The sequence below is a fragment of the Arachis hypogaea genome, chromosome 14 (assembly GCF_003086295.3).
Source record: "Arachis hypogaea cultivar Tifrunner chromosome 14, arahy.Tifrunner.gnm2.J5K5, whole genome shotgun sequence".
Classification (NCBI taxonomy): domain Eukaryota; kingdom Viridiplantae; phylum Streptophyta; class Magnoliopsida; order Fabales; family Fabaceae; genus Arachis; species Arachis hypogaea.
In genome coordinates, this window is record NC_092049.1 from 13,473,705 (window position 1) to 13,534,652 (window position 60,948).

Here is a 60,948-nt window from a genome sequence, read left to right on the forward strand (position 1 = left end):
AATATAGACTTCTTACTTTGAGATTCAAAAGTGACTTAGGCGGGTGTGTTTGTTTAACTCAATTTTGTCATAAAATCACTTTCTTTAGCCAAAAGAAGTTTGTTTTCACATGTTTGGATGGTTTTCTTTCTTCAAAAAATATTGAGTTAGGTAAAGAAAAAATAAGTTTTCGGCTTTTTCAATCATGTAGAATATTTGAGCTGTAAGTTTTCAGGTTCTCCTTAATCATTTATGCTCTTTGTTTTAACTTTTCCCGCAAACACTCTTAAGCTTATTTGCCTTGTGAATTCATTGTATGTGCAGGGTATGCTTGTGGACAGCAGTTTTCTTGTTCCTGTTGGCTATCTTGGGAGCCTGCTCCATCATCAACAGGTTTACGCGCATAGCCGGGGAACTGTTCGGCCTTCTTATCGCAATGCTCTTCATGCAAGAGGCTATTAGGGTAAGAGGCATAACTTTTCTGCTTTCTCAGTATCTCAAATAAAATTTTTGAGGTTTAATGATTATGTGGTTGTTTAGTATAGTAATGGAAAATAACATGCTATGTGATACATATGTATTTGGATGGCAATTGATTCAAGATGCTGTCTAATTTGGCTTAATAGGGACTCATAAATGAGTTTAATGTACCTGAAAGAGCAAATCCAGCATCAGCTGAGTTTCAACCCTCATGGAGATTTGGAAATGGCATGTTTGCTCTGGTTCTGTCCTTTGGCCTACTGCTTACAGCATTGAGAAGCCGAAAAGCAAGGTCTTGGCGGTATGGTTCAGGTATCGATTTTCATTTCTGTATAGTCAATTTGTGGATTGTTGACAGAAAGTTGCAAGAAATATTAAGCACTTCCATTAGGATATTCTTTAATCATGTTTCAATAGTTCTTATAAGATTTATTTTCCCTCTAATTGCAGGATGGTTAAGGAGCTTTATAGCAGATTATGGTGTCCCATTGATGGTTCTGTTATGGACTGCTGTTTCTTATATACCAGCTGGTAGTGTTCCAAAAGGAATACCTAGGCGTCTCTCAAGTCCGAATCCATGGTCCCCGGGTGCATATGAGAACTGGACTGTCATAAAGGCATGATTACTTGAAAATCCGAGATTTTGTTGCTACATTATGTGATTCAATTAGCCACTAATGCATTTATCAAGTTATGCGAGATGCTTGTGCATCAGACTGCCCTTTTTAGAGTTTTACATTGACATCTAATTACGTGTTGTCCGTTTTAGATAGCGTTTGGTGTCGAAATTAACTGCTTTTGTCTAATTAGATGTTAGCTTAAAAGAGTTTCTACACTAACTCAGTTCATAGAAATTTACCTAACATGTCTACTAAATTTGCTCACAAAAAATCACCTACAGGATATGCTGGATGTGCCAATTATGTATATCATTGGAGCATTTATTCCTGCAACAATGATTGCTGTGCTTTATTATTTTGATCATAGTGTGGCATCTCAGCTTGCTCAGCAGAAAGAATTCAATCTAAGAAAGCCACCTTCTTTCCATTATGATTTACTTCTTTTGGGATTCATGGTACATTATCCTCCTTGCTCTTTTCATCTCTTACATGTATTTAAATTCCTTCAGTTCTTTGCTATTTATGCCTAAAGCTCTTCGCTTTCGCCTTGCAGTCAGATTCATTTAGATTCCATTTGAAGTTCTTTAATGTATGATAGGTTATATTATGTGGTCTAATTGGAATTCCCCCATCAAATGGTGTGATTCCACAATCTCCAATGCATACCAAAAGCTTAGCTACACTAAAGCACCAGGTAGATATGCAGCTTACCAGTTTTCTTGCTTTGTAGAGCTTCAGCTTCACCATGATTAGGAGTAAAATGATAAAGCAAAATCAGAAGCAGAATATATAATGTTTTCTTGATATCGTTTCGTCATGTTTGTTACTTTGTCGTGATAATCATTTTGGTGATTGTCAGATACTTAGAAACCAGCTTGTCACCACGGCTCGAAGTTGTATAACAAAGAAGTCAAGCATGGGACAACTATATGAAAGCATAAAAGAAGCTTACCAGCAGATGCAAACCCCTCTAGTTCACCAGGAGTCTTCTCGAGTATGCAGAATCGTTGTCTTTTGTTAGTTACCCTTACTGTCTCACCAATGGCATGAATAATCTTCATTTTATTGTTTTGGCAGGGGTTAAAAGAGTTGAAAGAGTCGACGATTCAATTGACATCAAGCATGGAGAGTATGAATGCTGCAATTGATGAGTCAGTATTTGATGTCGAAAAGGAAATCGAAGACATCTTGCCTATCGAGGTCAAAGAACAAAGAGTGAGCAACTTACTCCAATCTTTGATGGTAGGAGGATGTATAGCAGCAATGCCATTCCTGAAAACGATTCCAACTTCTGTACTCTGTGGTTATTTTGCATTCATGGCCATCGAGAACTTACCCGGGAACCAGTTCTGGGAACGCATTTTGCTAATTTTCACTGCTCCGAGCAAGAGATACAAGTATTGTCCTAAACACCATTTCAACTCCCCAGAAAATTCATTGAGTTTCATTCTCTAACTTGCTTTTTTGCTCTTTTCTTTTCGTTTTTTTTTTAAATAGAGTTTTGGAGGAGAGCCACACAACTTACATTGAAACAGTACCTTTCACAAGAATTGCAGCATTCACGATCTTCCAGACTGTGTACTTGATTGTTTGTTTTGGTATCACATGGATTCCAATTGCTGGGGTTCTGTTCCCTCTTATGATCATGCTTCTTGTTCCTGTAAGACAATACATTCTGCCCAAGTTTTTCAAAACTGCGCACCTCCAAGATTTAGATGCTGCAGAATATGAAGAAGTACCCGCCACACCGTTCAACCAAGCCACGGTAAGATTTATCTTGTATCATCATACTGCATTGAACTTAAATGACTCTTGCATCGAAATGGCAAAAATTGCATACCAATATGTGCGAAATGGCTTTCTTGTTGCTTTTGGCCAATCTGTGACATAACCTCATGTATTCAATGCTTGCTCGGATTCTGCAGGAGGGAGACTTGGGCAAGACAGCTTCCTTCCCAAATGATGGAGAGATTCTAGATGGTCTAATTACTCGAAGCCGGGGTGAGATAAGGTGCGTTTGCAGCCCAAAGACAAGGAGCTCCACCCCACCAACACGAGAGTTGGCAAATTTTCAGAGAAGTTCGAGCTTGCCAGATAGAGTATACAGCCCTCGGATAAGAGAATTAAGAGGAAATCAGTAAATCACAGCCCTCATGGTGTTGATGGAAAAGGACCATTCAGTCCTGCTGAAGCAAGGGAATCCGATCTGAGTAACGTTGGTTGAATGCTATAGGTCTAGCTACATAACACATTCAATTGCAAGGATTGCTTGGAAAGGTTGCAAGATCCTTGTTCCCTGTAAACATCTCATTCTTGGCAAAGCCAATTGTTGTTTCAGATTATTTAGTTGGGATATTGTAAAAATCATTTTCTTCTCTTGTCCCTTTAATTTTATGGTTTTTTTTCAATTGTAAGGCAAGAATAATTAGTGTCTTTTTTTTTTGTTAGTCCTTCAGTCTTGTTTTTCTAAAGATGGTGACTCAGGCATGGGCTGACAACCTTCGTTATTTCACAAACCAATTCCACTCAAGTCCCAATAGGCCAATACCTCGGATGCAAGGCCTTGGTCTAGTGGTCAATCATGTATGCCTTGTAGTAAGTGCACCTGGGTTCAAGACTTGTCTAGGCTAAATAGTGGATGGAACCCTTAAGTATTGTGTGTGTAATTGTGGTGTGAGTGAGTTTGTAATGCTTAGGATTAGAAATTATCTAATTCATTTGACCCCAAAAAAAATATTCCAATGGCCAATACCCCATGCTTGGTTTCACATGAAAAAAAAAAGTACAAATGCAACAAAAACATTCTAAAATCTAAACCATAAAAGACCAGTATCAACTAACCACCTAAACTATCAGAAATCCAGGAGTAACAATGTCATATATTGGAACATAATGCCACGATATCTTGAAGGAGACTTCAGCTTGGAATCTTTTAATGTATCATAGACAAGGTCATTTGACAGAACGTAAAATGTAATTTTAAGAAACTTTAGAACTCTTGACATGAAAAGCACTAGTAAAAGAAAAAGGCACCATGTTATTTTCTACAATTTTATTTTTTTCATGAGTATAACAATCTCTCCAGCCCTTTGGAAGATTCGGCCAATGCACGATCTGACAAACCTTGCATTGATGAAGGGGTTGAATAATTAAGAACAGAGCCAACTAAACTGCTTTAGGACTCTTGCTAAATTTACGACCAGATAATTGCTCTGACTCATATAGTATGTGGTTGATAAGTCCCCTTGCTGCACTGCAAAACCAAGGGAAATAATATATCATTTTGCACCCAGAATCACTGGTTGTATGCATATCAGCAATAACTCCCACATTCATGTTCATGTTGATATCAGCCGTGTATTATCTGCTGGAATTAAAGAAGAAAAAAGCGAGGAATCTAGAATACTTGCTCAACAGTCAACATTGATACACTATATTAAGGCACATCCTTACTTATCCTTTAACTGCTGAATCTTTTCAGGATCTGTCTCGTGCATGTTTTGCTTAAACTGTTGTCTCACCATATCAACAAGAAGCTGTGTGTTATGTTGCTGCAATTGCATGCAAATACACAATGTAATCAGTTTCATACATCTTATCTTTCTAACATGCATATTAGATATCTAGCACAAATCTGGAGGGAGTACACTACTAGCTGCGAAAGGATGTTAACAAGTATAAACAAGAATACCATGATCATAGGTAATGTGAATGAAAAAAAGAATAACGGATGAAACATAAATGTGTGATGCTCATTAAGCTTTCATCAGAATTAAAATTGTGCATCTTTAAAAGTACAATCGCACTTCAAACTCAAAGAAGCCAAATTTCTTCAGACATACTCCTATTATCCTATTTACTTAACGCATTAAGTATTAACAAGACGGATCAGTTATATGAATGCATTAAGTATAATACTCAACCAACTAATATGCAATCCACCGTTGATGTTTATAATTTTCTTTTCCTCAACTACTCTCATCATGGGCTAAATACTATGTGATGTGAGTTCCCTTAATGAAAAAGGTAAAGCTGAATCTTCTTTGAATAATATCTAGTACTATACTACTTTCTTCTTCTTTGAATAACCACGAAGATTATACACTGAATCAACAGGCAGTCATCCTACATGTTGAATCTTTACATACAATAGTAGTGAGCATCAAATAAAATGTCTTTTGAAAACATAGATCGCAAACTTGAGACACTGATGTTAATCTTCCTCTGCAATAAAATTCACCATGGCTACACAAGAAACCCATCATTTCTAAAAACGAGAAGATCACGTACCCGATGGCCAATATACTTAGCTCTTCGTAGGCATTCACGGTAAAGCTGAACAAACAAACAAAAAAGATATTTTTATCAGCAAAGAAAAAGGTCCCAAATTTCAAACACAAGCACATAGATTCCACTAAAAAGGAAGCATCAGAAAGTTTAGTCTGTGACCCTAATGGCATTGTTGGCCAGCTCAGGAGGCAGTGCTGTTTGAAGAGACGGCATTTTCGGCGAAAACTACCCAACCCTGCGAAACGAAACCAAACAAGTTAAGTCCTTCAATGTCACAGAGACAATTCATCGAACAGTTTCAAGGCAGAGAGCAAGCTTGATCTAACGAAGAAATTGAACGAGACCAATGTGAGAACAAGGGATTGGGATCATTGGTACTTGCCTGATTCTCAATCTGATATGGATGGATGAAAAATTCGAAATCAAAATCAACTTGTGGTGGACGCAGGAGGAGGAGGAGGTTTGCGAGGTAGTTACGGGCAGTTGATGGGCAGTCTGGGGCGGAGCGGATGGAGGTGGAGATGAGATTGGCAACGGTGCTGTCGTCAAAGGAATAACCGAATAAAGATTTGGAATGCTAAGGTGAAGAAAAAAGGATATTGTCTACGAAGCAGGGACGCTTTTTTGGGGGCAAAACACATAAATAAACTAAAACTAGTCTAATATTATGTGATTTACCCAAAAAAATGTTTTATTGATCTTCAAATCATATTCCTATATAAATTCAATTAGTTAAATTCGATTTAAGTGATATAGTAATAAATCGAATTAGTAAGATTCGAATTACATGAAAATTCCTATTTTTTTGCATAAATCAAATTGAAGGAAGCAGTAAATCAAGTGTGATCTATTTGAATTACATGTCTTTAATAAATCGAATAAGACGGTTCGATTTATAAATAAAAATGGCCAGGATAAATCAAAACAAACAAGGTCGAATTAGTGTTTTGAGCTATATGTACAAATCAATTTACCAAGATATATAAATGGACGTAAGTTAATTCAATTTATTATTGATTCAAACATAGATAAATAATACATTTAATAATACCCATAATGAATATAATAAAGAGTACATTCAATAATAAATTAAAAAAATAATAATTATAAATATTTTCTATAAATTTTTTAAAAATCCCATTATAAATTATAAATAATTATAAAATTTAAAATTTAGAATTTAGTTTTTAATATTTAAAATTAATAAAATATTTATCAAAAATATTATATTTTATTGATCAATTAACATTATTAAATTTATTTGACCATGATAATATTCAAATGATTGATTAGTTTTTATCTAAAAATATTTTTATTCCATTTAATATTTAATTTTGGTAAAACATTAATTAATTTTATCTAAATTTAGTTATTATGAATTCTAACTTCTAATAAGATTGTTATTAATAAAAATTTTAAATTTTTTATTTTAATAAATGCTCAACAAATCATTAAAAATATAACTTCATAACCAATACAAATTTCACTTTATAACCAATTTATGGTCCAAACTTTATAAAGTTGAATTTTTAATGATTTATTCAGCATTTGTTAAAATAAAAAAAATTAAAATTTTTATTAATAACAATCTTAACATGTATTCTTAGAAGTTAGAATTCATAATAACTAAATTTAAAATTAATTAATATTTTATCAAATTTAAATATTAAATAGAATAAAAATATTTTTATATAGAAACTAATCAATGATCTGGATATTATCGATTTATCATGGTTAATAGATTCAATAAGGCACTAATAAAATATAATATTTTTAGCAAATATTTTATTTATTTTAAATATTAAAAACTAAATTTTAAATCTTAAATTTTATAATTATTTATAATTTATATTGAAATTTTTAATTATTTATAGGAAATATTTATAATTATTATTTTTTTAGTTTATTATTGAATGTATTTTTTATTGTATTCATTATGCGTATTATTAAATGTATTCTTTATATATGTTTGGACCATAATAAATTGAATTAACTTACATCAATTTATATATCTTGATAAATCGATTTGTGCATATAGCTCAACGCATTGATAAAACAAGATTTCCATATAATTTGAATCTTACCAATTTGATTTGCTACTATATTGCATAAATTGAATTTAACCAATTCTATTTACATCGAAATATGGTTTGGGGATCAACGTAACATTTTTTTATTTAGGTGAATCACGTAATATTGGACTAGTTTTGATTTATTTATGTGTTTTGTCCCACTTTTTTGAGTTGGTGTGTTTATGTACTCTTATTTGACATGTGTATCTATTGTGTCCAACTATATTTTAATAAAAATAAAAAAATTTTCGTCAAACATAGTTGAACATACTTAAATATTAGGGTTAAGTACGATTTTGGTCCTTAAGGTAGGGGCTGAAAATTTATTTCGTTTCCGACCTTTTTTCGCTACAAAATGGTCCCAAAGATTTAACTTAGTTTTAAAATTGTCCTTTTTACCAAAATTTTAATTTTTATTACCAAATTATCCCTAATTAAAAAATATTAAAAACAAAAAAAATGGGTTAAAGGTTGGGGAACAGGGGAAGGGTTAATCACGCTGGGGAGGTGGGTTTTTAATGGAAGAAGAGGGAGAAGGGAAGGTGGGGAAGGGAAGGGGAAGGGAATCCGCCGCCGCTGCTCCTCGTTGTCGCCGCTGCTCTTTGTCGTTCAGTCGCTGGAACTCGCCGCTGCTCCTCGACGTCGACGCCAGTAGATCCGGGAGGGTGGACGTCGTGCACCGCTCGCCACTCGCCGTTTCTGCTTCTTCTCCTCACTCAGTTGCCGGTCGTCACTGCTCCTTGCCGGTCGCCACTGCTTCCAATTGGGTTTGCTGTCTTCTTGGTCCACTTGACAACCATTCCTATCATTGGAACTGGGATTAACCCAGCTAGGAGTCTTGGTGCTGCCATCATCTTCAACAGAGACCATGCCTGGAATGATCAGGTATATCTTCTCGTTTCTGGCCTTTTTTTCTCACTCATTTCTTTCTGAATTTCATATCTCCTTTCCTTCATTACAGTGAATTTTCTGGATTGGGCCTTTCATTGGAGCTGCTCTTGCTGCTGTGTAGCACCAGATAATCATCTGATTTCGATTCTGTTTATGCTTCTGATTACATTGATTTTACTTCTGATTACATTGGGCCTTTCTTTTTGTTTTTACTTCTGTTTATGCTTCTATTTCACTCTGATTCTAATTTTGTTTATGCTTCTGATTACATTGATTTTGCTTCTGATTTTATTATTGTTACTGCTGGTGGTGTTGTTGTTCTTCTGCTTTTGGTTGTTGTGGCTTCATTGTTGCTACTGCTTTTGCTCTGTTTCTGGTTGAATTTGGGGAAGTAAAGGAAGGGGAAGGGGATTCTGGTTGATTTTGAGGAAGAAGGGGAAGGGTATTTTAGTCCGAACGACGATTTCAAAACTAAGTTAAACCTTTGGACCATTTTGTAGCGAAAAAAGGCTGCGAACAAAATAAAATTTCAGCCCCTACCTTATGGACCAAAATCGTACTTAACCCTAAATATTATTATTTATCAACATGTCAAACTTAATTCTTAACATATATTTTTAAAATAAATTTAAAAATAATATATATTATTATTTATTAAAATAAAAATATTTTAAATAATTAAAATAATACATTAAAAATAAAAAAAAATTAATTTATATTATAATATTAATAAAATATCAAAATAGCATTACGGCATATATATATATATGTGTGTGTGTGTGTGTGTGTGTGTGTATTCTATGTCTTATAAAATTTTAAAATTCATGTATTGGCGTTTGTATCATGTTATATCCTGTGTGACCGTATGAGTATCTGTGTATAGTAGAATATTATAATTCTTTTATTATTAAATAACATTTTTTTATATGTGTTTTCTTGATTTTATTTAAAGATGGTAAAAAATTATACTTTACAACATTAATTTAGGGTAAAAAAATGAAAGAATTCATTTTGTAAAAAATATATAAGAAAAAAGTCACAAATGATAATAATAATTGACAAAATAATTTAAAAATATAAAATATATATTATAAATATGTGAAAAAATAATACATATAACTATAACAAATAATTAAATTGATTAAATTTACTAAACTAATTTTTAACTTCTCTCAATGTCAAAAAATTATATTTAATTTATATAGATGTATTAATATTTTGGTTATAACTTTAGTTAAAAAAATTGATTCTTTAAATTTGCTTAGCAACTACATAAATTGAGTTTGTCTATAAAATTTTTTTTTTTGGGTTCTGTTTCTAACAAATTCTTCATATATGAATTCAGAAATTTATACCAATATATGAAACCAGAGTTGATTAGTGCTAATTAGAAAAAAAATTATATATTCATATATGAATAGACAAATCTACACATGCAAATAGAAAAAGTAACATTGAAAAAGAATACAATGAAAAATGAAAAATAAGAATATATTGAAGCTCAAAAATTTAAATATGAATAATTTTTTGGTATTGCCCTTTAACGATTTTTTTATATGAAAAAAATATTAGTGTTTTTGTTAGAAATGGAAATATTTAGTGTAATTACAAGTGAGTAGATTGAGATAAGCCTCAAAGTGGTCCCTGAAGTTACCGTCGAGTCTCATAGTAATCCCTGAAGTTAAAAATTACTTATATTCATCCCTGAAGTTGCACTCCGGAACTCAGACTCGTCCTTCCGGCCAATTTCGTCCAGCTGGCGCAACCGAAAAGCTGACTTGGACCCGTTGGTGACACGCTGTCAGCATAACAGCTAGCTGACGTGGCGACGTAAACTGTTTTGACTCAATTTGGTCCCTAAATTGAGGTTAAAAACCCTAACCCCCAATTGACTCTCTTCTCCTCTTTTCTCCATCGCACACTCTCTTCTCCTCTCTTTTCCATCGCACCAGAGGTGACTCTCCTCTACAGTGTCTTCTCCATCTTCGAAAACCACACGTTATGGCTAGCGCGAGCAATGCAGTTGGGAGCTCCAACAACCCACGATCATTTGGAAGCATCATGAGGAGAATGAATAGAAACAGAGATACGCGTCTGCCAGAATGGTGTGGGTGCGGGTCGAGACTAGTGTTGCGATGGTCAGCAACGGATTCTAATCCAGGGAGACCATTCGTGGATTGCCCAAACTACAATGTAAGTGTTTGATGCTGTTGTTTGCTGTAATTCTGGATGTAAACTTGGTTGATTCACTTTTCTGGGTGCAGACTGCAGGTAAGAGGTGGTGTGGGTTATTTCTGTGGGTGGATAAAATTCTGGAAGAAGATGCGGTAACATGTGATGGTAGAACAAGCTCTTTAAATGACAACAAAGAATGAAGGATGAAGATTACATTCTGAAGTTAGAGTTCTCAAAATGGGGAGGGGAGGGGAGGGGGGATTTTGCTGTTTACATGTATGCTGCTGCTATTGATTACAGTTGTTGTGCTTGTCTTAAGGTTAGATAGGCAACAGAGTCAATTGTATTTAGCAAAAAAATATGTGACATGGGATATGCATATGTTGTTCTGTTCATGTACTTGTATCTGTCCTTTTGGTTGAAAGAAATGCAGATTAAACTGTTTTACATGACTGTGTAAGAATAATTTGGAATTTGAATAAACAAAAGGTTATATGTAAATAATTGTTCCTGCACTACTAATGGATTCATCTAATGGAATTAATCTTAATTTCATATCAGAGACCAAGAAAAAAAATCTGCCATAGCTCAATTCAAGGGAGTCATAATCCATATTCATATATTCATAATGCAGAAAACATATTTAAAATAGGCATTACAGAGTCAGAGCAATATTCAACAAGTATATCAAAGTTCTCAACATATTGAGAACACAAGTTTTGAACACTAAAATCCCCAACACTGGGTTCAAAATTTAGAAAGCACGCTGCTTCATCAAAATAGATAAATAAAATAATCTTCTCCTAAACGTAATAATCCTAGTATTCATTCTTTGTTTCTGGGTGGTCTGAATCCAAGGTTGGGAACAAACTTCATGAAGTTAGCAAGCCTTATAACGGTCCCCTGTGATGCACCTTGCATAGGATGAGACGGATGATTTGTTGCGGGTTAACTGGTTGCTGGTTGGGTGGTTGCGGCTTGATTGTTGCTTCCTAGAGTTGCCTTTTCTTGTTTGGAGGACTTCCTTTTGGGAGGGAGTTTTGGTGGCCTCATAGGACAAGGCAAAATCTATTAGTGAAGACATGTAAAATAGTTAGTAAAAGTGTATAAGAACATGCACATAATAAAATGAATGTCATCTAATTTTTTGAACCTATTGAGAGTCATCGGTTTGTGACAAGGGTGGTTGACTGAGTTCAAGCTGAATTTCGGTGGGGGGTTGTGGGATAAGGGTGGCTTCACCACCATTAGCAGTAAGGGGTTGGACAGCAGCAGCCTCTGCAGCAACAGCAGCATCCTCATTAGCAGCTCTAGAGTTACATAAGTGACATCAGAATGGTCCCTTCAGTTTTATAAGTGACATCAAAATGGTCCCTATTCTTTACATACAAATCAGTTCATTATATACACAGCAGTTCATCAAGTATTAGTCCATCTACTAAGTAAAGCAGTAGTTCATTATATACACAGCAGTTCATTATATAAGCAGTGATCCAACTACCCTGTAATGAATATTTTCTCACTTACTCTATTATCACAGCAGCCAATACTAATTATACAACAACAAATAAATTTCTAAAACGTACCTTCTGCTTATCTGATATGAAACAGAGCTTGTTTTGCTTATAATCTCCCAAGTCTTCATGAAGTAATTCCAAGAACCACCTCCAGTTTTCAGTATTTTCAACAAGGACAATTGCATATGCAATCACATACATATGATTCTCTGCATATCTAATATGTAACAGAGCTTGTATTTTTTATAATCACATTCTTTGTTGTCATTTAAAGAGCTTGTTCTACCATCACATGTTATTGCGTCTTTTTCCAGAATTTTATCCACCCACAGAAACAACTCACACCACCTCTTCCCTGGAGTCTACACCCTGGAAAGTGAATCAACCAATTTTATATCCAGAATTACAGCAAACAATAGCATCAAACACTTACATTTTTAGTTTGGGCAACCCACGAACGGTCTCCCTAGATTAGAATCCGTCGCTAACCATCACAACACTGGTCTCAACCCGCACTCACACCATTCTGGCAGACGTGCATCTCTGTTTCTATTCATTCTCCTCATGATGCTTCCAAATGATCGTGGGTTGTTGGAGCTCCCAGCTGCGTTGCTCGCGCTAGCCATAACGTGTGGTTTTCAAAGATGGAGAAGACACTGTAGGAGAAGCAATAGAGGAGAGTCACCTCTGGTGCGATGGAGAAGAGAGGAGAAGAGAGTCAATTGGGGGTTAGGATTTTTAACCTCAATTTAGGGACCAAATTGAGTCAAAACAGTTTACGTCGCCACGTCAGCTAGCCGTTGTGCTGACAGCGTGTCACCAACGAGTCCAGGTCAGCTTTCCGGTTGCGCCAGCTGGACGAAATTGGCCGGAAGGACGAGTCTGAGTTCCGGAGTGCAACTTCAGGAATGAATATGAGTAATTTTTAACTTCAGGGATCACTATGAGGCTCGAGGGTAACTTCAGGGACCACTTTAAGGCTTATCTCGAGTAGATTTTGTAGGTGAGAAGTCAACACGTAGAGGAAGAAAATATTGAACACGTGATAATATTCTAACTAACACGCAGGAGACGTGTTGAAACGCGTAGTGAGCGTATTGAATATTTTTATAATAATATAATATACTTCAAATATTAATATTCAACTAAAACACCATCTCCACTTCTATATTAAAAATAATTTCTGTCCTTCAACATGAGTACGTGGGGTGTTGTTCAATTAAAAGCTTCTTGTTATTGATGAGAAACATTTTTTAAAATTTTTTAAATTCATCTCGCACTGAGCAAGATTCCTTTATTTATTTAAAAAAAATTAGGTACGAAAAATATTTAAAGAAATTTTTAATCTGTAAAAATAATATGACGTGACATTTTTGTTAATTTTGAGACTGCGAGAAATGTAAATAATAATTTAACATTATTTCAAACCAATTTAACTATTTTGTGAGAAAAAGCAGGTAAAATAATAATAAAAAAATTAGTTTTCTCTTGATCTCTTCCTATATAAAGGAGTTAGTGTTCTAGAACAACATTCATTTTTGTTTTCGTTGAGCAAATTAAAACGGTGATCTTGTATAAGATTTTAATATGTAAGAGTTCTCTTCAGAAGTTTTTCTTTTAGAAGCTATGGAAATTAATGTGTATTTATTAGTATATTTTAAAGGTGAGATTATATTATATACAAATAAAAGTGTGAAATTTATTTGTGCAAGTCCGACATATTTATTATTTCTTGTACGATGTCATTTGTAAAGTTACAAAGTCACTATGCCAACACATATACAATGATTTATCAAAAAGAGTTAGCAATATTTTATACAAGCAACTAGTGTTAGTTTTTAGTGATGTAATATAGTTTTAAGTAATGAACGTGACCGATGAAGCTACCATGCTATAAATGTTGATGATTTATCGATAGAATCAGGCTTATACGTCGATGATCGAGTTGTATGTTGAATTCGTTGAGTTGGCTATCAGTCACGAGGTGGACGAATCCTTCCTAAATGAAGGGGGCAACATAGACTAAGAAGAAAATAACAGTGATAGCAAAGAAGAGTTCTTATCCAACAATGACATGTTGAGAGAAAACAAGACTACCGACACGGAAGTTCAGACTACAACAAACACAGTAACAAGCCAACATCCCTTTGGTGTGCCATCTTTCATGCGTGTTTTGGATCTTGAAGCTATGAACGCACCAAAATTTCCTGAGTTGGCAAACTCAGGTATGTCAGCCTATCATTTTTTTTTTGTGATGACAATTTTACTTTCAATTGTCAAATTTCGGTTATACATTTTAATTTTAGACGTTGAAAAATATATTTGTTTTTAAGTTACCAATTAAAGTGTGTTTCAACAATAGTTCACTATTTAAAAAAGATAAATTTTGCTCAACTTGAGAGTACTTTTTAATAAGATCGTTTTGTGCGAAAGTTAAAGAAAAAAATAACTTAGATATTGTGACTGCTTCGATGAAATATCGTACAAATCATTGAAAATTGAAAACCCTTTAAATACAATTAGATATACTTTTTTAGAACTTAGAAATTGTTATTTTGCATACACAGGTGTTTCTTTTGTTCAAGATAGTGAGCTTATTATTGGAATGCAGTTCAATTTTAGAGAGGCTGTAGTCTTGGCAATTAGAAATTACACTATTTCCAAGGGTGTTGATTATAGGGTGTTTGAGTTTGAGCCTTTGACGTTTTATGCGAAATGTTTGCAGTATGGTAAAGGTTGTGATTGGCTGCTTTAGGTTATTTTGATTCAGAGAAAATATTGTTGGGAAATTAAATGATACAATAGAAGTCTTACTTGCACTATGAGCACAATTTCTCAAGAGCATTCGAAACTAGATTCTGGCATAATTGCGGATGCTATAAGGCCTCTTGTTGAAGCCGATCCATCTCTAAATATCCGAGTTGTGATTGCAGATGTTCAGTCGAAATTCAACTATACGATAAGCTATCGAAAAGCGTGGTTGGAAAAGCAAAAGTCGATTGCAAAATCTTTGGTGGTTGAGAAGCTTCTTATGAGTGTTTGTCGGCATGGTGTATGGCAATGTGTGCTCAGAACCCAAGATCAGTAGTTCAGGTTGATACTATACCAGTATATCGTGGATCTGAGGTGGAGGAAGGTGTTAAGATTATGCGCCAAGTTTTTTGGAGCTTTCATCCATGTGTTAGAGCGTTCCAACACTGCAAACCACTCGTGCAGGTTGATGGCACACATCTATCTGTATGGACGATATAAAGGAGTTCTTTTGGTTGCTGTATCTCAATATAAAAACCAGAATATTGTGCCACTTGCTTTTGCCATCGTTGAAGGAAAGACCGCTGCCGCATGGCACTTTTTCCTAAATAATCTACGAAGGAATGTCGTCAGAAGGGAAGGTTTCGGTATTATTTCTGATAGGCATGAGTCTATTAGTGCAGCAATGGCTAGATGTAATGGTGCGTGGATTTCTCCTAGGGCATTTCATCTATTCTGTATCTGACATATTTCGTCAAACTTCCTACAAAGATTCAAGACACCTTACTTGCAAAAACTCATCATAAACATGGGTAAAACATGTTCTTTATATTGAGTTGATCTCTGTTGAATTTAAATTTTTATGTACTATTTGAATTACTGATGAGTGGTGTTATCTTGAAATGAATTTTTTAAAGGGTATTCTAAGATAAAACAATAATACATCGAGCAGTACCAACAGTTGCAGAATCAAGAAGAGGCATATACTCAATAGTGTGACACTATTGATCGTCGACAGTGGGTTATGGCTTTTGATGAAGGGCATCACTAGGGTCAGATGACAACCAATTTGGTTGAGTGCATAAACTCTCTCTTGAAAGGTGCTCACAACCTCCTGGTCACAGCATTGGTCAGGGTAACCTTTTACCGCTTGAATGAACTATTTACCCGGAAGAGCGCCAAGGCTCAAGAGCGTATCAATGCTGGACATGCCCTCTCAAATTTTGCGACTGTAAAGTTGCAGGAAAATTTACAAGCATTAGAGAACATACAAGTGCATTATTTTGATAGATGCGACGAAGTTTTTGAGGTTCGTGAGATGCCTAGTGGGGTTGAATACACCGTTGACTTTAGGCACAGAGCCTGCGGATGTGGCAATTTCCAGGTGACACGACTTCCACGTCATCACATTTTGACATGTTGTGCCAACAAGCGTCTAAATTGGCGTGTTTATGTTCATGATATCTACAAGATGGAGGAAATTTGAAGAGTTTATTGGACTGAGTTTGTACCAGTTGGAGATTCAAGCACATGGCCAACTGACACCGGTCCACGGTTGATCTCTAATCCTGCACTTAGGCAAGGTGGTAAGCGTTGACCCAAATAACCCGATACTTAAACGAAATGGATTCCCACCAGATGCGTGATTCGCGAGGATGCAACTTTGTTGGGGCAACAAACATAGCCGTAGTCGATGTCCTCATCGTGCTGGGTCGAGCTCAGGTCGGGGAGGACCTATTGCATAGTTAGTTGTGTTGGGGTCTATAAGAATCAATATCTTCCTAGAGTTTACATGATTAATTCAGATGTTGTCTTTGTGTTTGATGTGTTATTGTAGTTGTCATTAGAGTGTTATTGTTGTAATATGTTGACATTAAGTTTTTGGTTCTTCCTTTTTTCTAGGTTTTACAGCACATGTTTCATTGCTATGTTTATTGTTGTAATAAAGTTTCATTTGAGGTTACAAACCAAACAGTTAATTTTGAAAAATTAAATAACGTAATATATATGATAGTTGGTACAAAAGAGTTCATAGTACATAAAAAATTTACATCACATCACACACAATAGGAGCTGCCTAAGAGTACACTACACTACAAAATTACACGAGGTTCAATTTTTCTTCCTTTTTTCTAACCAACTTGGTCCGCCGGCTACAAACTTCTTTCCATTCTTAAGCATTTTTCATGAAAAGCAATGAGCTGAGTTTATCTGGCGGTGCCACATGAGTCCGAAGAAAATATGACCTTTCATGTCCACTATCGCATTGGCGGTTGCCACCTGCACTACCACGTGGGGAGTCATCATCATTGTCATCCCCATCACCGCTGTCACCCATGCTTGCATCCTCACATCCCTTATCATCCTCTTCGTCAGAATCGCTACATTTGTCTTTTTTGCGCATTTGCCAGGCTTGTTCGTTTAGGCGTGTATCAAGCCTATCATGCATGTAGCCGAAGCCACCATCAAGGCAACTACCTTTGGAATACGTAGACGCTGCGAGCAGACTGGCCAATATTGCCAAGAACATGACTAGCACAAGCATCTAGTGACATACGACCAGGAACCGGTAGACTACAAACAGAACATGCATGTGATTTCTCGTTATTATGTGGTTCCTGTTGCTGAGCATTTCTTGGTGAGGCCGAATTCTAAAATGAAAATCGAAACTGATCTCATCCTAACTCCATCAACCGAGATATTGAAGAATTTTCAACATTCCCTTCTTGTTGTTTCCATTGTTGTTGTTGCGAATGAGGTGGTACCGGTGGATAGTATAATGGAGGAGGTCTGTGTAGATAGTGCGGTGGTGGATACTGCAGATGATAGTCCCCTGGTGGAGGTGGATACTACGGTGAGTATTGTGGTGGGTAGTATGGTGGATACTATGGTGGTAGTGGGGGCGGATAGTATGGCTGTAATGGTGGTCGTTGTCGGGGCAGGCGTGGTTGTTGATGTGGCGGGTGTGGTTATTGTGCATCAAACGGATTGACCTAAACTTTGCCGAATACAGTCAAATGATCACCAAAATCTCTTCTATACCAAGTGATGTATTCAATTGTAGGTGAATAAGGATCTACCTGAAAGCAAGGTTCTAAAAACCAGTTCAAATTGGTCGAACCGTGAACCCTGCCAAACACGGTTTGGGTAGAAGTCAAAACCACTATATTTAAAAACCAGCGTTGGATTGTCGAACCGGCCAGAAACCTGTTGGTTAAATCGAACTGTGGCCCGGTCGATTTTTGAAATGTGTAAAAAACGGTGCATTTTTGGAATGGTGAAAGTGAACCCTAACACCTTTCTCCAATCCACTCTCCACTCTCCACTCTCTAGTATCCACTCTCTACTAACGGGTAGAAGCATAACGCGAAGCAGTACTCATCTAGAGGGCTAGACCTCGAGCTTTCAACGCAACTTCCGTCCAGCCACCACTGCCGTCAAAACTTTTGTGGAGCTAACGTCTGCCAGCTCTATTCGTGCAACCACTTTCTATTGCAAAGTCAGCTCGATTTGATCTTCGATAATCAGAACCACTTCCAGTGCCACTTTCCATCACGCAATATCTTCCCGCTGGCGCTAGCTCTATGCCACCCTTCCACCCTGTCAGGCACTTTCTTGCCTCTTGCCAGCCACTGTCCTCGCCAGCTCTGCATTTTTCTAGGCTTCTAGCTTCTAACCCAAGGTATAAATTTTGTTCTTTGTAATAATAATTGTTGAAGCATTGATTAATTGTTGGTTCTAAACCTTGTTATTGAAGGCTTGGAGCATGATTAATTGTTGAAGCATTGATTAGTTGTTTGGTTCTAAACCTTGCTATTGAAGCATTGATTAATTTTTATATAATTGATTAATAATTGAATAATTGAATAATTGTTGAATAATTTTGGATGTTGTTTGTTGAGATTATTGGGTTGGAGAGGGTTGTTGTGATATTGTAATTAGATTGTATTGTTATTGGATTGCTGGTAATTTTTAGGTTTGGATGAGAGTATCAACCAAGAACTACATAGGAATAATAATGCTGAGAATAATTCGGCTTTAAATGAACCTTCTCTTCCTCCTGGATCTAACGATAGTCAATCACAAACTTCTAATGTTCCGGAGAAAACTCATCTTGCTTGGAGATATGTTGCTTTACAAAATATAAATGAAAAACCGCATTACCAATGCTTATTTTGTCTGAGTACTTTTGGGGGAGGGAGAATTAATAGAATGAAAAAATATTTGGCGAATATAGGTGGAGATATTAAGAAGTGTTCTAAGGTCCCTTATGACGTAGAAAAACAAATAGAAGGTTTATTGAAAGAGATTCAGAAAAGTAAAACTAGTAAAAGGAAAGTAAGTTTTAATGAAGAGAGTAGTGATGAGATTGAGGATGCAATTGATGAAGCAATAGCGCAAGAAGAACAACAAACTCCGAGTCAGTTACCAACTATGCAGGTGATTAGAGGCGATCCAGAAAAGAAAGCAAAAACCATTATTCCTCCTTTGTTTGCACCAAGATCAACTCTGGGAGGTCAATCAAGTCTGAAAAGTGTGTTTCAAAACAAAGAGGCGCTTCATGAAGTTGATAAACGAGTGGCTAGATGGCTTTTGGATTGTAGGATTCCTTTCAATGCGGTTACGTCACCATTTTTTCAAGATATGTTGGATGGTGTTGCTGGCATTGGGGCAATGAAAGATATACACTTATATAGAGATCGAAAGGAAAGCTTTGATAGGCCTGAAGCTTTTCGAGCTACAAAAAACCGTCAACCTAGTAAGAATATATGTTTGATAGTAACTTATTTTATGTTTTCATTTCCTTAATTTGATAACTAATAGTTAGGTTATAGGATTGTAACTTGTAGATGAATGGTGGAGGTTATTTGGTGGTTCTGCTCCATGTTTACAAAACATTACAATTCGCATTCTTAGCCAAGCATATGCTTCTTCGAGGTTTGAAAGGAATTAGAGTCTTTTTGATCAAATTCATACAAAAAGAAGGAATATATTGGAGCATGATAGGCTAAATGATATTATGTATGTTACATATAATTTGCGTCTTAAATCCAGGTAATATATATTTCATACTTTCATTTCATATCATTAGATTTTGTGTAGTTGATATGTTATACTAGACTTATCATATATTGTATTTAATTTGTTAGGACGGAAAGACAAAAAAGAAAGCAAAAGGTGCAATATGATCCAATCGATTATGAAAACATTGATTTGGTTGACTTTTGGGTAACGGAAGAGGTTGTTGAAAAAGAGTCTGATCTTCTTAGTAATATTGAAGACTTGTTTCGTGAGTATTATAGTTTATTTTCTGATCATTTATTACAATAATTTTAATCTTGAATTTATTGATAATGTATTATATATTTTGTTAGGTGATATTGATGTTAATTTAGATCAAAGTGGTGGTGGTGGTGGTAGTAATAGTATATTTTATGCTGCACCATTTGATTTTTCTGGTCCAAGTAGTAGAAATGAAGATGATGATATTAGCGAAGCAAATCTGCAGCAAGTTATGACAGATTTTGATGATTGATAACAAACTTGGATGTTGGCATTTTATATTTGGTTGGTTGTTTTTGTTATTTGACTTTTGAGTTTGTATTTGAATGAGATCATAACATTCTGCTTTATGTAATACTTTTAATTTGGATGATATTTTTAAGTTTATATTAGACTATAATTATGTTTTAGTGTGTTTATTTATATTTTATTTATTATTTGATTATAAAACAGTTTTCTCGATTGAACTATGGTCAACCAATTGAACTAATGAACCTGTGAACTAGTAGTTAGAATAGTTCGATGACCAGTTCAATTTTCAGAACCTTGCTTGAAAGTCATCAATGGTATAGTGTCGTCGGTGCACCTCCCACGTTGCGATCCAGTCACTATGATATAGTATCCAGTTGGTGTTTTGTTCACCACGCAACGTAACATTGTGTGCCTCCTCCAAATTCTTTGGTTGGCCAGGTTCAGGTTGTGGATAACTAAATTGCTGACAAACTCTATCAGTTGGGTGTCATTCTATAATCTCAAAGTTGATCAATGGACCCATAACAGTCTATATCTCATGATGACCATATACATCTTGCGGCACCTCAAGCTAGATGTGTACATACGGTCGCCACAAAAATTGCATTAAAATGTTCCATCAGTCAAATAGAATTTAACAACAGTAAAAATACTATTTTTTATTATATCTCACGATTTTTAGTTATTATCTCTTTAGGCTGCATATCGTCCATCAGCTGCCTAACTTGTGCTACTTTCATTTCTTTAGGATCTGGTGTTCTTTTCCGTTATTCTACCTAAAAATATTAACATTTCTAATTACAAACATGACAACAATGACTTAATATAGTAGTATACAATTCATCAGGTAATAATACTATTTTTCAAGTAAAAAAACAATTTTACCTTCGTACCAACAGAAATACTCCACGTGCAGAAACGGGTGTAGAAATCGGAGCTACCAAGGCATTCGCTCTCATGCCAAGACATATAACCGCACTAGTAGACCAACCATTTCCTTCGTATCATAACGCGAGGCTCGACACAAGGACTTATACAAATATGCCAAACACGTCAATCCCCAATGGTAAGAATTGATTTCCGCAAAATTTCTCAACATGGGCAAGTACTTACAACTCACCATCGATGTCGACTTGTCAAGAAACAAAGTGGTCCTAATAAAGCAGAATATGTGACAACGGACATAACATTGCACAGACTCTGGAGTGTCAATGCCTCCGCATTACAGATTTTTGTGATCCATGACAGTTTGATCGCACTAGATACATGATTGTTTTCACCCGACAGTATCCCAAAGTTGGCCACGCATTCATCGACCACGTGGGCAAAACAACTATCTGTTCTTCTACTTATAGCACGACTATCAGTCGAGAGACCGTAGATGTGTGTCACATCCTCCAGAGTGATTGTATATTCACCCACCGGAAGATGGAACGTATGTGTCTCCGGCCACCATCTATCTATTAATGCTGTCATTAGGAATGATTTACTATTTACTCTTCCTGTTTGAGAAACGTGATAGAAATCGATTTTTTATAATGCTTCCATCACCAACTGACTAAACCATTTTGGGAGAACCAATTTTCTCGGTCATAAAACTATCTTCACCTAAATATGAATAAAGAAAAAAAAGATACACTAACATTATTTAACGAAAATAACAATAAATATACTCATAATTAAAATTAGAATATTAATTAATAAATAAAATTTACATAACATATCTATTTTTCATAACATAACATATATAGTATGTATATTAATATATATTTCAATATTAATAATATATTTATGTATGTTTCGTACCGCAATATATTTAGAATAAATATTTTAGTAACATAAATATATAAAATACTTTAATATAAATACATATTCGTAATTAAAATCAGTATAACAATTAATAAATAAAATCTAAATAACGTATATATTTTTTAGAATAATTACCTAAATCAGTCTTTAAGGATTTTAAAAGCAGACATTTTAATTTTTTTTAAAAAATTAATACACAAAAATATCTCCAAGGTTTTATTCCTATAGACAAATCAGTCTCCAATTTATTTTCTAGCAGAATAATTACCCAAATTAGTCCTCAAAAATTTTAAAAGCGGACATTTTAGTCCAAAAAAAATTAATACACAAATCAATCCCCAACATTTTTTTCCGTCAGACATAATAGTCCTCATCTATTTTTCGGCTTGATTCACTAAATTCTTCAAATATTTATTAGAAAAAGAATATTAGTAGATATTATAATCAAATTAACTTTAAAGGTTAAGTTAAACCTATTTGTTTTTTAACATGATATTTTAAAAAAAAAAATATTATTGAACCATCTTCGCTACATACACAATTTTAAATCTAACAAAAGGAGATGTACTAAGTCTCGTATTATTTCAAATTAAAAGCATATTATTGTAGTTTGTTTAGTTTTGTGTCTTGTTCTTTGTATGTTTCATTTTGTTATGTTGAGTATTCTCTAACTCCAAATCAGATATATCTTTCAATAAAAAGTGATTCAAACGTTGATTATATACATGTGTATGCACTATGTAAGATTGTAAGTAGATATGCTCATACAATCATCATCACCGAATACGCATTTAGTGACATTCATTAGTATTAATTATACCACATAAAAAATAAAAAAAATAAAATTGTTATTATTATTATTATTATTATTATTATTATTATTATTATTATTATTAATAATTGTACAATAATACTAAACAATAATTTTTTGTATGTTTTTAGGTAAAATAATAATATATTTATTTATTAGATTCTTAGGTATGTATTTATAATATAAAAATATTTTTTGTATAAAAATTATAAATATATATTGTCACTCAATAATAATAATAATAATAATAATAATAATAATAATAATAATAATAATAATAATAATAATAATAATAATAATAATAATAATAATAATAATACTGTTGTTCAATAAAATTATTAGACTAATTTAACATACACATTCATGTAGTATATATATATTATTTTTTATTTATACTGTATGCAAAAACTTTGTTAACAAAAAAGTGTCAAATTTGCATTTTTTGTTGGTGAATTACGTTAAAAAATTAAATAGGTGGAAACTGTTATGTCTAATAGAAAAAAGTTAGGGATTGATCTGTATATTAATTTTTTTAGGATTAAAATAATGTTTGTATTTAAAATCTTTGAAAACTGATTTGGATAATTATTCTATTAAAAAATAGACTAGAGACTAATTTGTACGTTAGAATAAACCTTAAGAATATTTTTGTGTATTAATTTGTTTTAAAAATTAAAATTTTTATTTTTAAAAATTTTGAGAGCTGATTTTAATAATTACTCTATTCTTTATAACACGACAACATAGTATAAATATTATTAGCATATATATTTTAATACTAATGATAAATATTATTATAATACTATATTTATTGCTAATATATTTATGTATGTTGCATAATTTATTTACAATATATTTAGAATAAATACATATAAATTAATACATATATTTTACTAATATGAATATAAAAAATACACATTAATACATATAATACTTTTCATCTTCAGTAATAATTTACTACAATTAGAAATATGATTATTAATATATCATTTTAATTTAAAATTAACAATAACATATTATTTTCAGAGTATTACACATTATTAATATTTTAAAATTAATAATAAGTAATTTTCATATTATTAGACACATAATAATGTTAATATATAACAATTATGAATAAAAAAATTTAAAAATCCTACTTGTATATTACAAAGTTTTTTAATTATTTATTTTACCTTTTTAATATTAACATTCAGATACTCATTCTAATAAACTTAATGATAATATTAAGATAACTAGTTAATTTGTCTGAATATTCAAAATGACAATAATATTAACGTATTACAAAAAATTAATAACACTAACAATTTAACATGTGCATTGATGTAAATAATTTTGATAAAATAATAACTTACATATTGAGAATGATTTAGATGTGCAATAATATATTCTTTTGATTCGCACAATTTTTATTCAAATTACACTTTATTCACTAATAACCACACTTTTATTATTGTTAATACATACATAAATTTTATTTTTTCACCTCTCTCTCACTCTTACTTTTACTTCTGACTGCAATACTAAATTTTTCTCTTCGAATACCACAAGAAGGACGAGCTAGATTTATAAAAGTGTAGGAGGTGGGGGACAGTTACCCTCCATGCATGCTTAATGCATGTCTTCTTCTATCTTTCTCGTTCGTCACAGGAAAGTAATTTTGCGTGCTGAGCAGAATCTGTGGCGTCCGTGCGTACGTGTCAAGTCCCCCGCTTCTTGCCATCCGCGAGTTGGCAATGACATCTCCTTGTCATCTGCGAGATGGTGATGACAGTTTTTCGCCACCTACGAAATGCATCCGTCATCACTCTTGTGTCCAATTTCCGTTAAATCTACTCACCTGCATAACATCAAAAAAGTTCCAATATAAAAAATAATTTGGGTAATACTACGATGCGGAAGTAAATTTTTTTCCTCACCTGCTGAAATGTGGTGGAAGCAAAAGAAGGAAACACGTGTTTGCATTTGTCCCTACTTGACCCGACAAGTGCTGTAGTATTGCAGAAATGACATGAAATGTGGGCCAAATTATGCTTAATTAATTAGCGTTAGTTTTGCATATAATATGATGATGAGTTATTTGGGTTTTTTTTGTTTCTAAAACAGATCAAATTTTGAGAAGAAATGGGCTAGATTTAAGTTATGGAAGGTAATTTTTGTTTCATTTTTAAACGTGACAATACATTTAATTTTGCAATTAACCCATGTTTTGAATATTTGTGAGTATAGTGTGGTTTGAAAATATGATGTTTGTAGTGTTAAATTATTGTGTGTTTCTTTTACAGTTAAATTATTTAATTAAAAAATTATTATTAATAAAATTATTTAATTAAGCATAACTTGGCTCACATTTTTTGTCAATTCTGCAATACTACAACATTTGTTAGATCAAGTAGGGACCAATGCAAACACATATTTCCTTCTTCTATTTCCATCGTATTTTCATATTTCAACAGGTGAAGAAAAAAATTTGCTTCCGCACCGTAGCATTTATGACATATTGACCACCCAAATTTAGTAGTATATATGGAAAAATAGAATGTTACGTTGATACTTGTTGTGATAAGGCATGAGGTGGATGCCTTTTTATGTTTGGGCGGCTAACTTTTCCAAGTGAAAAGTTTAGATTATCAAAGGAAGACTGAAATTAATTCATTTACCTTTTGTATGCCTATAAATAGGAGGTTAAGCCTCAGGCAAACAATACACAAGCAATAAACAATTCTCTCTCTCTTTTATGTTGCAATACTTCTCTCTCTTTATATTTCTTTATATTTGTTACCTCTTTCTTATTTATTTATTTAGTTATTTTATAACACGTTATCAGCACGATGCTCTAACCAAATTTTAGGAAGACTCCAAGTAACAAATTTTTATTATGTCGAAACTCTTTCATCTTGAATATAATGCTCTTGATATATCTGAAAATAATTATTTATCATGGATACTAGATGTTAAAATCTATCTTGATTCAATGGATCTTGGAGATACCATTAAGGCTAAAAATAATACATCCTAGAAGGATAAAGCCAAGGCCATGATTTTCCTTCATCGTCATCTTGACGTATGATTGAAAAATGAATATCCCACATTAAAAGATCCTACAGATCTGTGGAAAGACCTTGAAGAAAGGTACAATAATAAAAAAACGGTGATACTTCCTCAAGCCCGATATGTTAGAGAAAACTTTCTCAACCTTCCATGCCTCAAATGTGCTCCTGCAGCAGCAATATCGAGAAAAATGATTTAAAAAGTATTTTGAATTAATTTCTTACCTTCTTGTTGCTGAATGCAACAATGAATTACTTTTAAGGAATCATGAAGCGTGCCCAGCTGGCGCCGCCCTATTTCCTAAAGTAAATGTGGCAAATTATAACCCCAGAAGAGGTAAATGGTAAGATTTTGATAACAAGAAAAATTATAGAAGGAAAAGAAATTATGTTCATAAGAAAGGATCTCACCAGAAGTGGGATAAAGAAAGAAACAATGGGCAAAGTATATCAATTGAGGATAAATGCTTCCGTTGTGGTGGAAAGGGCCATTGGTCACGTACCTATCGTACCCCAAGGCACCTAGTTGATTTTTATCAAGCATCCTTAAAAAAAAGATGACAAAGAAAAGGAAACAAATTTTGTTTCAAATAATGAAAATTCCACCACTCATTATGATGTATCTAATTTCTTTGAGGATCTTGAAAGAAATATTGGCCATTTGATCAATGATGGAATAGTTTAATATGTGTGTTTGTTAAGTATTCATGTGAATAATTTTATTGTGAATGTACTTTTACTCATTTTATTATTATCATTATTTGTTTTTGAAAAAAATGGCAAGGACATATTCTAAAGATATTTGCCTTGCGGATAGTGCAAGTTCGCACACTATTCTTAAAAGTACTATATATTTTACCCATCTTATTCCAAAAGAAGAGTATGTTAATACTATTATTGGCTCGGGAAATGTGATAGAAGGCTCCGGAAGAGCTATAATTTTGTTTCCTGGAGGAACAAAATTTATAATAAATAATGCACTATTATGTACCAAGTCCCTGAGAAACTTGTTGAGTTTCAAAGATATTTGCCGAAATGGATATCATGTTGAGACAATGACTGAGGGAAATCATGAGTATTTATGTATCACAACTCATGATTCAAATAAGAAAGTTATATTAGAAAAATTACCCTCACTTTCATCCTGATTGTATTATACCAAGATTAGTGCAATTGAATCACATGCCATTGTAAACCAGAAGTTTATTAGCCCAAATGAATTCATAACTTGGCATGATAGATTGGGTCATCCGGGAACAACCATGATGAGGAGAATTATTGAAAACTCTCATGGACATTCACTAAAGAACCAGAAGATTATTAAATCTAGTGAATTTTGTTGTGCTGCATGTTCTCAAGGGAAGTTAATTTTAAGGCCATCACCAGTAAAGATTGGATTTGAGTCCTCTGAATTTCTAGAAAGGATTCAAGGTGATATATGTGGACCTATTCATCCACCATGTGGATCTTTTAGATATTTTATGGTCCTGGTAGACGCATCTTCGAGATGGTCACATGTGTGCTTATTATCTTCTCGCAACCTGGCGTTTGCGAGATTACTGGCTCAAATTATTCGATTAAAAGCACAATTTTCAGAAAATCCAATCAAAGCAATTCGTCTTGATAATGCTGGTGAATTTACTTCCCAAGCATTTGATGCTTATTGTATGGCTAATGGAATAAGTATTGAACATCCAGTAGCTTATGTTCACACACAAAATGGGTTAGCAGAATCACTTATTAAACGCCTCAAATTGATTGCTAGACCCTTACTTATGAGAACAAATCTCCCAACTTCGGTTTGGGGGCATGCTATTTTACATGCCGCAGCACTTATTCGTTTGAGACCAGCGAGTTACCATAAGTTCTCTCCTATGCAATTAGCTTTTGGCTAGTAGCCAAATGTTTCCCATTTAAGAATATTTGGGTGTGCGATATATGTTCCTATTGTACCACCTAATCGCACCAAAATGGGACCCCAAAGAAAATTGGGGATATATGTTGGATATGATTCTCCCTCTATAGTGAGGTATCTTAAGATACAAATTGGAGATGTATTTAAAGCCCGGTTTGCGGATTGTCATTTTGATGAATCAAAATTTCCAACATTAGGGGGAGAGAATAAGCTTCCTGAAAAGGAACTTAATTGGAATGCATCATCGTTGATGCATTTAGATCCTCGATCAGGGCAATGTGAACTAGAAGTTCAAAAGATTATACATTTGCAAAGAATAGCAAATGAATTGCCTGATGTATTTTTCGATACAAAGAGAATAACCAAATCTTATATACCAGCGGAAAATGCCCCAATTCGAATTGATGTCCCAGTAGGACAAGTAGCCATTGAAGAAAATTCACCCCAGAAGCGTGGCAGGACGGAAAATGCTCCAATTCGAATTGATGTCCCAATAGGACAAATAGCCACTGAAGCAAATTCACGCCAGAAGCGTGGCAGGCCTGTCGGTTCCAAAGATAAAAATCCTCAAAAGAGAAAAGAGGTAAATATTCCTGTTGAAAAAGACATAGTAAAGACACCTGCAGTTGTCCAAAATTCTGATATAACACCAGAAGACGTTCAGGTACCTGAAAATTGTGAAAATGACAAGATCTCGATAAATTATGTCTTTACAGGAGAGAAATGGGACCGAAATAAGACAATTGTCAATGAAATATTTGCATATAACGTGGCATTGAATATCATGCATAAAAGTAAGGATCTTGAGCCAAGATCAATCGAAGATTGTCGACAAAGGAATGATTGGCCAAAATGGAAATAAGAAGCCATGAAGGCTGAATTAGACTCACTTGCAAAACGTGAAGTCTTCGGACCTATAGTCCGTACACCAGAATATGTAAAACCTGTTGGATACCGGTGGGTATTTGTGAGAAAGCGAAATGAGAAAAATAAAGTTGTGCGCTATAAAGCTTGACTTGTGGCACAAGGTTTTTCACATAAAGGGAGATCTCAAACAGGATACCTGTTTACATATGGTGGAACAGCTATATCATGGAGGTCTACGAAATAGACGATAGCAGCAACCTCCTCTAATCATGCTGAAATACTAGCGATACATGAAGCTAGTCGCGAGTGTTTTTGGTTGAGGAGTGTGATCCAATATATTATGTCATCATGTGGACTGATTGATCAGAATATAGCTCCAACTGTCCTGTTTGAAGATAATACAGCATGTATTACTCAACTTAAAGGCGGATATATCAAAAGCGATAGAACAAAGCATATTTCTCTTAAATTCATCTTCACTTACGATCTTCAAAATCAAGGGACAATTGATGTCCAACAGATCCGCTCAAGTAATAATCTGGCAGATTTATTCACAAAGTCACTCCCAAAATCTTCTTTTGAAAGATTGGTACATCAGATTGGGATGCGCTGATTTCGAGATATAAAATAATGTCGGCAAGAGGGGGAGACTGTACTCTTTTTTCCTTGGTCAGGTTTTTTCCATTGGGTTTTTCTTGACAAGGTTTTTAATGAGGCAGTCCCATCACAAAGGATATTGTACTCTTTTTCCTTCACTAAGATTTTTTCCCATAGGATTTTTTTAGTAAGGTTTTAACGAGGCATTATCCTGAATGGTCATCTAACGGGAAGTGTTGTGATAAGGCATGAGGTGGATGCCTATTTATGTTTGGGCGGCTAACTTTTCCAAGTGAAAAGTTTAGATTATCAAAGGAAGACTGAAATTAATTCCTTTACCTTTTGTATGCCTATAAATAGGAGGTTAAGTCTCAGGAACAATACACAAACAATAAACAATTTTCTCTCTCTTTTATGTTGCAATACTTCTCTCTTTATATTTCTTTATATTTGTTACCTCTTTCTTATTTATTTATTTAGTTATTTTATAACAATACTCAATTTGTTTGCAAAACGTTATTTTGCAGCCGATTGATAGCCAACACATCAAAATAGTTCATGCTCGAATCATTCTTAACTGTTAATATAAGATTGATATTTAAAAAAAATTATATATGCACATCTTTACTAAAAAATCTAAAAAAGATAAAACGTAAGGCATGAATTTAAATATGAAAATTTTTTGGGGTCATTAATTTTTAATTTTTTTGTCATTATTTAATCAGCATAAATATTAAATTATTTTTAATAAATAAATTTTATTAATTTCTATATGTAAATTTTAAAAAATATTGATACAAATTGTATTGATTTATGTGTATAAAATTTTGATAAATATAAAAGCAAAATTTATGCTTCTTGTATATAAAATATTTATAAATATAAATACAAATTATTGCTTATCAAATACTGACAAAAAGAAATTTACTAACCATATAACATTACTCTTTAAATATTATTTATATTAATGTCCAATCAATGAAAGCAATTACACCAATGTAGATTCTTAAATTCTATATAATCTCATCACACACTATGGGAGTAATAAGTAATAACACCCAAATAGGGACGACGAATCTCAAAAAGTGATAACTAATAACAATTAAAAATGCAACATGATAATATATAAAAATAAGCATTGAAATTACAACAATAATGGTAATTAATTACATTCATATTGTGAGAGCTCAATGAGTGTGTCAGGTTGACCTTCTCTCAAGCAATCAAGGGGAGGAATAGTCATGGTTTCTTGAACTCCATAAGCATTCCAACAAAAAGGGTCATCAAGCAAGTGACCCTCATGAGGCATGAGTTCAACATCGGACATTGTTATGTTTGTGCAAGCAACTGTGTCACTGCATGCAAAGTGTATTGGAGGGGTTCTAACATCATAGGTTCCTTTTATGTTCCTGTATGACACGTCATTCACATGAACACCTGAGGTTTGGTTTAGACATCCTTGCCCCTTTGACAAGCAGTAGTATTGATCTATGATTATGCAGTTTCTCACATTCTCCATTTCTATCTTCTCAAATCTAAGTCCTGTCACTGATCCTGTTCCTCCTTGCCATGTCTTGATCCTGATCCCATTGTCTGATTCCCTTATCTTTGTGTTCATCACTGTTATGTTTGACACACATGCTTGCGAGTTGTGCACACCTAGGCTTCCAATGCTAGAGGGTACAAATGTAAAATCATTATAATCTAAGTTTTTTTTTTTTATGAGTGGCTATATATATTAAAAAAAATATGTATACACTGAAATCAACCTCATATATTAAGAATTTAATTTTTAAGGAGTTTTACATAGATAATTAATTGTGTATTTGTCCTATTAATAAAAGTAACTAATTTTTATATTTACCGCTTAAAAAATCATCTGAACGCATGAATATAATTGAATAACCGTATAAAGAGAGTTTAATTTTGATATATTAACAGTATAAAAGAGTGTTAATAAAATGTAAATTAGAGTTAGATAATATTCTAAAATAGTCTTTAAAAAGTTTTTAGTCAGACACTTTAGTTATTCTTAATAAATTTTAATCATCAAAGTAGTTTCGAAACTTTTATTTCGTTAGCTAAATTAGTTCTCACATCATATTGTTTGTCTTTATGAAAGAGTTGAGTTGAAAATTTTAAAAGTTCTTAAAGATTATTTTTGTCTTTTATTAAATGACAACAGAAACTGATTTTTATTTTATCAAAATTTGATGTAAAGATTAATTTGTCGAACAAAATAAAATAAGAATTGAGTTAGTATAAAGAGTCAGTTTGGATAAACAATTTAATAAAACTCTTTTAGAAAAAAATTTAAAATATAAAAATTTATATTAAAAGTAGTTTATAAAAAAAATTATTTTTATTTAGTTTTTTAGTCATAAGTATTTATTTTAAAAAAATAATAATAAAAAAAATTATTATAGAAGAAGTGACTTTTTTTTAACTTTATCAATATTTTAAATAATTTTTCAAAAAGTGACAAGTTAATTTTAAAAATTGTACTAAATATTAATGTTGTAATTAATATTTTATAAATTAAAAATTAAACAAAAAATCTCTTATAGACCTATTGAAGTTGACCCTAAAATATGTTAAAGATTAAATTGCTGGACTGAAAATTCTTTAGGCACCGATTTAGAATATTACTGATAGGGCTATTGTCCCACACCTTTGAGTCTCTGAGATACAATACATAATAGAATTAATTGCCTATATAAATTGGGGTTAGAGAAAGGGTGAAGAATAGAAAGTGTTATTCATATTAATGATTGGTAGCTTGCACAGTTCCTCCAACTGCTAAAGTAATATAGTTATACGAATCACAAAGAAGAAAATCAAAACTTGTGACCTAACTTAGCTTTTTCTGGAGAAATATTGAAGATCATTTAGATGGTTGGAAGTTGGAACATTTCAATTTCAAACCTAACAAACTTATATTTTTGTTGGATATGAGTTGGAGTATAGAGACACCTACCTCCCGTAAAGTACTATATACACTCTAATTGTTGAAGTCACATTTTTTTTCCTTTTCTTTAGGGGTGGCAAACTGGATAACCCGGCCCGTTCTGCTACAGGTTCGGTGGATTAATTTGGCGAGTTTGGTCTGTTTTACCATCTTTACTTTTTTTTTTAGTTCTATGGATGCATGAACTATAAATTCTTTAAAGTTGTTAATTAAAATAACAAACATCACAAAGATTTTGTATATTATGTCAATTTAACTTGCTATTACTTTTAGGTAAAACTTTGCACTATATATATATAAAATACCTTATGCCATGGCTAGGACCACAAGTTACACCTTCTATTTCCACATTTGAGCAACCGGGTCCAATTGAAATGCAATCATCACCTTTACAAAACACAAATAAATTAAGTTAATTAAAACTATTAAGGTGACATTCATAAATAATAATAAGATTAAAACATTGAAATCAAACTGGTGTCCATAAATAAATAGAAAAAAGTTTATTACCATTGCTTATGATGGTGTTATATATGCCAACATCCCTTGTGTTTCCCAAGTGGATCCCATCAGTGTTTGGGCTAAGTTTAGGTGAGTAAAGGGACACTTCATTGATGAGCACTCCTTCACATCCATCAAATTTCACATGGAACTGAGGACTGTTCTGAATTTTCAGCCCAGCCACCATCAAATTTGAGCTCATGAAGAACCTTATCATCTATAAACCAATAAAATAAAAAATATCAAAATATCTAACCGGTTTTTAGCTATTGTACCACCTAAAACTTAAAGAAAGAAATTTTACGGGATTAAAACTGAAATTGATAAATTTACCAAATTAAAAACTTATATAATTATAAGACAAAAAACAATAATCTAAATGGATAATGGTTTGGTTGAATACTTACTGCTGGGCTATCACATGGTCCTGACACAGGCTCTCCTTCTGGACTCTGAAAATGCCAATTTTATGTAATTATTTTTTCAAGTTTCAAGATTAAATATTGATTCAGAAAAAACCAACAGTGGTAATGAAAAGTTGGTAAGAGTGTGAAATATTATAATATTATTATTGTTAGTTACCCTGTGAGGTTTGCAAGGTAGATCCCACCATTGTTCACCATTGCCTTGTATGATCCCTGTCCCGTTAAGAATCATTTGATCAAGTTTGTAGAACACAAGCCATTGATTGCGCTTATCTTCTTCAGGCCAGTTTTCTGGTCCATCTGGTGCCATTAGAGTTCCATCCACCTACACACACATTTCACATTCTTAATTAATCACCTCTCTCCAATAATAATCATGCACCATTAACATATTGGAAAGGCCATTCTACATTTTTTTTGTAATGTTATTATATATAAGGATCTCGCTAGGGAGACAATGGACTATTTGTACAATGGGTTATTGAGTTACAAAATGAACATCTCCCATACTATCTAAAATAACCATCCGAGTACTAGCATAATAAAGAGTACTAGCATAATAAACATCTTCCCAAAAGCTTAAACTGATTTTGGGGTTTATCAAAGCTCGAACTCTTGACCTTTCGGATCTAACGCTCTAATACCATGCATGATACCACTCATCCCAAAAGTTTCAGCTGATGAAAAGGTAATACTAATGATTATATCTTTAATACTCTCTAAACTTCCATTGTGCACATTGTATAAATATTCCATTGGCTCCTCATACCTTCCCTATATATAAATATAAAAAGGTATAATTAAGACTCCGTTTGATTTTGAGAAGTGAACACTGAACAATAATAAAAGGAAAAAGAATTTTGTATCTTTATATTTAGAGATAGAACAAATAATAAAAAGTCTAATTTACTTTATTTTTTTTACATAAAATTTAGAATAAAAAATATCATTATAAAATTTTGATAATAATAAAAAAATAAAAAAATAAGTTATGTCTCCATTCAATTTCTGTCTTTTTTATCAGAAAAAACATAATATTTTTATTTATATCTCAAATATTAAATATAATTTTATATTTTTATGTTCATGTCTTAGTATTTTGTTCTTATAAACAAATGTATGGAGATTTTTTTTTTTTTGTCTCATTTCTGTGGTACCTTAAAAAAATTAATTGTTAAGGAAAAAGAATTATCTTTTTAAAATACAACAATAGAAAACGTTTGACACCCAATAATACCTAAGACTCTAACAAGCACTTATGAAATTTGTTAGTAAGCTACATTTTCTTGAACTTAAGAGATTTAAAAGAAGCTAGCATATTGAAATTCTTACTTGAAACACTAGTCCTGGTTTGCATGGACCTGAAAAGATGGTTGAGGTGATCATGAAAATGTAGTGTTGTGGAACCAGAACAACCCCTGATTCCACTTCACATGCTGCTTTCCATGCTTCCCTGAATGCACCTGTATCATCAGAGCAACCATCTCCGGCTGCACCGAACGATCTTACGTCGAAAACGTTGCAATCGGACGGCGAATTTCCGGGATCAGAGGGCACTGTAGGAGGAGCATTATAAGGTGGTGAAGGATGTTGATTTTTCTTACCCTTCTTGTGAGAATGATGTCTTCCTTCCACATTTTCCAAAACAAGAACAATCATAGTAATCCATAAAATGAAAACCCCATGAATCACACTCATAATTCCAACACTTTTTTGTGACCAATGTTGAAAACAAACAAAAATTAAAGATAAAAAAAAGTTCTAACTTGAGACTCATAGCAAATTGGCCTAGTAAGGTTATTGTTTTATATTTATACTCAAAACATAGATGATGTCTCATGAAGAAATTCTAGGTTGACACGTGTCAATTTCTGGTTGATGAGAGTGTAAATGTGTCGAGGAAAACAGTTGGAAGTTTTTGGAGGCCATTTTTGGTGGTCAATGTTCTGTTTGTTTAATTTGTTTGTTTTGTTAATTAACCCTTCCTTGCGTTGGTTTTTTGGTGTTTCTTCAAATTGAATCTTTATTATATTATCATCTTTTAATAATCTTAATTTTATTTTATTTTTCATTGTTGCTTCTCAATTCAATGCTGTGTGTGATGTGGTCCATTATCATATTCATATGATATGCTTTTTCCTTCTTTCTCTTCTTGACTCTTCCATACATCAATTACCACTTTACCAGTTGTTTTTAAACAATTTGAGGTTCAGATTTTCTAGAAAATTGTGCTGGCACCAAATTATACATGTTATTTATTCTTTCCTTTCTCTTCCAATTCTGTCATTTAAACATTTTTTTTCCTAAGTAAACTATACTTTCAATAATTAAAGATTTAATTATTAATAATTTTAATCATAAAAATAAAAATTAATTCGATAATAATCAATAATTGAGTTAATTTGTAAGAATACTTTTGTCGATTTTTTTAATAGTTTTCTTAAACTGAATTAATTTTTTATAAATATTGAATTAGTTTATATTTCTTGTATCTTTTATAGTTTAAAATTGTAGTTTTGTTAAAATATTATAATAATCATAAATGAATAATCAAGTTTGGGTTAGTCTAGTAGTTAGCTCACTAGTCTACTTAAGTAAGTATCGGGGATTCGAATCCCGCCTTGTACACTTTAAATGGAGTTCAGTATCGTGACAGATTAGTCCTTAAATTAGTTAATGTAGCATTTGTTGAAACGGTAATTAACAAAATAGAGTTGCTCTCCTTATTAAGAAAATTATAATTATTTGGATGAAACTGATCATGAAGTAGTCATGTGAATAATGAAATGTACAATTGAAATTTGATCAAACAAAAACTTCAAATTTGGTTTTATTATATGTAGCACCCTTTTTGTCCAGTCATATGACATTATCTTTACATGTGAGATTTACCTGACAAGAGGCCAAACCGACACATGCATGCAGCTAGCTATTCAAATTCCATAGTATATAAGATATCATAATATTTACTGCATGTGAGTTAATTATGTAATTTTTAATTAGGTAATTATTATTTTTCAGTTAATATTAACTAATTTTTTTAAATTATTCTTGAAAAATATAATAATATTATTATTTTTATTTTTGATAATCTTACTTCACACATAATTAACCTTTTTGCATTATATCTTTATCTGAATATATAAAAAAATTAGCATTATCAAAATACAAATGATAATATCTATTTTCTTATTCTTTTATGATAAATTATAAATCTTAAATTTTAAATATTAAATTATAAATTTCAAATACTAAATTTTAATATTAAACTTTAAATTCTCAAAAAATAAAGGATTAAAATAATAATTTTATAAAAAATTAATTAATATTAACTAATTAAAAATAAATTTCCTATATTTATTATTGTATAATTTAGAACAGAATCTGTAAATCACAAAGTAACATACGGTAAAATAATCTTAAAAGCTAATCATCATTATTATTGGAACTGTAACCAATTTGGGATGATCGAGTGGTCAGTTCACTCGTCCGCTTAATTAAGTGTCGAGGGTTCGAATTCTGTTTTGTGCATGCAGCAACCCATTAGTTAGTGGCAGACTCTTAAATAGAGTTCTGATCTTTGACCTATCGGATTGGGGATACTGTGAAAAAAAAAAATTATTGGAATTGTAAACAATAAATGAATGAAGCTAAGCCTACAGAAGTATATATTTCGCTATAGGAAGACATAAAAAAAAAGGTAAAAAACATATGAACCTTTCATCAAATTGAATCACAAGAAGTTATTAACAAAACCTTGAGTCAAATAAAAATTTTATCTTTCCATATTTTATTGATTAAGAGTCTCTTCTCTTGCCTGCTACATTAAGCAAACCGTTTCTTTCTCTTTTGTGATGTCCCCTCTCTCACCCTTGGAGTTGGCGCATTTGAATATATAATAAAAAAGTAAAAATTTAATTATAATTAATTTTGTAACTAACATTACTTATAAATTTTACAATCTTAATTTAATAGTAATTAGACTATTACTTTTTCATTTTATCAATATCTTATTTTAAAAAATCTGATCACAAAAATATATTGTATTATTTTCTATTCGATCGGCTTTCTAATTCACAAATTTACACGTAGATCAAAGTACTTGAGAGATTAATGATCCTTTTGTTAATAATTTAGCCAACAAAAACATTAAAAGGCTGTGTTTTGGGGACTTGAAAGTTGAAAGAATTATATAAATTAGAAAAGATAGAAAAATGTGTAAATTTGTTAACTATAATATTGCGGTTCAACTAGGTATCCTTTAAAAATCGTACAACATTCAGCCTTTTATTACAATAATTAAAAAAAATTAAAACAAACACAACTAAAAATTATGAATAGATTTATTGTCTTTTTAAAATTAAATACACATTTAAAATACAATCTAAAAAACTGAAATTTAAAATTTAAAATTTAAATTTTTGTTTCAGATTTAATATATTTAATTATTAATATATTATAATTTAAATACATATCTAAAAATCAAATTATTCAAAATTCAAAATTTTGATTTTAAAAATATAAAATAAACCTTAAACTATCAAATTATTAATTAAACTCGTACAAAATACTCAAAGAAGCAGAGAAGTCACGTTTGCGCCATGTCAAAAATTCAGAGGTGCACATGGAAAACTCAGAGGTGCACATCGAGAAGTCATCCTCCGCTGTCGTTCATCCTCTTCCGCGCTCATCCTCAACGCTGCCTTCCTCCTTTTCGGCGCTCATTTACAACACTGTCTTTTTAATGTTTAAATTTAAATTTTAGATTTATGATTTTGGATATGTTTTAAAAATATTTTCTGTATAACATCATAATTTTAGATGTGTTACAATTATTTTTTAATGTTTAAATTTAGATTTTAGATTTATGATTTTGGATGTGTTTCAAAAATATTTTCGGTATAACTTCATAATTTTAGATGTGTTACAATTATTTTTTAATGTTTAAATTTAGATTTTAGATTTATGATTTTATATTTTCTGTATAACTTCATAATTTTAGATGTGTTACAATTATTTTTTAATGTTTAAATTTAAATTTTAGATTTATGATTTTGGATGTGTTTTAAAATTATTTTTTGTATAACTTAATATTTTAGATGTGTTACAATTGAAAAAGAAACTACAATTGAAAATATTTTAGTTTATGTATATAATTATATTCGACCATTCATAATTGTATTATTAACATTTATATTGTATTATTAAAGTTGACTGATTTTAGATGTGTTTTAAAAATATTTTGTATAAAATATCATCCTATCAGATGTATTATAATAAAAAAATAACAACACAATTTTAAATTAATATTTGATTATATACTTTATTTGCAATAACTTTATTAATAAAATTAAATAAGATCAACCTTGTTCTAATTAAATCAGCAGAGTGTCTTTATGTTTAAATTAAAATATAATTAAAAATATTGAACATGATATTTCTTAACAAATTACATAAACACATGTGTGAAAAATAATGATACCTTTCACCAATGCAAAATGAGAGAGTGCTTCAGCTGGAAGGTGGTGATGGTCTTCACCAATGAAGACGAGATGGAGCAGCTGGCAGCGTCCTTTTTGGTTTGGAATTCACTAATGCGTGTGAATATCCCGTAGAATAAGGAATTTAAAAAACTGTATCTGTTACGTGAAGTTACGAAAGTAAAGCAAAGTCACCGTAAACACCAATAAAGTGGGTGGGTTTTAAAATTTAAATTTAAATTAAAATCTAATTATAGATATGTATCTACAAAATAGGAACATGTTACACTAAAAAAATAATTAAATATTATTTAAATATAATTAAAGGCTGATTAATATTGTACAACTAGCATTTCCCATAATATTGCAATTACGTTTTATATATACTCATTTAATTTTTTTACGCACGCATATTATAAAGGTAGTTTATATATGTTCTATATATATTTGATATATAAAATTCAAATTAAATGAATCTCATATTTCATATCTTAATGAATTATTTTATAAAAGTCAACTCATCAGTAAATATTAAAAGAAATTAAATGATTGCAAAAAATATTTAATATATATATATATATATATATATATATATATATATATATATTAAAAGTAATTGATATCGTGATTCTTTGTTGTTGTTTAGTACGTAGTTCTCCATGAATTTGTAGGGAACATATGTTAGAGTAGGCGACATCAGAATTAACGCATTCACGGGTGGAATCAAACCCTGTCTCTTCATCATTTCATTTAATAAATAAATAATAAAGAAGGCAAACAAAAAAAGAGAACAAAAAGTTACCCGCAAACACGTACGTAACATTGAGAACGACCCTACTACAACAATTTCAGTACTTTGCGGCGGTTTTTTCTAACTGCTGGAATAACCGTCGGAAAATGTGAATTGATTTTGCGGCAGTTATTACCCGCTGTAGTATAAGGGTGAAAAATGATATTTTTAATTTTGTGGCGGTTCACAATCGCCGCTAAATGCGAGTGATTTGAAAACAAAGCCGTTTTGTGGCGGCTGATAACCGCCGCTAAATATCATAAAATGGACAATATAGCCATTTTGCTGTCGCCGCTAAATTCAAAATTTCCATTAAAATTTTAGGTTTTTTATTATTTTGCCTCTTTTGAAAACGTCTATTTATTAAACTTTAATTTTTTTATTTTCAATTAATTTAAAGAAATTGCAACCAAGTAAATATAGCCAAATAACATAACAAACCAAATTAAATATATGCAAACATAACATATATAATGAGATTGTCATAACATCATCCAAAATAAAGTAAGAATACTTAACTTAAAGAAAATAAGTATAAAGCACTAAACCAACTTAAATGCAAAAGTATCTAAGAACATTGATTGAAATTCAAAATTTTTATTGCAGGTCGTGATTGCCAGATGAAGATGGCCTTGCGCGTGACGAGTCCGGTGTATTGCCCAAAAAAGCCAGTTCTACAGCAACTTCAGCTGGCAAATTGCCTCCTTACTGCTGGACTAGATATCCCAAGACCTTATGTATCGACTGTCTCTTCGCCTGCTCTTCTTCTAACTTAGCCGTCAATACTGCAATCCTCCTCTCGTACTCTTCATTGGGCTCTGTAGAACCTGACGGTTGTCCAGCAGAGTTACCAAAGACTTGGGTGGGACATGGTCCAGCACCTAAGGCATGAACTCGTCCTGGCTTCTCCTTTTCGAGAACTTGTGCTAGCGAATCATTTTATGAAAGGTGCTTATATTAGAGGATTTATCCTGTCTCTCAACATTCGCAATTGCTTCCTACAAATATACAACATATTGGAAAGGCATGAGTTAGCAGTAGCATGATATATACAGTAAGCTAAGTTTAAAATTTTCAAAGATGACTTACACTAACAACACGTGCATTGGGATGGATATACGAGTCATTTTTTTTCTTATGAGTCATGATAAACAACTCTCCTCTACCAACGGGCCTTCCTTGCTCTTTCTCCTATATCACTGATATCGACACAATTATGTAAACAACAACAACATATCTAGGAAGATTAATCAAATTCTTAATGCAATATGTGGTAAACAATGATTATATACGTTGATTCCCTTAATTTAATGATTTGGGTTGCAATTGTACATGTTTATCTACTTTTAGAGTTTCTTGATTTAGGTTTAGTAAGGCATACCTTCAAAGAGGAGTAATTTTGATTTATGCTCTCTAGAACTTTATTTTAACTTTATAAATTCAGAGTATGATTTTATTTTCTTCTTTTACATCCTTGTTTGAATGCAAATTTAAATGCCAATAAAGTAAACAAGAAAATCTTATTGGTAAATTTGTTCACATGAGTTAACATATATAGCTTATTTAACTTGTAAATTTTTTTACGTAAAACGAATGTAGAAAAAGTGTTACGAGTTTAAATAACAATGATTTTCTCATATGTAGCTTAAGATAGTAGTTTTACTTAACTAGATTATACCCAGATGATTATTAATAAATAAAACATTGCAATATGTGGTAACACGCATTTTGTGGCGGTTTTGTTTTAAACCGCCGCAAAATGTAAAACGATAATTCACCCGGCGATATATATAGCGGCGGGTTTTCGAAAAGACGCCGCTAAATGCAAACCTGATTGAAATATAACCGCGGTTCAAGAAAAACCACCGCTAAATGTAGGCCTGATTGCAGCTCCAACCCCTAACCGCCGCTATATGCGCCGCAGGTTGTCGTTTTGCAGCGGTTTTATAAAACTGCCGCAATATTTCCGTTGCTATCTGCCGGAATTGTTGTAGTGCTAGCTCAGTGAAACCAAATTTCCCTCCAATTTCTGATATTATAACCTACACTTTATCGACTCGCATAAAGCCCATTACATTATATGTTTAAGTAATTAATAAGGCAAATTACATAAATAAAATTATTTATATTTAATATTATCCAAATACATTTTTTGGATAAAAGTTATATTTCGGTCCTAATTAAATTTTATGTAATCCGTGTCAGGTTAAAACAAATTATGCAAATGCGCATCATTTTTGAGAAGTTGAAACGGATTAGTAAAGTACAGAAACTCTATATAATTTACTAGAAGCTAAAATAAATTTATGAAGATACTGTAGTAAAAAGTAATTCATTAGAGTCCGTAACAATTTATGAAGAAGCATAATCCACTGTTCATAGGCTATAGCCACGAATTACGAAGAAACATAATTGTTGTATCTTTGATGTGATTATTATATCCTAAAAGATCTATTTTAGAGTGCACAGTAGTAAATTTTTTATAAACAAAAAGGAGTAAGTATGAATAAGAAAGAACAGAAAAAAATTTTGTTAAAGACTTACAAGTGAATTGTGTATTACAACTTTATATTTTTTATACACACCCAAAGTATAGAAATATATAACTATATATAGAGAATTTTGTAATACACTACTGCTAATTAATTTATTAACCACATATAGTGTTAATACTCCTAATACCCTCCTCAAAATGAGGGAGGAGTCACCAAATACTCTCAATTTGTCTCGATACTTAGTAAATAATACAGCAGATAAGGGTTTAGTCAGAATATCCACTACCTGATCTTAAGAAGAAATATGAACAATATTTAGTTGCTTAATATTCATTAAATCCCTTATAAAATATAAATCTAACTCTAAATGTTTATATTTACTATGAAGAATCGAATTGGCTGACAGTAAACAAGTGTTTTAATTGTCACGAGTTACCGGTTGAGGTATCTTGAACTCTCTCAAAAGCTTTTTGTTGGACATGATCTCTTCTTGTGCTGCTGCAACCACTCGATATTCCGCCTTTGTGCTGCTGTGACTCACTTTGGTTTACTTCACACTCCTTCACGAGATTAGATTACAACCAAAGTAAACACAGCCCAATAATTGACTTGCGATAATCTAAATCTCCACCCCAATTAGCATCTGCAAATACAAGGATATGAAAGTCAGTAGATTTCAAAAAAAAATACCATTGTTTATTGTACCTTTGACGTATCTAAATATATGCTTGACACTTTTCCAATGTTGTATCGTTGGACTATGCATATATTGAGATACTCGATTAACTGCAAATAAAATATCAGGTCGGGTCATAGTAAATACTGCAATGCATCAACAATTGTTCAATATTATTTCGGATTATGATACACTTTAGAATCATTGGTTGACAATTTGATGCTTGACATCATCGGAATTGGTAATGGATTTGAATGTTCCACTCCTAACTTTTTCAAAAGCTCTGTGGCATATTTGGATTGAGTAATGAGTAGCTGTCCCTTAGGTAAATAGTTAGCTTCTATATCAAGAAAATAACTAAATCTTTCCAAATTCTTCAGAGAAAAAATTGCATTGAGTTCACGAATTAATAGAGAGATTTCATTTGGATTGTTACCCGTGACAATAATATCATCGATATAAACTAAGAGATATATAGCATTGGTGTTTGGGACTTTCATGAATAACGATACATAAGATTTAGCATGGGTAAACCTAAATTGGGTCAAAGTATTGGAAAGTGTGTTAAACCAAGCTCGAATAGCTTGTTTTAACCCCTAAATAGCTTTGTTCATAAGAAAAGTATAGGTAACCAACAAGATTTTTGAACAATGTGTAAACAATGTGAATTAATAGAGTTAAAAGAGTAAATTTAATTAGTAGCATTAAATTAGGGTGTAGTGTATTTTCATTTGATTGTTGATTGTTTATGTTGTTTAAAATTTTCATTGTTTACCTAGCACTCCCTTTATTCATATCACAAACAAGTGAAGAGTTAGTAGTAATATAACCCTCAAGTTGAACCATATAAACTTGTTCATCTAATTTACTATTTAAAAAGATATTATCAAAATTAAATTGCTTAATATCCCAATTTAAAGACACTGCTAGAGTTAATATAATTCTGACTGTTGTTGGTCTAATAACGAGACTAAATATCTAATCATAATGTATTCTCTCATTTGGATGGAATTTTTTAGTCACCAACCTAGTTTTGTATTTAAGAAGAGTACTGTTAAGGAGCTAATGGCCTAAGCGTACAATATATATAATGGGCTAAATCTTTGGTCTATGAATAAAATGAACATCACCCATACTATCCAGAATAACCATCCGAATACCAGGGATAATAAACATCTCATGTCATAAAACCACTCATCCCAAAAGCTTAAACTGATTTTGGAGTTCACTAAAGATCGAACTCTTGACCTTTTGGACCTAGAACTCTAATACCATATCATGAAACCACTCATCCCAAAAACGTAACCTGACAGGACAATGTAACACTAATAGTCATATCTCTAATACTTTCTAAACCTCCATTGTACACATTATACGCTTAAACCATTGGCTCCCTATACTTTCTCATTTAAAAATTCTGTCTTGGCTTTTAATTGCAAAGATTCATTTATTGCCTAAAACATTAGTATTTGGTGGAGCCTCTCTTAAATCCCAGGTTTCACATTTTAGAAGTGTTTTATGTTTTAAATCCATAGCAACGTGGTGACTGTAACACCTATTTAACATTTTTGGAAATATCGTTAGTAAGATCAAGAATAGTGATTATAGAGGCAATTAAAGCAGTAAAAGAGTTATATTTAGTTTTAGATCTTGTTATCATTTGATGAATATTTTAGAGTAAAAGAAGAGGTGAAATAGGAGATAATTAAATCTCAATGCGAGTTGAGATTATAGAACCTGGTGATGTTTGAGAATGAGAGTGAGAATTTTCGTCTACTGAATTTGATAAACTGATTGAGTGATTAGAATTATTGTCTAAAAACTCAGTATAAATTGATCATTCTAAAATGTGAAGAGGAACAAAGGAAGAAAGGGGCGCTTCTAATATTAATACTCCCAATAGTGATCATCATTCATGCAAATAACTTAGATCATTGATAAAGAGGGGTCTTTTTTTTTCTCATCTCTTTTTTATTTTTATTTTTTTTTTTTTATGAGCTTTGGAAGTTCTTGTATGTGTCCATTTATCCAAGCCAATATAATAATGAATTTCGTTAGGGAGGGAGACAATGGACTATTTGTATAATGTGTACAATGAGCTATTGAGTTACAAAATGAACATCCTTCATACTATCTAGAATAACCATCCGAGTACTAGCGATAATAAACATCTTCCCAAAAATTTAAACTAATTTTAGGATTCAACAAGACTCGAACTCTTGACCTTTCAAATCTAACACTCTAATACCATGTTATAATACCACTCATCCCAAAAGTTTCAGCTAATAAGAAAAGGTAACATTAATGATTATATCTCTAATACTCCCTAAACTTCTATTGTACCCATTGTATAAATATTCCATTGGCTCCTTATACTTTTTCTATAATAATATATAGCTAGTTAACCTGAATTTTGCAACAAAGTGTATGTGATAAAATTATATAATGTAGAAAATGATGACTCGTTTTGAAAATAATCATATTTAGTGTATATTAAAGTAAAATTAATTATTAAAATATAAAATATATATTAAAAATAAATTAAATTAAATATATATTTAATTATAATATATATATATATATATATATATATAATAATTTATTTTAATGATTAATTTTAGTATGTAAATACATTTTTGCTTTGAAATACATGGTTTGAGGCTTTTACAGAATTAGAAGGTATATATTAATTATTGAGAGAGAAGAATGGAAACAATGTTTGTCTTAACCTGTCACGTGTGTACAATCATCACAGACAATCCAGTAACTTCGATGAACACAAGAAAGAAAAAACCTAGCAAAATACAAAGGGAAAAATAATAAGATTTTAGAGATTAAGTCAGTCTTACATTTGACTATATTTGATGAAGATTTAGGAAAAATTTTAAAGACTTTTATCGATGAAGATTTTCCAAATTTGGAGGTGAAAAAATAAGCTATGGTACAGATCAGAGATATGGAAGGCTGGAAGCTAAGGCTTATTAGTAAATGATGCAAAAATGGGGAAAAAAAATACGAGAAAAGTATATATATATATATAAAATTTGTTCAAAGAAAAAAATATTCTCTATGGACAGAAAATGGAAGGAAAATCATATTAGGAAAGTGAATCATATATTAAGTGTTATATTTTCTAATTTATTAAATAAATAAAATTAAAAGTATTTTTATTAAAATATGAATATTTATTCAAATAGTCTTTTAAAAATTTTATATTGGATATTTTTATTTCTAAAAAAATTTATTATGTTGAGGTCTTTAAAATTTGTAAAAATAAAATATATAAATATTTTTGTTACATTTTTAATATTCGATGTAAAATTTATTAGAGACGTATTTAAATATATACTTTTAAAATATAAATCAGACATATATATTTGTTACCATTAGTCCGTTTCTCTTGCTTTTAAAATATTTGTTTATTAGGAACATATAATACATTTTTTTTTGTATGGATTTAGGATAAGATATCTATTATTTTTTGGGTAGTAAATATATATAATCTTATGCTAATATTCAATATTTTATGAAATTATGATTCTTTTAGAGCAGTTACAATGGGTGGTTCTCATTTCACTTTTTCCTGACACATGGTGAAATTTACCGTTGGAGAAAGAGAGAGATGAGTTCTTTCACAAAGGCCAAGGCAGAAGAGTCTCTCTGAGCAGGGACTCAAGCATAACCAATGGTAACTTGCCACACCTTTTAAATAAATAGATATAAAATTATAATTAAATAAATAATTATATTAAATAATTAAATAAAATTAAATTTAATAATAATTATAATAGTTAATTAAATTAAATAATTATAATTTTATTTAATTAATAGTTTATATTAATTATTTAAATAATAATTAATTAAGTAATTAAATTATAATTAATTTATTAATAATTATAATAATTAATTAGATTAAATAATTAATTATTTATTTAATTAATAATTTATATTAATTATTTATATTTATATTATTATATTAAATTAGCCGTTGTAAAACTAGCCGTTGTAAAATTAGCTGTTGCAAAATTAGCCGTTATTATGTTACCGTTATTATTAATAAATTAATATTTTGTTACTCTATATATACCACTTAGATACACTTCTATTCTCACACTATCTACTACTCTTCTTTATCTTCTTCCAAGTTTACGAAATTAAAGTTCTGCTACTATTATTTTTTGTTCAAAAAAATAGATCCAAACCAACTCAACTCTTTCTTCAATTACTTACAAAACTTTCCTCAAATTCTAAATACCCAACAATCTCAAACCTCAAACTCTCAAGTTCCAAATCAAAACTTCACACTACCAAATTCATTTCAAAATCCAAATGCACAAAATCTTTCTAATTTTAATTTTCAAGCTCCTTATAATAATTAGTTTCCTATATTCCAACCGCAAAATCAAAATTCACAAACACCTCATTTTCTATTTTCGTCTATATTTAACCCCTCTATCAGAAATGTTACTCCAACTTTCTTGTCGTTTCCAACTCAATTCAGTGCATCAAGACATAACTCATCTGGTGTTGGTGGCTCTTCTAACCCATCCTCTCAGACTCCTATACAATCTAGTCTAAATTCGCAATATTCAGATTTTGTCAATTCTCATGGATTGGATGCTATTGATCTTAATGATGATAATATTAAAGATCGGAGGCAAGATAATATTCAACACTCGCATTGGAAAGAGGATGAGATGCTGATTAGTGGATGGTTAAAATTTGTCTGGCCACTGGCAGTACCAGTCCATTCACCTGTATATTAATTTGTTGGTTTGAACTTTGGACTTAGAACAAGAAATATAATTATTGTACTTTAGGAAATGATCAGATTTTCCAAAAGACTGCTACTAGAGAGAGATTCTTGTATGTATATGTGCACTTTTTGCTTTAGTGCTGATGTGAGAGGTTACAGTTTACACCATGTTTGTGGCTCTTGGAATGACACGTGTCAATACCTACATACACGCGCCTAATTTAGTGGCTCATTGCTTCGTTTGTGGTTCCAAAACATCACCATGGTGGAAAGGTAAACAAAGGAAAGAAAGAACGAACCAGCAATAAATAATTTAGATGGGTCAATTTATTGGTTTATTTAAATAAATATAAAAAATTTAAATATTATCTAAAATTTATAATAATTTATTAACTAACAATGAATTAAATTTTTAAAAAAAATTTAATTCATAATAAATTAATTTTTAATGTGTTAAATTGCAGACTATTTATTTCACATGCGTAATAGTACAATTAGTTTTTATTCTTCTTGTAAATCATGCACAAGGCTATGATCATAGGTTCAAGTCTTATTCCAACCACATTTTTTTCCTTTTATTGTTCATTGATTATATATACCTCTTTTTTTTTTATTATTTTCAATGTTATCAAATCTTCATTTCTTTATTTTTACTTATTTATATTTTGATTTAATATTATAATTATAAGACATATTTTTTAAGTTTAGAATTAGAAGAATCGAATAAACTAATTATTTCAAATTATAATGATTTTACTAAATAAAATCTAACTATAAAATAATAAATAATATAAACAAATAATTTCATACTATTTTAATATTTTATAATACAAAATATTTTTCAAATAAACTATAAAATAGATAAACAAATGATTTATTAGATAAGTAATATATGTGTGTGTGCGCGTGTTACATGATTTATTAGATAAGCAATGTGTGTGTGAAATTTAGTTGTATATGAATTTACTTATATTTAGTTCATTTACTTTTAATTCATCCCAGACAGAGATTTCATTGCTCCTTGTAAATGCTAAGGTACATCAAAATATGTATATATCGAGAGTGTTTGGATTATTGGCGTGCGGTTAAGATATGAATATTGTCTATATTTTGGTTTCAACGGTTTGCATACTATCGCAATATCAATCTATATATTTTTTGCATAGGATAACAACTATGTGGTTCATAAGTGATTAATATGATTACTAGTTATAAAGGTTGTCAACTTATGTGACAATAAGCAGATGTCATTTTTATTGATATTCAGATTTCTTTTTCTATCTATTGTTATTAAACTATAGCAATTTTAATCTATGGTGTAGTTTGAATTACTCTATTAAAAATGCATGTGTATAATGTAACAGCTTCTAAGTTATGAGCATCATATTTTAGGACCAAGTTTGGACAAACCAGAAGAGCATTAAGTGTGATCAATCATAATCTAGTGCAAGTTAGGTCGACCTTATCCTTGTGTTGTTAACAAGAGGCCTTTACCATTATCAACTAATCTTATTTTACTTTACTTTACTTTTTGTTTTGGATAGAAATATTAATTCTATATCACTTTTAAGGTAATTATGTTAAAATCTTAAATGCCTTCAACTAGGTGAATATATTTGTGATTAGATTTTATATTGACGTTGTGTCAAATGTTAAATTTTTAGTTTTAGGTGACTGATTGGCAATGAGAGCCTAGGATTCCCTTAGAAATTAAAGATTTCTTTTTCCCTTGTGAAATAAAAGCAGCAACTCTATGTAACTTTAAACAATTAGAAGGAGGAAAGTGAATTTCAATTATTATATTTTTTCTTAATAAGAAGCCAAGAAAAATATTAATGAATTCAATTCTATTATAAACTCAAATCCATGTGTTGGAACACCTTGTATTAATGAATTGAATTATGATTTCGGAAACTGAAGTATAAAACTCTTCTTACCAATGATCCTTTAGGTTAGAATCTTCAGATTCTTTCTTTCTGCATCTCTTTTTCTTTTTCACTTTCTGGTTCTTCTTATGTGAAGAGTGAACTGAAGTATTATTCACTATTACTAGGAAAATCATCATACCTATTCCAATTTCCTCCTTCTTATTATGCTATTATGATTAACACAATGATTGCAGGTAATCTGCATCCAAATCAAGCAGATTAGAACCCCGCAGGTGACAAATGCATTCACAAATCTTCTTTACCAGAAAAGTAGGCACGACGAACTAAATCCATGTTCATTTCCACTGGAAACAAACTCTGCTGCTCATTTCCTATATATAGACACCATAGCCATAGGCAGGGGCCAGTTCTATTTACAGCCACGTTGAGTTCTCTCTGTTTCTCTCTGTGTCTGTCTCATCAGGTTTTCAGATGGGTTTGAGGGTCCATTATTCTTCATTGTTGGTGTTCTGTGTGTTGTTGTTCCAAATACTTGTGCTTGTACAGTAAGCAAAAGCAACAAAGTTCTACAATGTGATGCATTCACTGAGGATGATTGGAAATTGGTTTATTTCTTATTTATTCAGAACCTCTAATTTGTTCTTATTTAATGGCATATAGTCTATAGACCATGGGAACCTGTTTATTGAGTATTTATTGGTTTTCTATTGTGGGAGTTGGAGCATTTTGAATTGAATATGTATTTCTTCAATTGTTAAGACAAAGATAATAGTAACATGATTTGACTGTGACACAGGCTGGACTATCTATACTAATGTTTCCTAATCACTGAATCTTATTGACTACTTGTGTACTCCCTTTCTATGTTTGTGAATTTAGGTGGGTTAAGAATGGTGAATTTATTAGGTTAACTGAAATTAATGCTCAATTATCTTGTGTCTTGTATTAAATAGACATTGTCTATTGTCATTGCATGATCTTTCAAAAATTAGTATCAAATTACACTTTTTAACTGGGTATTCTTCTTTGATCTTATATCATTCATTCTTTGCATTTAGCAATTTTGTTTCATACTTAATGCTATCATATGTTGGTTACAGGGTGATGCCGACAATGCACTAGACGACCGCTTATGCCAGAAGAAGAAAGTCGAGAAGCAGCAGTAGTAGAGATGTTCAATGACAGTATTTTTTTTATGAACTAAATTCTTGCTAGAGATATTTTGAGTATTACTATCTTTATATGGTAGAATTTCTAATGTATCAACACACTATTTGTGTTTATGATTTGAATTGACTTACTTGTTTATAATACTTTTCTTCTAACTAGTTTGATAATACGATAATTTTATTTATTTTTTGAAATACTATGAATGTTCGAATACAAATTAGATAAAAATTTATTTTGATTAAATTTATATTTATTTTGTATGAAATCGAATTTATTTTACATGGAAAAATGTAAAAAAAAAATTATGTTTTATTTTACTGACAGATTTTCCGCCTTGTGAATGCTTTTTCAGACTCTAATTATAAACAAAAAATTTGTAAAAAAATTTGACTCTAGTTACAGACAGAAAAGTTATCAAAAAGTTTGACGCTAATTACCGATGGAAAATCTGACTTTTTAGCGAAATAGACGATTATCGAGAAAAAATTTGTCAGTAATGGAGAAAAATCTGTCGATAAATTACCGATAAAAAAAATCTATTGATAAATAATTTTCAACGAAACTTTTACAGAGGGACAAAATCCGTTGGAAACAAAAAATTCGTCTGTAATAAAGACCAAATTTATTTGTAAATCCGTTTGTAATAAACAATTTTCTAGTTGTGAAGTGTGTAATAATTTCATACTATTTTAATATTTTATAATACAAAATATTTTTCAACTAAACTATAAAATTGTTTGGTTGCTTAGGGTTCTGGACGGGTTGGAGAGGTGCTCCAGCTGAGGAGGTGGGAACCAGCCTGGATCTAAGCCTGTGTGCAAGACACGTGGGCCGACGATCTCCCGAGCTCTTTGTGGAGTAGGGGGGAGCCACCTGCAATGATACTCTGACGCTCAAGTCAAAAAGTATGCAGGCAGCTATGAGAGTAAGGGTGGTAGTGACGTACCTTGGGGTATGGGTAGGGCCCTCCCCATATATACCTTGTCAGAGGTGGGTCCCGCAAGGACAGACCCACCTTCCTCGAAATTTCCTTGTACAGCTATTGTGTAGTGAGCTGGGGGACAGTTGTCAGGGTCGGTTTCTCAGCTCAGATTCGATGCCCATTGATCCGGCCGCCCGGGTCGGGTCAAGTTGGATACCAGTTGGGTTGGGCCGTAACAGTGCCCCCAACACGCTTACTGCGGCCGTGAGTGCCGTTGTTGGTGCGTTATGCTCTCCTTCATGTGTAGTCGCTTGGTCGGGCTGCCGTTAGTTGAGGTGAGGGCGTGCCCCCTACGCGCGAGTGAAGCAAATCGCCTTTGGGGATTAACCCACGCCGCCTCGATTTCTGCGCCGAGCATTTAATGCCCTTGATGATTGATTTAAACCCCGCGTGAAAGGTCCATTATACCCTTATCTTTCGCGCTTCTTTACGTGTCAGTTTCCTTTCACTTTCAATTCCACTTCTTCTCTATCATCACATCCCTTTCATTTCCTCTCGTCTCTTCCAAATTCTTCGCAGCAAATTCCTGCTTTGTCCAGATCTTCCCCAGTTTTTCAGCCTCCTTCGATCGTCATTATGATCCTGGTAAGTTCCTTTTCCCTTTCTCTTACTTTGGCTAGCCTAAGCTTACTGTTATGCCACTTGTTCTTTTGTTTCGGTTTTGCATGCGTGTTGTACGTTTTGCTGAGTGTTTGAATATAGGCATTAGGGTGGTAACCGTTCTAGGCTTTTGTTGCTTAGGCTTCGTTTTTGAGCATAGATTTAGGCTTTGGTTAACTGTAGACCTTGGGTAGGCAAACTGTAATTTTCTGGTATTAGTGCCGGTTTCCGGACCTCATAGACTGACTTTGAGTGGTGCCCCCACTGTAGATATGGCCCAGCGTCCCGTCATGAGGGTTCCTGCCACGAGAGCGCAGCCCTACGACCGATACGCCTGGGTGACTTCGGATGTGAAGGAAACCCCCAACCAAATGAAGAAGCCAACTATGAGGTTTTTGTCCCTGCTACTCACGAACGGATATTCCACTTAAATTTACACTCTCCCCGGGTCGCGGACTGGCTCTAGGAGTATAAGGCGATGTTCACCCACCTGGGGGTTCGCCTTCCTTTCCCTCCCTTTCAAATGGAACTACTTAACCAGTGTGACGTGGCGCCGTCTCAATTGCCTCCGTTGAGGTTTTTTTTTTATTTCTTTTTACTTTGACAAACCCTTCTAAAGAGGGGAAAGCCAAGAAAGGTTTTATGTCCTTCCGAGCGGCCCAAGGTCGAAGAATCTTTGGTTTGTTCGAAGATTCTTACCATGGTTTCAAGGACAAGTACTTCAAGGTCCGCCCGCTTGCAGGTCGGCATCCCTTCTGGTTGACCTTGGAGGGGGAACGCCATATCTTGACCTATTGGAGTTTCAGGGCAGGGGCGAACGCCTTTACGAAGGTGACGTACAAGGGGTTGTCTTCTGAGAATAAGAAGGTTGCCGACATCTTGTTAGCTATCTTCGGCAAGAATAATGTTAATCCCCATCTTCTTATGGGTGACCAGGATATGGCTAGGAATTACGTAGGTGTGTGGTCGTTTGGTCCTTTGCTCATGTTTATTATTTGCACACTTGATTAACTGTTTTACCGACTAACTAGCTCTCCTCTGCGTTGCAGTTTCTATGGCTTGCGAACAGGTTGGACTTGTCGCTTTGTTCAACACCTTTCTTGCTAACGATAGTGACGATGACTCTGCTACCCAGAACAATGAGGTGCCTCCCCATGATGCCGTCGAGGCGGAGGCTCAGTCCCAACCTACCCAGGGGGAGGTGATTGGGACCAGTGCTGGCCCGAGCCCCTGGCCAGAGATTGAGGCGCAAGGTGACGGGCCTGAGGTGGTGATTCTTGACAACCCGAGAAAGCGAAAGTCGTCCTCTAGCCCTGAGGGAGTCCTCACGGTGATGGAAAAGAACTTTGATGCTGGGAACTTCATTGATTCCCAACTTCTCCCCGGCACGGAGGACTTCTTTCATGGTGGGGATCTCTCTTCGCAAGCCAGGTGGATGTACCGTACCCTGCTCCGGGGAGCCGCCATAGCGAGGAAAGCGGAATTCGCCCTGGCAGGGGCGCGTTCATTGGAGAACAGGCTTGAGTCCTCTGTCCAAGCTAATAATAAATACAAGGTTGAAGTCCAGTCACTTCGGGAGCAGCTAGCTAACGCTGAGGAGAAGGTCAAGACCTCCGATGTTGCCGTGGCACGGCTTACCGAGCGGGAGCTCACTTTAGAGGGTCAGCTCAACACCGCTCAAGGCCGGGTGAAGGAGCTCGAGAAAGAACACGACGAGGCTCTCTCGTCGGTAACCGCAACTAAGAACGAAGCAGCTGGTTTAAAAAAGAAGTACAAAGAGACCGTGAGGTAGGGTAAGAATGCCATCTTGATGACTGAGGAGGCCCTCAAAGCTCAAGTGAAGTTGCTGGCTCCCGACTTTGACACCTCCGCAGTTAGCGTTTTCAAGACCATCAAGGATCGCAAAATTGTTGATATGCCGAAGAAGTGATGCGGTCTTGCTTTTGTATTTTGGTTTTTTGTAATATGTAGATCTTTGAATGCTTTGTTTTAGTAAATTTGATTGTCGTTTTGCCGGTACAAAACGAGATGCTTGTTTCCCGCTTTGTCGGTAATCAATTTGCTTGCTGTTTTCTTGCCGTTTTGTTGGTAATTAGCTATTCGCTTGTACTTTTTTACCGCTTTGTTGGTGACTAGCTAAGCTAGGTCATGGCTCTTATCGTTTCAGCAGCCGTTTATTGCGGTGTTTGTTGCTTAATGGTTCCCGGGGTGATCAATCCCGGGATACCGTGTCGTTCTGGTGCTAATTACTTGGCAAGATAATTTGATTAGTTTAAATATTGAATACGAAACCAAGAGATGACGAATTATTGACAAACGGCTAATTGAAAACAACTAACCGCAAATAATATGATCATGAAGTAATGACAAACAAAAGGCAAATATTCCAACATAAATCAATACAGATCTTACTAAACCGGTTTGAACCGGCAAAATGCTTGCTCGCCTAGAGTGCCCCGGCAAAACGCTTGCTCGCCTAGAGTGCCTCGGCTGCTAGGGATAGAATCTCCTTAGGTTACTCGCATTCCAGGTTCTTGGGACTTCCCTGCCACCCAGCCATTCTAGTTTGTAGGCACCGTTGCCGAGCACCTCCTTCACCCTGTATGGGCCTTCCCAATTCGCTGCTAGCTTTCCTTCCCCAGGTGCCGGGAGTCCAACATCGTTGCGTCGTAGGACCAGGTCGTTCTGTTCAAACTCTCTCTTGAGTACTTTGGTGTTGTAACGCAGGACCATTCTTTGTTTCAACGCCGTCTCCGATAAGTGGGTCATTTCCCTAGCCTCGTACACCAAGTCCTTTTCTACGGCCTCTTCAACTCCTCCTAAAAGTAGTCGTGGGCTCGGTTCACCGATCTCCACGGGTATTATTGCATCTATCCCATAGGTGAGCTTGAAGGGGGTCTCCCCGGTAGACGACTGCTGAGTTTGCAATAGGACCAGAGTATGGGTGTAGGCGGGCTGCCGCTTGTTGGCTGCCACGACCTGACTAACTTCTTCGTCATTGATATACTCCCTGGCCACATTTTGAATTTCTTGCATTGTCCACACGGGCTTGGTGGTAAGGTGTTTCCTGAAATCCTCTTTCAGCAATCCATTCGTCAAGCACAAGCTGGCCACCAAATCGGTTAGGTCGTCGATCTCTAAGCACTCGTCATTGAACCTATCCAGGAACTTCCTGGTCGGTTCGCCAGTCCTTTGTGTTACCCCAAGCAAGTTAATCGGGTGCTTCACTTTAGTGATACGTGTGATGAACTGAGCCAAGAAGGCGCGACTGATGTCAGCGAAGGTGGTTACAGAGCCCTGGGGGAGAGCATTGAACCAGCGAATTGCTGGTCCCGCTAAAGTCACGGGGAAGGCACGACACCTTACTTCATCACCCACCCTTTCCAAGTTCATTCTGGTCTCGAAGACTGTTAGATGTTCTTGGGGGTCTTGGCCTCTTGGGTCCCATCGTACCTCATGTCCATTGGCTTATCGAAGTGCTTCGGAAGCCGGACCTCAAGGATCGAATGATGGAAAGGGGTTGCCCCCCATGATTACAGGTGGTCGCCTTCTCCTTAGTCTTTCTTTGTTGTCTTCTCAGTTTTCCTCGACGATATTTCTTGTCGGAGGTCGGGTGTAAATTATAGGATCTCGCCGTCTTCTTGGCACCTCTCTACTTTTGCCTTGGCTTTCTGACTCCGATCGGGGGCTCGGGGTGCTCCTGGAGCGGCTTCTTCGAGGACTTCTTCCTCTCCTTTGAGGAGATCGGGAACACCCTTGCCTTGGAGCTGGTTGGTGGTGCTCTCTGCTAGCCACCTCCCGCTCCAGGTTTTGCACTTTGTGGCGCAGCTCCTGTATTATTCTGGCGCTGTCACTACTTGTTCCTCCAAAGGGTCGCGTTTCATGGGTGCGCGCAGGGAACTCGGGTTGTCACAGGGGGATCTGGTGCGTTCGCGAGAGGAAGCCACCGAGGCTACCCTGCCGCTTCTGGGGACCATTTCCTCCCTGCCGGGTTCGCTTCCGTCGTCTGCCTCTACAAGACCCAACAGAAAGTCCATCTTGGCCGATTCCCCACAGACGGCGCCAATGTTCAGTTGCTCGGGGTTCCGCACGGGTTGAAGAGGTGCTCCAGGTGAGGAGGTGGGAACCAACCTGGATCTGAGCCTGTGTGCGAGACGCGTGGGCCGACGATCTCCCGAGCTCTTTGTGGAGTATGGGAGGGGGGGGGGAGCCACCTGCAATGACACTCCTACGCTCAAGTCAGAAAGTATGCAGGCAGCTATGAGAGTAAGGGTGGTAGTGACCTACCTTGGCGGAAGGGTAGGGCCCTCCCCATATATACCTTGTCAGAGGTGGGTCCCGTAAAGACAGACCCACCTTTCTCGAAATTTCCTTGTACAGCTGTTGTGTGGTGAGCTGGGGGGACAAGTATCAAAGTTGGTTTCCCGGCTCGGATTCGACGTCCATTGACCCAGCCACCCGGGTCGGATCAAGTTGGATACCAGCTGGGCTGGGGCCGTAACAAAAATATATAAACTAATTTTACATCCTTTATTAGATAAGATATGTGTGTATAGATAAACTAATTTTACATAATTTATTAGATAAGCAGTATATGTGTGTATATTTAGTAAAATAAGTTTAATTTTTTAATTTGTTTATTGTTAAAATGTGTTGCACAATAAAATAAGTAGTATCATAAAATCAAATAAAAAAATCTTGTTAGATTTTAAGTTTGTTCTTTTATATTTTTATTATTAATATTCAATATTTTCTTTTAAAAAAATAGTTTAGACAAATAAAAAATATTTATTTATTATAATTTTAGACACTACTATGTTAATTATAATTTTAATTTTTTTTAGAATTTATTAAAATCTTATAATTATGAATTTATAATGATTGAAAAATCAAATAATTAATATATTTAATTTGAATATAAATACTTTTACATAATTTATATGCTCAATTATATATTTAGCCGCTAATTTTTTTTTTTTTTCTTTCAAGATCCGCCACTTGTTGAGGAACTTTGGTGCCATACCAAAAAGAAAGAGGGACCCTTTTATGGTACACAATTCCAACATAGTATGATCACATGCATAGCTCTATATATGTATTGCAGATTATTCTAGAACATGAGTACCTTTTTTTTCTTTTATTTTTTTTCCTTGATGGAATTCACGGGATGATGTTTGTTAATTAGTGTTGTTGTGTATGTCACGGGGTGGATTCGGAAAAAGGTTGATTAGATTAGGAGAAAATTCCACTTTAGTCTCCTATAAAATATTAAAATGATATTTTATTCTCCTCTATTTTATAAATATATATTTTTTTATCTTTTAATTTTTAAAATTTTTTTTTTTAATTTATTTTAAATTTTTTGTGTTAACTAATATTAACTTTATCTATTTTTTAAGAAAAATAAATTATTTTTTTTAAAAATATTCATTAACAAAAGTTTTATTTTTTATCATTAAATTTTGTTTAAATTATATTTTTTAAAAAATTTAATAATTATATTATTATTTTTATAAAATATCTTTCAATAATATTTTAATTATTAAATTATAATTTTACCAAAATTTTTGTTAATAATTTTTTTATATTTTATTATTAATTGTTATATATATTAACAATGATAAGATCTTTTATTTAATGTTAAAATTATTGATATAAAAAAATTAATAATAAAATATAAAAATAATTGTTAACAAAAATTTTGATAAAATTATAATTTAATAATTAAAAAATTATTAAAAGATAGGTATTTTAGAAAAAATAATTTAATTATTAATTTTTTAAAAGTATTTTAATAAAAATATAATTTAATCAATAAAAAATAATTTATTAAAAAATATTTTGGTAAGTAAAATTTAATAATAAAAAATAAAATTTTTGTTAATGGATATTTTTTCAAAAAATAATTTATTGTTTCTTAAAAAATGGATAAAGCTAATATTAGTTAACACAAAAAATTTTAAAATAGATTAAAGATGAGGTTTTTTAAAAATTAGAAGGAAGAAGAATGTACATATATAAAATAAAAAAAATGTCATTTTAGCATCTCATAAGAAAGAAGAGTAAAATTTTCTCTTAGATTAATTGCATTTTGTTTTTTCGGTGTTATATATAACAGCTGTTATAATGACACGTTGAATATGAGCATCGGGAAAAAAACGTAGCATCTACCAGTGACCACGTTAGTAATCCTTTCATTATTTTAAAACAAGATTTGTGTAATTATTATTTCATTGTAAATTATGCATATCTTTAGAAATAAACTAGTATTTTTATCAGTGAAAAATTACGGATATATTTAAATTAAAATTAATTATGATAAAATATAAGAAAAATATCTAAAATATTTAATTATAATGTAGAATAAAAATAATAGATGAAAAAAAAAACAAATAGTAACAATAAAAAAATAATATGTTATTTTAAATTTTAAAAATTTTTTTAAATATAATATTTGTTGTGCTACTCAAAGTATTTTTTTTTTATTGTGAATAAGAATTTTCAACCTCTTCTTACTTGAAGCAGACTTAAATAGTTACCTGAAAAACAAATAAACTCTAATCTATCATTATTCAGCAAAATCATGATATTCTTCGTTTTGTTTCTGCCCTCTTAAGTTACAATACTAACACAATGTTACTATTACACTACCTTCTTCGTCATGAAATATCACTCTTCATTTATCAATGAGTTTTATGATCATTGCTACGGATCATAAATTAAATCTCGTGAATCATGAAAGAGATTGTTATGCTAATGTTCTCTTTCTTTTCGTTCTAATTAGAATTTCTGCGATTACAAAATCTATTACCATAGATATTTTTAAAGTCCAAAAAATTAGAATTGTACATACAAGTTTCAAGCATAGAAATATAATATCTTATCATATTAGAGAATATGTTGCTTTATTTCCTTCTAATGCTCTTTTTTTTTTTTTGACGTTCAGGTTATTTAACTTTGTATGCATTCTCATAATTTATTTCAATTATTTTAACTAAAGTTCTTTTCTATAGTTTATTTTAATTCAATAACACTCTTTAATTTGAAGTAAATGATATTTGACTACTTTTTCACATAATCAATGATAATTACTCTACGAAAAAGTAAATAACAATTATATACATGAAAAAGAATAAAATAATAAAATGAAGGGTAAAATATATTTTTTATCCTTAAAGTTTGACAAAAGTTTTAAAAATATCCTTAAGTTTTATTTTGTTTTAATTTTGTCCCAGAAAGTTTTGATTTGCATCAAATATATCCCTAGCGGCTAATTTTTCAAAAAATTTAAGATCGATTCAACAATAATTTTATAAGAACAACCCCTCAACACAAGCAAATCAAGCATAATTTACATGCATTATTGTTATATTGATCTTAAATTTTTTGAAAATTTAGCCTCCAAGGATATATTTGATGCAAATCGAAAATTTTTGGGACAAAATTAAAATAAAATAAAACTTAGAGGTATTTTTAAAAATTTTACCAAACTTCGAGATAAAAAATATACTTTACCCTAAATTGAAATAAGAACTATTCCTAGAAGTCGATAGTAAGTTAGTAACTAACTGATTGATGTGCCTCTGTTATAGGATGATTATTTTTTGTTATAAACATTCTTCATTTTTCAGAGTTAATGAAGAAGCTATTTCCATTGGGAAGCAAATAAAATCATTTCATGGATGGTCATCATCATTCTCTTAAGTGAATAAGATAAACACTAAAAAGAAAGTAAAAAGATAAACATAATTAATAATTTATAATACAAAATAGATATAGATAGTCACCTGAAAAATAGATAAAGTTTAATCTGTCATTGTTATTCTACAAAATCACAATCTTCTTCTTTATGTAATATGATAAATGTAATGTGCAAGATTATTATATTTATAAATCACAATTATTATATTCAAGCAAGACATTATCATATTCAACTATGTATTTCATGAAACATGTAATGTGCAAGGGAAAAAAAAATGTAAAGTAATTTAACAATTATTACAGTATGTTGAACCAATAAGCTCCACTACCAAACTTTCATAATATAAAATAATTCATCAAATATGTAATGTGCAAGAAAATAATACTAAAGAAAAATATAATGAATTTATAATATCTAAAAATTCATGAAACATGTAATATGCAGGTAAAAAAATAAAGCAATTCATCATTTTTTATTTTATTTTATTTTTTTATCAAATATATGAGACTCGAACCTGAATTTCTTAATTGAGTATGGGAAGACTATGCCATTTGAACTATTAGTCATTGACCATCATTTTCTTACTTGAATAAATATAAGTACAGAATTATAAACAAATCCACTCTCTAATCATAGGAGCAAGATAAAAAAAAAAAAAAAGAAATACATGGTTGCTTATAGTTATAGGGAACTAAAAGAGCTTATGCAATGGTAAGCCAGTGAATAGAAACATCAATAGTGGCAGAGAGCAAAGGGTTAAACGACTCCATTGGTGGCAGAGGGTATCGCTTCGATGGAGATCAAAGAAGGAAACGCGCGAAATAACTTGGAGACTGCGTTTTCAGTGTCCACCATGGAACAACGTATAGGAACTTCATTACGATTTGTGGGAGACTGTGAAGAGTGGGATTATACGCAAGATAAAGGAGGGTTAAAATTGGAAGAAAATTTTTGTTAAGCACTTAAGCTCATAATTTGCAATTGGAGATTTGCAATCAGAGTAAAAAAGCAGAAAACGTTTCTAAGAGAATTTGCAGTTGGTGTAAAAAAGCGAAAAACATTGTTAATTTAGGTGTAATTAGGAGATGTCATCTGGCAATTTTTGTTATAAAATTAAATATATATAATGGATATATATGTTAATTAAAATATCTC

The 60,948-nt window shown here is 32.5% G+C and overlaps 3 protein-coding genes and 1 long non-coding RNA gene across 6 annotated transcripts in view; 2 read left to right on the forward strand and 2 right to left on the reverse strand.

Moving 5' to 3' along the window:
- The window catches only part of LOC112741601 (boron transporter 1), a 4,770-nt gene extending 958 nt beyond the window's left edge, over positions 1–3,812 (forward strand). Inside the window, exons 4-12 of the mRNA XM_025790618.3 lie at positions 304–442; positions 606–771; positions 910–1,076; positions 1,361–1,534; positions 1,678–1,773; positions 1,939–2,073; positions 2,157–2,476; positions 2,577–2,844; positions 3,005–3,812. Of these exons, the coding sequence (XP_025646403.1) occupies positions 304–442; positions 606–771; positions 910–1,076; positions 1,361–1,534; positions 1,678–1,773; positions 1,939–2,073; positions 2,157–2,476; positions 2,577–2,844; positions 3,005–3,220 (1,681 nt within the window). The 3' untranslated portion in view covers positions 3,221–3,812. The remainder of the gene's footprint in view (positions 1–303; positions 443–605; positions 772–909; positions 1,077–1,360; positions 1,535–1,677; positions 1,774–1,938; positions 2,074–2,156; positions 2,477–2,576; positions 2,845–3,004) is intronic.
- A 170-nt stretch (positions 3,813–3,982) lies between these two features.
- On the reverse strand, positions 3,983–6,045 carry LOC112741600 (uncharacterized). Its single transcript, XM_025790617.3, has 5 exons — positions 5,752–6,045; positions 5,529–5,604; positions 5,370–5,414; positions 4,533–4,630; positions 3,983–4,332 (listed from the first exon to the last, which is right to left on the reverse strand). Exons 2-5 carry the CDS (start codon positions 5,580–5,582, stop codon positions 4,245–4,247), a joined length of 285 nt encoding a protein of 94 aa, XP_025646402.1. The 5' UTR covers positions 5,583–5,604; positions 5,752–6,045; the 3' UTR covers positions 3,983–4,244.
- Positions 6,046–30,300: 24,255 nt separating this feature from the next.
- On the reverse strand, positions 30,301–35,047 carry LOC112741602 (polygalacturonase At1g48100). 2 transcript variants are annotated; one of them, XM_072213792.1, is made up of 7 exons: positions 34,858–35,012; positions 34,586–34,757; positions 33,411–33,578; positions 33,236–33,280; positions 32,838–33,045; positions 32,633–32,714; positions 30,301–31,032 (listed from the first exon to the last, which is right to left on the reverse strand). In XM_072213792.1, the coding sequence occupies exons 1-7, from the start codon at positions 34,920–34,922 to the stop codon at positions 30,522–30,524; spliced, it is 1,251 nt and encodes a 416-aa protein (XP_072069893.1). In that variant the 5' UTR covers positions 34,923–35,012; the 3' UTR covers positions 30,301–30,521. The 2 variants fall into 2 exon arrangements, with proteins under 2 accessions (XP_072069893.1, XP_025646404.1); XM_025790619.3 differs by having other exon boundaries at positions 34,586–35,047.
- Positions 35,048–48,018: 12,971 nt separating this feature from the next.
- LOC140178262 (uncharacterized) lies at positions 48,019–50,650 on the forward strand. 2 transcript variants are annotated; one of them, XR_011870650.1, is made up of 2 exons: positions 48,019–48,485; positions 49,573–50,650. It is a non-coding gene; the product is annotated as an uncharacterized lncRNA (long non-coding RNA). The 2 variants fall into 2 exon arrangements; XR_011870649.1 differs by lacking the exon at positions 48,019–48,485 and adding an exon at positions 48,497–49,401.
- Positions 50,651–60,948: the final 10,298 nt, after the last annotated feature.

Bases quoted from the DNA above. Each gene is read 5' to 3' on its own strand.
- LOC112741600 (XM_025790617.3), bottom strand. From the start codon at position 5,582: ATGCCGTCTCTTCAAACAGCACTGCCTCCTGAGCTGGCCAACAATGCC. The intron at 4,631-5,369 runs GTACGTGATCTT...ATGCAATTGCAG, and splicing joins CTAAGTATATTGGCCATCGG to CAACATAACACACAGCTTCT. The intron at 4,333-4,532 runs GTAAGGATGTGC...TTGGTTTTGCAG, and splicing joins ATTCAGCAGTTAAAGGATAA to TGCAGCAAGGGGACTTATCA.
- LOC112741602 (XM_025790619.3), bottom strand. From the start codon at position 34,951: ATGAGTGTGATTCATGGGGTTTTCATTTTATGGATTACTATGATTGTT. The intron at 33,281-33,410 runs GTAACTAACAAT...TGGCATTTTCAG, and splicing joins TACCTTGCAAACCTCACAGG to AGTCCAGAAGGAGAGCCTGT. The intron at 33,046-33,235 runs GTAAGTATTCAA...ATTGGTTTATAG, and splicing joins GACCATGTGATAGCCCAGCA to ATGATAAGGTTCTTCATGAG.